Genomic DNA, 72,089 nt, shown 5'->3' with positions numbered 1-72,089 from the left:
GAAGTGAATTGTATTATGAACTTACAATGATTGATGGGAAGGTTCAACCAATATTATCTGAAAAAACTCATAACAATGCTGTTCAGTGTGTGGTGTCTTTCCGAAAAGTATGAATAGTCTTGATATCCTTAATATAGATTATACTAACAGAGAGTTCAAATATGGTCTTTCCAGTCTTCATGCATGGATTCGATTTTTTGAGATGTTATTGCACATTGCATATAAAAAAGAAACAAGAAAGTGGCAAGCAAGATCTAAAGAACACAAAGAAAAGGCATCTGTAGCTAAACAAAAGATTCAGACTGATTTTATGAACAAAATGGGACTTGTTGTTGATTTCCCTAAAAGTGGTGGTTCTGGAACAAGTAATGATGGCAATACCTCAAGGCGTGCTTTTGCAGCATATGAACAAACAGCTGAAATTCTGGGTATTGACCAAAACCTTATATTCAGATTTTACATTATCTTGGTAACGCTCTCTTCAGGATATGAAATAGACTGCTTAAAGTTCAAGGATTATTGTTTTGACACTTTTAGACTATATGTGTCCCTTTATCCATGTTATTACATGGCTCAATCAGTTCACATGATACATGGACATGACATAATCATGAATAAATCAGATACATGGACATGACATAATTAAAAGCCTTACATTACCCATCGGACTTATGTCAGAGGAAGCTCAAGAGGCTAGAAATAAAGACTTTAAATCTTATCACGAAAATTTCAGCCGAAAAAAATCCAGAAAAGCAAAAAATACTGATCTTATCAATAGACTTCTAGTTTCCAGTGATCCTGTTATTTCATCATTGCGTAAATCAACATCACACCAAACAAATCATAAAGCATTTCCTTCAGATGTTTTACAATTACTTAAACAATCTTCAAACGATATTATTGTTTTATAATTTTTTGATGTAATTTAAAATTGATAACGTTTTCTTGCACTATTTTTTGCTTTTATTATTCCTAAAACATTATTTACCTAAATACTCAATTTTTATTCAATATAGGTGGGTCAAAAATCCGATAAGATATTCAAATATCAATTTACCACTTTGTAACTAAGGAAAGTATCCGGTAACTAAGCAATATAAGTATCCATAACAACTAAATTTAAAAAATTATTACTTTTGTAAGAAGTGTGATCTCATATTGGTACTCATGCCAAATTTAGTGAATATAGCACTTATAAAATATCTGCAGATAACAAAAGTAGGTTGTTGCTAAGCAAAATAAAGGTATCCATAGCAACGAAATAAAAAAATATAACCTTCATAAAAAGCGCAGACATCATATTAGTACTCATACTATTTTTAGTGAATATAGCTCTAATATTAAATTAGTTACGAATTTTGTCCAGTAAAAGTGCATTCTGGCCCACTGTGCATTGATTCTCTGCCACATTCTATTCCATTAGACTGCAAATGATGACTTTATGAGGTTTATTTTCACATTTTTCATTGTTTACTACAGGAGATGTATAAATGTATCAGGAGATGTATAAATACTATCAATGTTAATACAATGAGTACATTTAACTTTTAAAGAAAAAGAAATTCTTTTACGCAGCAAGACATTGTCTGATATTTTCAGCTTGCTGGTATAAATTTGACAAAAAAATTTTAAAGAGGTAAACAAAAAATTTTTTTAAAATTTTTTTCATGTGTTTAAAACAAACTCTAAGGAAAAATTTGTTTAAATCATAATATTTTTGTTTATTTTTATTCATGACTTGAACTTTCTTTACAACACTCGTGTCACCAGTTGGACAAAATTCTGATACAACCTTTTTAGTGTGAAACTTAACTTGAAACTTTCTCTTTCTTATTCTGTTTTTGTTTTTTTATTTTATTTGCCATTATTATTATTAAACTATAAAAATATCTTGACAATTAAGAAGTATATTACCAAAATACTTGGAAATATATTAGGAAGAACAATTATCAAAATGCTTGGAAAACTAATCACATCGAAAGGTTGTTTAAGTTAATGACTTATAAAAGGTTCTTAAGTTTTTGACTTTTCTCTTCGTAGAAACAAAGAGCATCACAGAATAAGTCATTTATGAACTTATATTTATGGAACTAGACTTTAAATGAGGGCTAAAACATGAAAATAAACACGGTTTCTAAGGCCGTTGCTAAAGATTCTAAAATTGCTTTTTTGCCTTTGAATACTAATTTAAAGACTAATTTTTAAAGAAGAAAAATCTGGTACTCGTGATCCAGTGTGTTCAAACTGTTAAAATTGGAAAAAAATTTTTTTGTTGTCTTTTGATGTTTTTAATTGGGTGGTACCACCTTAAGATTTTCCCTGTTTTTTTTTATAAATCAAACTCTTTCCGTAATATTTTTTTTGTACTAGTGAAAATACAATTACTTTCTGCAATTTTATGCAAATTAAAAATTATTTTATTAATTCGCATAAACTGTTATTTTTATATATTTTTTCATTTCGCTTTAATCTTATTGCGTTCGATCTTATAAGAAATCTCGGGATTGATATTAAGAAAATATTGAAACTTTCTAATTAGACAGTCCTGGAATTTTGTGATTATAAAAAAAAGAAAAAATGTCTTTTTTTCTGCTCGAAACCTGATTATTTTGACCCATAAAGTTCCATTGCATTGTATCGAACTCTGAAAAATATGAAGGTATGATTGAAAAATTGCTAATGAGTTATTAAAAACTTTGGTACAACATGAATGTTAAAGTTCACTTCATACACAGTCACCTTCACTTTTTTCCAGAAAATTTTAAAGTTGTAAGCAAGGAGCAAGGTGAGCGTTTTCATCAAAATTTTAAAATTATGAAAGTTACCAAGGACAATATAACAGTAATATAATGGGTGATAATAAAGGAGAAGTGTTCAGGTAATTAAACTTTCTCAAAAACCAAGCTTCTTTTTTGTTTAAAATTCAATTGTTTTTATTCCAGCCAAAGGCACCGTGGAAATTTCTAGAAGTTTTTTTTTTTTCATTCTGCCGTTTGTTAACAATTACAAAAAAGAAAGTTCAATAACAAAAAACCCTGGCCGGAACAGGAAGAAGAGACGGACTTGTTTTATAACCGAGCCCCGTTACAATTTTGTTTCAAAACGTATTTACATTAGGAATAAGTGATAAAATAAAACAATATAAGTACCTACAAAACTTCAGCTTAAAAATAAATTTTTGCAAACACTCTTCCAGCGGAATAATTTTAAAATAAAAAATAAATTAATGCAAAAGTAAGATTATCGAGAAAGTTTTTAATCACTAAGAATTGCGTTAAATTTTATTAAAAATAATCCAATACAAATAAGTAATTAGAGCTGATTAATAGATATTAACAAAATTTATGATGACATTTAATTCAAAACTTTTAAATTAGTCTTCTTTTTTAAAAAAGATATTTGAAATTTAGTATACCGAAGTCCATATTTAGTAAAATCCGTTTTGAAATAAGCCTTAAAACTTTGCTTTTTAAAGTCTTGTTTTGCATTAAAATTATGAAGAAAATTATTCCAAACAAAAGGTCCCCGATATTGAATTTGGTTTGAGCCTAACTTAAGATGGTTTATGGAATGACAAAGCTGTTCACTGAAAACTTGGTAGGATATTTATGAGAGATTTCATTAAAGTAAGAGTGAAATGTTAATGGAGATAAACCGCGTTTTGCTTTAAACACAAATAACATTACTTGATGAATATTAATATGATAAATATTTAAAGCTCCAAGCTGACCTAAAAGAGGTTTGCAATGTGCATTCCTGTTTGCCCCAAATATTATCCTGCAAGCATGTCTTTGTTTGCTATAAATTTTTTTGAGTTTAGTATGATTAGTGCTACTCCAGGCAACGTTACAGTGAGAAAGATAGCTTTAAATGGACGAAAAAAAATTATTTTTTTAAGATTGATTATTAAGAAACGGTTCTGTTTGATATAACATGGATGAATCAATTAAAAACCCAATTATATAGTAATCACTATTAAATCCATTTGATATATGTTTAACCAATTCAATTATTGCATGGTCAGTAGAATGGTTTTTTTTAAAACCATATTTATTACAGTATAAAATCTTATTTTCAGTTAAATATTTATAAAGTCAATTGTTCATAATGCGTTCAATTAGTTTAGCAAGGAAAAGCAGGACAACACTGAAATAGGTCTGTAGTTTGAAATATTAGTCTCGTCACCAGATTTGTAAATAAGTATAATTTTTGCAATTTTTAATATGTTAGAAATATGACCTGATTTAAGCGAGAGATTAAAATTATGGAATAATGAGGGTTCGGTAATTTTAATAACAGATTGAATTACATTAATATTAATTTGATCAATACATGTACTTTTATTGTTTTTTAAAGAATATTAAAAGCATTATGCAATTTACTTATTTTCAAAAATAGCTCGTCCATATGTATATCAGTTGTTGTAAGATATCAGCCTAATCCATGGCCATATGTACTAACATAAGTACAGATGGAATCAACAGTCGATTATTACAGACGGCCAAGGTCAAATCCTTTATGACTAAATGGAATTTTTGCTGCTAAGCTTGGACAAACATCAATGAAAAAACTGTTTTGTTTCTCAATATTAACTTTTAAGGTAAGTTATGTTTTGCAATTTTTTTCTTGCCAATTATTTCTCTAATAACATTCCAGGTTTGGCGAGTGTTTCCTTTGCTAATTTCAAGCAATTTAGCATAATAATTAATTTTTGATCGTTTTTTAATTTTTTCAAAAAATTTATAGTTTTTGTAATTAGTTTCATTTTTATGAGTTTTAAGTTTTAAATATTTTTTACACAACTTTTGTTTTTTCTATGATGAGTTCATTAGTCCTTTGGTCATCCAGGGGGATAACAAATGACTTTATTACTTTTACTTTTAAAGTAAATGCCTTATCACATATTTTACAAAATTGGTTCAGAAATAAATCATAAACATTAATTAAACCATGAGGTGGTAAAGTAAGATTCCAATCGACGGATTCATTTAATAATTTTTTAAATTGGCTTATTGAACTTTCATTGATTTGTCTCATGAATACTGTTGATTCGAGGGTAATACTCTTAGGAGTAACGCTATCATTAATAAAAATATAGAGAAATGATCAGTGAAGTCAGTCTTGATTATAGCCGTTTTATAACGGCTCTCGAGATAATGTTAGTTATTGGTAATGTTGATGATATTTTAGTTACTCTTGTTGCGTTGTTTATAGTTGGGATAAGATTATATTCGAGAAGAGTATCAATAAAAGATTTTGCATTACTATTTAAAGCATAGTTGAGTAAGTCAATGCCATATCTCCAACTGCGTAGTTATGTTACCGCAATATATTTTTTGTGTTTAAAAATATGCGCAGATAACTTTTGAATGCTACCAAGAAAACTACCAGCTGGCTTTCTATAAATTGCATTTAGGGGCTGTCCATAAACGACGTTGTGTATCTAGGGTTGGGAGGGAGACAAGATATTAGTGACGATCTGTGAATAGAGCGAGGGAAGGGAGTTGAAGAAGTGTGACGTCACAAAAAATATTTAATAAAATATACTATATTTTTATATTTAATACATAAAAGGAAAGAAAAAGAAAAAAGAAAATTTAGAACAGCAGTTCAATAAAAAGAAAGCTAACCAGGAAAGATCAAAAAAAGAAGGAGAACTGAAGCAAGAAAAAGAAAATTCAAATCTTCGTTTTAAACTACGCCTAGCTCCGAATCTCAGAGACTAGCCTAGTTGGCAATATTTAAACAAAATCAGCCTTTACTACTTAAAACTATTGCGAACATCGCTATGCCTAGAGCAACATCTCATGAAAAGCGAAATAATGATGTATACAGATTCTAACTTTTTCATGCTTCTATATTATAGAAGCATCAAAACAATGGATTAACTAGCTGAACAGTTAAAAATGGATGGCTTCACAATCAGTATAAGTGGGTTTTACCTTCGACTCTTACCAACACGCAGATCAGCTCTTGAAGGCCAGCGTCATGTATCAACGGTACCAGTAAATTTATGAGAGCACAGAATGATCAGCACGCTAAACGTATCGACGGCTTGTTTTTTACTGCTACAATAAAGCACTTAGAATAGCTAGCGTCCATGTTAGGAATTAATAAAGTGTGTTTTTTGAGACAATATGACAAAGCTCGTGTTCCAATCGGATTGACTGCCATCCCGTTTTTGCCAAATTCGCATATACACACATATAATCAATGCTTTGATCATTATTCCAAATGCTAATTGTAAAGTCTACCACCTACGCCTTCTCTTATTTGGGTCTTGTAGACTTAACTTCCTGGTCGTATTGTTTCTTTATTAGGATTAAGGTAGTTTCCGTAGTACTTTCCGTCTTCCGAGTTTTAAAAATGTTTTGCCCCAGAGACATGTTTACAAACGAGTTGGAGGAATTCCGATGTATATAAAGAAAAATAATATACATAGCATGAGGTTTATTGTACTTAACATTGTACATAAGTGGGTTTATAATAAAATTCTCAAATAACTTTCCAAACATTAATTTTTCTCAGAAATTCTGATGATGATAAAAAATCGTAACTATTGAAACTTTGAATAACAAGATCCTAATTATCTTTTGTTACATACCAAATTAACATTTTAAAATTGTTTTAAAATAATTTTCAACTTAAAAAACTTATGAAATGAATTTTGAACTTATTAAATGACAGGTAACTTATTAAATGTCATGATCTATAGTATCGAAAGCTTTCGATACTATAGATCATGAAATTCTTTATAACAAACTAGAACATTATAGAATCACTGGAAATACTTTATTATTACTAAAGAACTATTTAACTAATCGTAAACAGTTTATTCAAATAGACTCATCATTATCATCAAATTTATTAAATATAACTTGTGGAGTGCCACAAGGCTCAATACTAGGCCCATTGCTGTTCCTGATATACATCAATGATCTCTACAAAGCCTCAAACTTAATGACAATTATGTTTGCGGATGACACTAATCTTTTTTTAACCAGCAATGATCTAACAACATTATTTAGAAATATGAACACTGAGCTTATTAAAATCTCTGACTGGTTCAAATCAAACAAATTATCAATTAATATAGAAAAAACTAAATGGATGCTTTTTTACCCAAATTCAAAAAAAAAATTAATTCCAAGTATTACGCCACTTATTTTTATTGACAATATTGAAATAAAGCGAACAAAAATTACAAAATTTTTAGGCATTTATATTGATGAAAATCTTAAATGGAAACACCACGTTAACAACCTAAATAACAAAATTGCTAGAACTATAGGAATATTATATAAATCAAGAAGTTTCTTAAATAAACATACTTTAACTCAATTATATTATTCCTTTATTCACTGCCATATCAACTACGCTAACATTGTTTGGGGTAGTGTGAACAAAAGTATACTAGAACCTCTTCATCGTCAACAGAAACACATTGCACGTCTTATAAACTTTAAAGACCGTTTTACTCATGCCAGGCCTCTCTTACTTGAAATGAATATTTTAAATATATATCAGCTAAACGTTTATAATATTTTATGTTTTATGTATAAATGTAAAACCAACGATTCCCCTTCTTCCTTTCATAACCTATACTCAATAAAAGAAAAAAACAAGTACAATCTACGAAATGATAATTCTATTCGACTACAATCTTCGCATACAAATTTTGGTAAATCTTGTGTTTCTTTCCGAGGAGCCTTTCTTTGGAATAAAATAGTTTTGAAACATTTTGACTTTTCTCATGAATGGACTTATACCTCTTATAAAAGGAAACTTAAGAAAATCATTTTGTCTATTGATAATATACTTTCATACTTTTAATAGGAAATTTATTTGAAAATTTCTATTTTTTATTTAAATTATGTTTTTCTTCTAATATTGTTAAACACAGTTTTTTTTTTATTATTATTTATTTTAAAATATGTAACACGTAAATTTGTAACGAGTTTGCAGCGGTTCTCGACGACAAGACCTTAAGGTCTTCTACGAGTCTCCGCATTCTTTTTTTTTATTATTTATAGTAAAAATCCTCACTTGTAATTGTTTATATTATTATATCTTAACTTGTAATTTTATAAATATTGAAGAAATGTAAAAAAAAGAAAAAAAAAAAAAAAAAAAAAAAAAAAAAAAAAAAAAAAAAAAAGGTACCCGTCAGTTGAAAAATGCTACCCAATTACCAATGGGTGGATACCCAGGTCCCCGCCAACAGCTTTCATGCCTATAAATATTATCTATATGTAGAAAGTCTCAGTTTTGAATGAGACTATGGTACAACAAAGCAGTTTAATAATATGTTATCATAGTGTATTAACATAGATTTTAGAAAACATTCTAATAATAATATTTAATACATTAGAAACATCATTATAAGATTTCTATCACTGAATGTTAATAATATGCATATTCATCATTACATATTTAAAAAGACTTACTCAAAAAAAACTTTAGCTTTAGTACTAGACTTTTTTTCTTAACATTATTTCATATAATCTGCATATAATTTTATAGCACTTTTCATAAAATAAAAAAAAATAAACACAATAAACTTTCAAAACAACAGATCTGAAACTTTTTTAGGTGATTGCAAAACTTTGTGTTTCAGTATTTTTACCTAAAAATCAAACATTTATTATTTCTAAAAAGGTCTTGAGCGGACCTGTACACCACGCACGCCAAGCTTGGAAAAGTTTATAAGCTATTGGGGTTAACAAATTCGCCATTTTTTGATTGGCTAATTTTGGCTAGCTAAGTTTTAGTATGAATATTTTAAGTAACGCTTTTTCAGTTCTTTTTAAAAAAAACTTCTAAATAAGTATAGTGGCGCTTTCAACTGAATTCATTTAAAGAATTGTAGAGGAAAGATTGAATGATTTTTTACTGCAAAGACGAATTAAGAACTTGTTGTTAAAAACAATTTTGTATAAACATATTATGTTACGCAAACGACAATAAAATCAAATGGCAACTTACACTAACACTTACAAAACAGACAACTATCAATAGGAAAAAATGTTTATAACATCAAAGTAATCATTTATATATATATATATATATATATATATATATATATATATATATATATATATATATATATATATATATATAATACATATATATATATATATATATATATATATATATATATATATATATATATATATATATATATATATATATATATATATATATATATATATATATATATATATATATATATATATATATATATATATATATATATATATATATATATAGTTTTGGCCAAAAGTCTATTGTATGCTCAAATATAACTGCATTTTGCTTCATTTTGCTGTTTTAAGCTTGCTGAAAGACTAGAAATGAACCAAAAAGCTGTTGGTTTTATTGATTGAACTAATTGAGATAATCTTTTATTTTAAAAAATGAAATAGTTTCATTTCTGTTTATGTTGTGTTCTTTGTTTACTTTAGATCAACAATTTTATACCTAAAATGGAATTTTCACTTAAAATACGTGGTCAGATTGTTGCATTAGTTAACTCGGGTTTAACACAAGCAGCTGTGGTTAAACATCTTATTGTTTCCCAGTAAGATGTGTTATTGACAATGTGAGACAGGTGGTGTGAAATCAAAACGTCGAACCGGACGCTTTGATTTCACACCACACGAACCGGAAGGTTACAACTCCTACTACAGATCGAGCGATAAAACGACATGTGGTAAAGAATCCAATGATATCATCCTCTGCCGTAGCAAGTCAGCTGCCGCACAGAGTTAGTGCAAGAACCATTCGACAACGTTTAAGTGACACTTTAACGTTGTTAAATGGTACCGACCAGCACAATAACCGCTGTTATCGAAGAAGAACGTTCGTGATAGATTACTTTTTTGCAGAAAATTTAAACATTTAGCTAGTGAAATGTGGAATGAATTAATGTTTAGTGACGAAAGTAACATAAGATTGTTTTCTGCAACACCAAGATATATTTGCCGTCCTGCCAATAAAAGATTTGATTCAAAGTTTTGCATACGAACTGTTAAACATTCAGCATACTTGATGGTATGGGGAAGCTTCTCAGCGTGTGGCCGAGGGTCCCACGGTCAGACGCTGAAAAGCTTCCCCTCGGTTAAAAAAGATCTATATATTTAGCAAAGTGTACTCTTTGCTAAATATATAGATCTTATTTAAATCAGCATTTTTTAAAAGGGCGGTTTCGCTTTTGAGCAAATCCGTCCTTTTAAAAAATAATCATTCGCTTACGATCCAGCTTAAACTTCCTATCGTATCCACATCTCTAAATTTTATTAGCTGATAACCAAAACTATGCAATAATATTTTGGAGCCTGGACCAAGTATACTTATGAGATAATATCATATAGGGTGACCAAAGTGTAGAGCCACCAGCTTATTACAAATATAAGTCTTTCAAAAATATTTACATGTAAATAGGTCGGTAATCTTACAGTAAAAAAAGCATAATAATTTATAATGAGTTATAATATATTCAATATATGTAAAATATTTTAAATAAAAATGAAGTCTTATTGACACCTTTCTAATAATAAAAATATGTATAACAGTTATATATAACAAAAACCGCCAAGTGTCGGAACCAGTAAGGATAGAGTTATGAGGCGTGGTTGCTATTGCTATCTTTAAAATTAAAAATCGTAGTTGACGCTGATAATCGTTATTGACGCTGATAAAAAATTTCATTTATACTTTAACAAATATCTTTTTAGCTTTATTATCTTTCTCAAGTCAGTTATTTTATTATTAAATTCATTTGCTTCACAAAGGTTAAAAGCTATATATAACTAAAAAAATAATAAACAGTTAATAAACAAAAAATTATTTTTAACATTGAATTGAGTTATGAATCCAAATGAAAAACGAATTTAAACCTTAAGGAACCTTTATAAATTTACGAATTTAAACCTTTACGAATTTAAACCTTAAGGAACCTTTATAACCACAACAACAACAGCAAATGTGTGAGCAATTCGTTACAGAGTTTTGTACTACTACTACTATAAACTAAAACACTTATCAAGCGATTTCAAATTTTAAACAACAATAATTTAGTGTTCGGAAGTTATTTAAAGTTAAAATAAAGAAAAAATTCCAATTTTTTTGGTGATTTATATTCATGTAAAGAAAATTAGTATATAATAATTTCAAATGCCATATGACATATAGGATCCATTTTTGTATCTCTGACCACTTCAACTTAAATATTCAACCCTAGCCTGGCAATCAAATCAGCGGTAGACTTATCTTTACTAACTCCTATCTTCTTCTTGAAAAGTTTAATACATAACAATGTTTGTTCTTTGGTTTGTCAGCAATTTATTTCTCTTACACAGAGATGAAAACGAATAGCAAAAGTTATCTGTTCAGTGTGAGATGAGTTAGAGGTACCTTCGATTATGGCAATCAACTAGATAGAATCCTGGATTTCTTCAACTGCTACACTTGACACTACCACATTATTTAAAAAAATGATTTTAAAACAAAAAGAGAGGTAATAAGCATTCATTCTGAAAGCCTTCTCCTGATAGCGGGTTAACCTTTTCGCTACTGAGTTAAAAACAGCAATTGGTCATTTCATATAAGATAAGCAAATTTTTTGAAATTTTTTCGGGTGACCTTAGATTATCTGGAAATTTACACCTCTCATAGATTTTATGGAAAAAAAGATTTTCCTAAAATATCAACTCATTATCTTGAAGCATTCTAAAATTATGGCAATTTGAAATATTATGTTTAAGTCTAGTTGGAGCAATTTATTTTATCTTTCTCAAAAAAGTCTCGGTTTCAAATCCACATAAACAAAAAACCTTGAAAATCCTTGATATCAATCTGAAGCAGTAATCTACCTCAACTTACAAAAAAAAAAATTATTTTTTGAAAATAATTTTTTTTGGCTATCTTGAACTTCAAAGTTACTAAAAAAAAAACACTTTAAAGAAACAATTTCGATATTATTAATGCAAATGAAACCAAAACGCACAAGGAAATGTAAGGGTTATGTTATTTTGTGAGAATATAGGAGGTAATAACTTGCTTCTGAAAAAAAGGATTCGTGATTCAAACCCTAGACAAGCTTTGCAACATCTGTTAGAAAGGAGGCGTGATCTTCCAATCAAATGCTCATCCGGTGCTCTGTGATATGGCCGTAAGGACATCTTCCAGAACCTAAAAAAAAAAATCGTCATTTCTGATAAGTTTTGTAAGATTGGATTCAAAGTTATAAAAGTTAGACCCCCTAAATATTTCTCGAGTGTCCAGTATATTTAACACTTGAAACTTGAAGGAATGTATCTTTAATATATGAAGAAGAAATACAGAAAAAGTTTTTTGATGTCTAGTAGCTGCTTAGATAAACGAATCAAACTTTCTATTATAATAGGATTCTGGAATTGAAAATCGGTCCTTATGAATTTGTTATATAGTTAATATCTTTTAAACCAATGAACATTATAATGTAAAAATTTATTTATTTATTTTAAAAAAGAAATTTTAAAAGAAAGTACATTAAGGCTTATGTTTTTCCAATATATAAATACATATGAAACTCAAAAAAAGCCAAAACAAATCTCAATTACAATAAAACGTTTATAACAGAAACCCAACAATTGTCTTCACGCATGGGCCATATAAAGCTTACTCCCTTTTGTTGCATAAATTTTATATAAATACCTTAGTCATCTAAAATTTCTTGTACAATTTCAATGTACCATTCATTATCATACACACATGCAAGACATATTCCAGCATGTAAATCACCCATGTGTTCCGAAGTCCCGGCTTCTTCATTATTAGTTGCATTAACTGTTGTAAAACATGCATCACCTTATAAATGTTTCATTTCTAGCTTCCTATCATTGCATGGTATAAAACAGTGATGTGAAAGCATTACTCAAGCATTTCCTATATAATCTTTTTTTAGAAATATTAATGAATCTAATACCTGTTATACTTTTAGGACGCCATTTAAACATTTTAGTGACAGATAATATTTAGTTATTTTCCAGGCTTGTCTAGTAAGCAAGCTAAAAGTCATTTTACGGTCCCATCAATGCCATCACATGGAATTTTACCATGACTTATTGCAAAAAAACGGCACTCTGCACGTACTTCATGGTCTTGAAATTGATGACATAGATTGCTAATGAAATCGTTGGACTGCGTCTTGTGCTATAACACTATAGTTTTCTGCAATATCAAGCAAAATAGTAATTTAGTTTTGTTGAAGGTTTTCTTTCAGAATTTAAAGGAATAAGGACTGCGACTTTGAAATATAATGGTGAGATCGTATGTTTTCAATTATGGAAGCAATTTCTTCAAGAAACTCCTTTAACGTAATTTTTAAATTTATCACACTAACGACTAAGGGTGTTGTGATTAATCATTTTGAGAAATTTTTGATAAACGATTAATTGGTTTAAAAAAAACGATTAATCGATTATTAATCGATTAATTTATGAAAAATAAAAATAAAGTTTTTTTCTAATTGCACAATAAATAGTGTTATTTGAGTTTTTTTTAATATAAATTAATTTTGTTTAAAAGTAATAAAACATTCCACTGTAATAAGAATGGTTATAATATTTTAATGGTTAAAAGAGGCAAAGAATTTTAATTTATATAGTTATTGAAAACATAATAAGTTATAATATTTTATAACTAATTCGTAATACATTAATAAAAAACGTTTCAGAAGTTCAAATATAAGTTTTATAAGAAATTTTTAATATAAGTAAATAAATAACGTTTATTTCATGTCCATTTTGTTTCTGTAAAAGATATGAGCGAAGAAAGCATAACGAATAAATAGTCATCGTAAATCATCTTTTAAGGATGTTCTCAATTTAGTTACAAAAAGCTCTGCCGCACTAAAACATCTTTCAGCTTCGACCGACGATGGTGGAATAGTTAACAAAGCATTGTACATTTGTTCAAATAAATGACTTCCATCAGGTTCTACTAAATTTGTATGATTAGCATATAAAACATCTACCAAAGCCAAATGTATGCCATGACAATGACAAATTTGATTATAAATACCCATCAATCGTCTCATTTTTTTCATAATCATCTTTTAAGGATGTTCTCAATTTAGTTACAAAAAGCTCTGCCGCACTAAAACATCTTTCAGCTTCGACCGACGATGGTGGAATAGTTAACAAAGCATTGTACATTTGTTCAAATAAATGACTTCCATCAGGTTCTACTAAATTTGTATGATTAGCATATAAAACATCTACCAAAGCCAAATGTATGCCATGACAATGACAAATTTGATTATAAATACCCATCAATCGTCTCATTTTTTTCATTACATACGATTCATCTATTGTAACAGCATTTATGTGGTTTTTGAGCTGCAAACCGAACTCGCCTAGTTTTTTAATAACAATCTCAACTGGCTTGGTAGTCGGTATTGTGTATCTTATCATACTAATACTATTCACATTTCTGTTTTTCATATGGATATTCATACACATATAACGTCCGTTTTTTGTGGAACTCCACTAGTCTTATGATAATGAAAATCTCTCATCGTCTTCTATTCTCTCTATTAAATCACTTTTTGATTTTTCTCTAATCTGGTCAGCATACTCAAGTGTAATACTTTTAATTCCTTGTCTTGTTAACGGCATTTTTAAACCTTGAGCTTTCCATCCTTTCATAATTTCATCACTATTTGCTAAAGTTTTTTAAATATATCGTTATTTTAACTAAAGCTGTTAACTTTGCAAGAATTAACCCAAGAACAAGAACTTTGTTTTTGAAAATAGGATGAAACTATCATTTGAGAATTACTTTGTGCAACTAATGAGCTTCCTGAAGCAGGCTCTGATAGAAGGTCCTGTTTGTGTTGCATGTGGTACGTTAAGGATGTAGTTGATAAATGCGATTTAAATTTGGTGTCAAAATGCTTGCATTTTAAAGTTCGTGAATCGTTTATATTTTCTAATAAACGAACCCAAACCTTATTTTTTCTTTTTTTTGGCTGCACCCATATATCAATGCTGTTACATATATTGTGTGATAAACCCTAAAATTATAATATAATTTATAAAAATCTTTGCAGGTACACTATAATTCAAAACAGAAAATACATTCTCACGAAATACATTCAAAAAGATTATTATTAACATACCATTATGAAGTAAAACACGAGGGTTTAATTTTTTTTTAAAGTAATAAATGTAAATTATCAAAATGTTCTTGGAAATTATGGCTTATTCAATGTCGACGATCCGGTGTATAAAGAAGGAAAAACTCTAAAGTGTTTATTTTTGTATAAAACCTAATCCTAATATAAAACGTCGATTAATCGTTCTATTTCTTCGAATAATCGATTGATTAATCAAATCAAGAAATAAACAATTAATCGATTAATCGATAACAGCCCTACTAACAACATTCTCCTTTTTTAACCACTGTTAAAAAAGGAGAATGTTATTAGTGTGAATATTTTATCCTCATATTCAAAACCATGTTAAAGATATTACTTATATACTGTTTTAAGTTTTCTACGTTATCACAAATATGAAGCATACAGCTGCGATTCTAAATGTCACGAGCTGTTTTTAATAAAAGTCCTTTATATTTAATGTTACCGGGCACAGCATAAGTAATCAACTTTAAATTTTGATGTACTTGACAGACACAAACTGAATGCCCACCAGATGCACTATCTACTGTTAAACACCTTTTTGTAATAATCGCTTTTAGATATGTTGTTTTTGACCATCAATTATACCTGAATCAAATTCTTTCCTATCAGGGCAAATCCTAGAATATTCATCACACCGATAAAAAATCTTGGTTGATGTTTTAAGTGCTTGTGATATCTTATTTCAAGTAATTTTTTTAAGACTCTTCTTAAATACCATTAGACCCCTTTAGTTAACGTGCTTTTTTAACCATTGGCTTTGGTACAGAAAAGTGTTCTGCTCTTTATTGTATTTTTCAACTATTTAGTGTTAATTTTAATAAATTTATTTTTTCATTTCTGTTTAATTTAGTAATTTTTTGCTTAATGGCTTCACTAAATAAATCTTGGTCAGTCGATTTTTTCAAATATTCTTTGTTTATTGAACAACGAATAAAAATTTTATTATTGAAAATTCCCAAATAATTTGAAATTAATATTTGGCAAGAACTTGAGACCTCCTATAACTAACTTTTTTTCATAACTGGGTTTGTCTCTAATAGACACTGATTTTAACGGAGAGACGGTTTGTAGATTTGGGGTCCTTATATCAATGAAATACCCTATGAAAATCCTTTTAGGTGGTAATTGTGTATACTAATTGTAGCACAAAATGAGTAATTTCAAAATTCTGCATTAAAATCCAACGGACTTATTTGACATTTAAGTTTTTATCCAAAAGTGCTCCTTTCATATACGTATATTATACACAATTACCTACCAAATAATCAACACCTCAATATGGACTTCCATAGACATGTACTATTACCAACTTAAGAGATTTTCATACGGTATTTCATTGATATTAGGACCCCAAAAAAAAAAAAAGTTAAAGGAGGTCTCAAGTTCTTGCTAAATATTAATTTCAAATTATTAACAAACCAGCATCCTGAATGTTTTATTTGCAATTTCAGAACGAGTCGGAATATATGATGTATTGGTTTCATCATTGGTTCTATTGTTTTTAATAGCTTCACCTTTCTTACAACAAGTTCTACAAAGTTTTTGACTTGGGCAAAACTTCATTCTTAAAGTGGTTTTTTCATTGATTGACCGAAGAGATTCTAAGAAAAAAAACAACCAATCTATACAATCATTACAATTTTTAACAAAAATATAAAACCTTGTATAAACTTAAACTGCACGCCCTAAGGAAGTGTTGAATGCCAATATTGCCGCAATTTTAAAACAATCTTTCCAATTATGGAATTTAAAGGAACAAAGACTTATATTTAGAACTTTGACGAAGAGAATATTCCAAGAACTATACAAGAACAGCATTTTTTTTTTCTTTTTTTTTTTACCTACAATATATGTAATTATTGGGTATTTAAAAGAATATATATTATTATATTAAAAAACTTGTTAAACGCGTCCATCACAATTTTTTTTTGCTGTTAACATAAAGCAATGACAAAAAAATAACTAAGTAATTTTTAATTTTAAAAATTTTTGCAGAAAAATTTTTTTTTGTAAGATATTTAGCAATTACTTGCTAAATGCTTTAGTTTTATGAAATTTATGTGGGTCACAACAATACCTTTGTGCAAGGTACTTTTTTTCATGATGAAAACATATAGAACTTTATTTAAAATTATATCCATGCATTTTTTTTTGCTTTTTTCCCGAAAGCTTTGAATAACTCATTCGCCAACCATTTGAGTAAAGTTTTATTACAATCAAGCTTTAGTAAAACTATAAAGGTTTATTAGAATTTGAAAATTTTTTTCTAAATATAAAAATATATGTTATTTCATTTATCAAAATTAATAAAATGTATTTGCATCATACGTATTCAATAACATAAAACAATTATTGCATCATCATAAAAGTAATACTTGGTCACTATTTTTTTTAACCCCACTTAAAAATAATTAACTGTTAAGTTACTTTTTAGTTTCTTGTTTAAAAAAATAAAAAATAAACAAACTTTTACATTAAAATGTTCATCGGTTTTAAAGTGGTACTACCCTATTATAAACATCAATTAACAAAAAAAAATTTTTATTCAAATATTAGCAGTTTGAACATCCTAGATCATGAGTATCACTTTTTTTTCTTCAAAAATTAATATAAAGTTTTTAAATTAGTATTCAAAGGCAACATTATCCAAATCCTTAGCAACGGCCTTAGTAACTGTGTCTGTTTATGGTTTAGCCCTAATTTAATGTCTAGTTCCATAAATATAAGTTCAAAACTGACTTACTCTGTTTTGCTCTTTGTTTCTACGAAGTGAAAAGTCATAAACTTAAACAACATTTGATGTGATATACGATTTTAGTTTGTTTAACAAGCTGTTAATAATTATTCTTTTTAATAAACTTCATAATTGTTAAGATAATTATTTTTATAGTTTGCTATTAATAATGGCAAATAAAAAAGCAACAACAGTTGCTTTTTTATTTGCCATTATTACAGAACAATTATTCTTTTTAATAAAGTTTTTCATAATTGTTACGATAATTATTTTTATAGTTTGCTATTAATAATGGCAAATAAAAAAGCAACAAAAGAAAAAGCAAGAGAAAATTTCGAAGGAACTTTCACACTAACAAAGTTGTATCAGAATTTTGTTCAACTGGTGACACCAGTGGTGTAAAGAAAATTCAAGTCACGAATAAAAATAAACAAAAATATTATGATTTAAATGACTTTCACTTTAGAATGTATTTTAAACAGCTAAAATTAACTTTTGAAAAGTACTCTTATTGTCAAATTTGTACAAGCAAGCTGGAAATATCACATAATATGCAGCTGCATAAAGGATTTTCTTTGTCTCTAAAAGTTTATTGTATTCATTGTGATAACATTGATAATTTTTTTACATCTCCTGTAGTAAACAATAAAAAGTGTGGAAATAAACCTCATGAAGTCAATATTCGCAGTTAATGGCATTCCGTGAAATAGGATGTTGCAGAGAATCAATGATACGCTGTGCAAATATTATGAACATGCCACATGTCTCTAAAAGTTTATTGTATGCATTGTGAGCGCACAAAAACAAAAAAGTTATCGACGCTTAAGTGGTGTCCAAGTTTTGCAAAAGTTGTGAAATATGGAATAAAAAAAAGAGTTCTTTAAAATTTGAATAGTGGAAGTTGAAACATATTTGTCAAATAAACCATTCTAGATCAGCAGGTTCAATGGAAGCAGCTGGACCCATTGAAATATTTTCTTCTTCTGTACAAAAGTACAAGCTTCGCTATGCTAAGTATCTAGGTCACGGAGATACTAATTCTTTACAAAAGTAGTTAAGTCAAATCCATATGGAGATTTATTGATTCCAGAAAAACTAGAATGCATAGGTCATTATCAAAAAAGAACAGGTAACAGATGTCGGCAATTGAGAAAAGAATTGAAAAGCGAGATGTTATCAGGTGGTAAAAAAATATGTGGAAATGGAAGATTAATAGATAAAGCCATTAATACACTTCAAAATTATGTAGGCATGGCAATTAGGGAAAATACATCAAATTTACTAGAGATGCGTAACTCTAGTCTAGCGATCCAGTGATACAATGTCTTTGCAACATTGTATCACTGCATTGCTTTTGCTTCAGACGAAGCAAATCACTTAATTTGTACTAAAGGCAAAAGTAGTTGCATCAAATGGCAGTCTGATAAATTAACATTAAGTTAATACATAAAAAGTAAAGTAACTTTGCCAGAAGTTATAATGAGCAAATTAAAAATCAATTTTTCAAGAGTTGTCCAAGGTGGAGCATCTTAAAAAGTGTTTGCATGGCTTGACTCAATATTGTAACAAGCCATTCAATCAATTAATTTGGAATCGTTGCCCAAAAAATATCTTTGTATAAAAAAAAAATTGTTGAAATTGCACTAAACTCTGCTGTTATTGCACACAATGAAGGATTATTAGGACTTGCTGAAGTCTTTAAATTGCTAGGCATTACACCAGGATAATATTTCAATCTTAGTGCACAGTGATTTGACAAAAAACGTCTAAAAAATAATGAGTTAAAGTCAAGTGAAATTACTAAAAAAAGAAAAAAGACATTAAGATCACTCAAAAATGGTTATTTTGACAAAGAGCAAGATGTTGAGGGTGGTCAATTGTATTGTGCTGGCCAGTTTGATGTTTATAATGATTGATTTTTTTTAGTTAAAACTTTTTTGATTTTAAAGTTGTTTTTCTCAGTTTTCTATTTTTTGAATATTTCTAAAAACTTTTTCAAACTTTATTATATTAAAAATTTATAAATATCTTAGAAGCAATTCAAATAATAATATTAATATTTTATATTCATATTGCATATAATATTTTATTAACACAAATATCTTAGAAACTATTGACTCTTTTTATTTGAAATTTTCACAGTTTATCCTTTGATATTGTAGAAAGGGCTGGTAGCAATTTTCACAGTTCATTCTTTGATATTGTAGAAAGGCCTGGTAGCAATTTTCACAGTTTTATCCTTTGATATTGTAGAAAGGGCTGGTAGCAATTTTCACAGTTTATCCTTTAATATTGTAGAAAGGGCTGGTAGGAGAATAAATAAAAAAGTATTTTTATTTCAGTCAGAATCTGCTATTATACATACCCTGTGAACCATTTCTTATGTTTGTTGCAGCTCTTTAAATGTCATTTTAGTTTGGCCTAATATTTTTTTAAAATTTTACTTGGAGCCCTCGACCAACCATTTAGCTATATGCTTAAAAAATTTGAGGCTTAAATCTCAAATTTTACTTAAGTTATTTATGTTCTTGTAACTTTTTTCTTTTTTATGCTGATGACTCGGCATCTTTTGACAAGACTTTTTATTTTAATTATTTTTTTTATATTTAGTTATTTAACTTCTATCTAACAAAGTTTCTAATTTTAAGAAAAATATCAACTTTAAAAAACTAAAGAATGTATGGTAGTACATTAAAGATATTGACTATAAAACAAATTTAAAATTTTGAAAGTTTAGGTAGATTACTGCCATTAGGTTGAATTTTAATTACTTAAGATAATTGGTTTTTTAATTTAATTGGATTTAAAAATGAGACTTTTTTTGAAAGAAAAAAACAAATTTTTTGAAATAGGCTCAGACATTAATTTTTTAAGTTACCATAATTACAGAATGCTTCAAAGTAATGAGTTAAAATTTTAGGGAAATCTTTTTTTCCATAAAACCTATAAAGGATGTAAATTTCAAAAAAACCTGAGATGGTCGCCTGAGAAAGTTTGGCTCATCTAATAAGGAATGAGGTAAATAACAAGATCTAGCAGACTCATTTGCTAGATCTTGCTTTGAACTTCTTTTTTGAAGCTGTTATTCGTGTTTTGCGTTAGTCATTTTTTACTAAATTCTAATATCTTGTTTTTTTAATAAAAATTCTTTTATAATTGATCAATAACTTTTAATAAAACGCTGCTCCATTTTAGAGCATTTATTTCTTCAGGTACAAATTTAACGACACTATGTTGATACCATTTTAGAGACTTAGTGCAGTAGCCAAACTAGACCAAAACATGCTTTTTGATAAATGCTAAAAGACGTATTTTTATGCATTTTTTAATAAACAAACGCGCGTTTAAAGTTTAACAAGTGATGTTCTTTTCAAAACATAGGAGCAGATTGCTTGCCATAGAAAGACTTGTGAAGGAAATTTTTCAGTTTGAGTAAACCTGGAATTTTTGGAGACATATCTACCGTTCTACTGATCTATCAATTTTCAAAAGTCATTTATGCAATTGGTTTTATTGTCTTCAGTTATGCACAAGCTTTTTCAGTTTATTAGTTTTTATAGCTTTTTGAACGACAAAATGCTTCAATTTCTCCATCAATTGGTTGCATTGGAATTTACTTTATATATTATGCTTTATGTTCTTGAGATTTAAGTACTTAAATATAATTTTACTATTAAAGCTTGCTTGCATTTAAATTTTCTTACAAGACCACTCATGTAATACCTCTCATATAAGACCTCTCATGCGACATGAATTAGCCTTGAGGCGAATGATTAGTTTTGCTCTATATTTCTCTTGAAATTTTTTCTTTTTTTCTGATTCCAGCGCCTCTATTAACATATTTATATCGCGAAAATTAAATCTAACCGAGGGACGAAAAGCACCGGATCATTCTAAAATGTCAACATATGACAATGAAGAATTTTGAAGAAAAATTTCTTAAACATTTATTAAATTTAACACCTATTAAATTTTTTAAATTCCAAGAAAAATTGATATGCTGCAGACCTGGTAAGATATATGAATGCCTCATTCCACTTTATAGAGAATTTTTAATTGGACTGAATCGCTGCTACTTTAAACGATCTATGAGTTTTCAAAGAAGAAACAATTTACCACTTTTGAATACTTCTTTAGAGCCCGAGAGATAGTAAAGGAAAAGTAGAAAGTTTTGGTAAGACCAAGACTTTCTATATAAAATAAAAAAAACATTTTTACTTTTAGGAAAAAAGGTTTTTATATTTGGAGACCCTGATGACTCAATTTTAAATCCCTTAAGAGAAAAAAATAAATAAAACACAATTAAAGAAAATGTTCTCTTCGAAAAATCACAACGATGATCTCGTATTTTTAAATAATGTGAAAGGGATCCTTTAAAATGATTGCATCATGTTATTTTTATCTCGAAACAACTGGCCAGGAATAGGGCCTAAATATAATATATAATAAAAAAATATATAGAAATAAAATAAGAAGAAAAGCATTATTCATTACCAAGTCTGGTTGAGCATCACATTCTATCCTGCTGGATAAAAATTCTTCTTTTCGGCTTTGATAACTCAGTTTGATATCCATTTAGTTCTTCTTTAGTTAAAAGTCCTCTGAATTGCACAGATTGAGTGCAGCAGTAACTGGGTCGGATTTAGCATTTTGAATGGTTAATGAAAAATTTTTCATCAACTCCTCCCATTTTGTTTAAGGTTAGCCCTCAATTTTTAGATTCTTTTGTTTTTTTGATAGTAGTTTACGTAAAGTATTAGTAATGTTGCCTAAGGTTAGCCCTCCATTTTTAGATTCTTTCCTTTTCTTGACTGGAATTTTTTTAAATAATTTTTAACTGTTTTTTTTAAATAATTTTTGCTATATTTTTTTATTGAGGTTATATTCATTATTACATTTTTTATTGAAAATAATATAAAAATAAATATAGACTAATAGTCAGTATATATATATATATATATATATATATATATATATATATATATATATATATATATATATATATATATATATATATATATATATATATATATATATATATATATATATATATATATATATATATATATATATATATATATATGTATATATATATATATATATAAATATATATATATATATATATATATATATATATATATATATATATGTATATATATATATATATATATTAATATATATATATATATATATATATATATATATATATATATATAATATATATATATATATATATATATATATATATATATATATATATATACAAATATATATATATATACATATATATATATATATATATATATATATATATATGTATATATATATATATATATATATATATATATATATATACATATATATATATATATAGATATATATATATATATATATATATATATATATATATATATATATATATATATATATATATAAAATGTGACATATTAAATGAAAAGAAAAATTCATAAAAACGTATTTCCATGGTATTTTAACTTGTATTTTGGAGAGTACTGTTGAAGGAACTGCTGCTAGGTCTTGATAAACAAACATACCATTTTCTGGGTTATCTTATATCACTGCTATGATATGTCAAAAGATGTAGTTTAAAGAGTTACAGTAATTGCATAATGAAATCCATAATGAAAACTGTTTTGTTATAACTAAACTAAACTTACAACAAAAGAGAAATAATTTGTCAATAGTTTGAATAAAGGAAAGGATTTGGAAGCAGTTTCATTGTTATATTCTTTTGATTCATTTAATCTCATTTTCTTTATAGCATGAATATCATGTATAACGTTATCAAAAAAAACATGAAGACCTCTAAGCATTTAAATCCATCTTGTTCAACAAGTATCTATTAATTTTTCCTGATTTGGACTTACATTTTTTGAGACAGTTAATACGTTTAGAGAGAAGGTAAAAAAAATAAGAATATCTTTTATTTGATCAAGATTTTTAACTTTTTGAACTTGGCTTGCAGTCCATATAACTAAACTTGTCTATTGAACAATGAACAAAATAGCTTTATGATTAAGAGCTTTTTTTAAAGAAGCAACTCTTTCATATATATTCCTTTATATTCGCCTGCCTATAATCTAAAATATTTTGTAGAAGGTTCAAAAAGAAGAGCAGTGAAAGTATTGTCTATTTAAAAGTTAACTTTCAATTGGATTTTGAATTGTTTTGCAGAATGAACTTATTCTGTAAAAAAGGCATTAGATAAATGTTTTTTATTTGTTACAGTTTTAGTGCTAATAAAGTGTAAAGTAGCATCGCTTTTTATGGCCAAGTTTTTATTATCACATGAAACTATTCTGGAATTTTTCACAATTGGTACATATTGGTACGTAATATATTGGTTCGATGTGATTATTATTTTGCATTACTGACATCAGTATTACACCGTAAAATATTTAAAATATTTTGATTTTTAATAAAACGAAATGAAAGAGTATATTCATTAAAAAGTTTTTTGAATTATTCAAAACCAAAATTACGATATATTGACATAATAGGAATATTTAAAACTGATGACAAAGCAATCAGATAAAAAAGCGAAGAAAACTTGTTAGCTTGGCAGTTGATCAATGCTTCCATCATGATAATTTCATAAAATTGATTCACTGTTAATTAATTTAAATTGATTTAAACATTTGAAGAAAAACACAGGCTTTTCGCACCTTGGAAATTTTATAAAAATTATTGTTTTTAACCAGTTTAAGAAAAAGGTAAAAACTTGCATAGTAGAAAACCTTTTCAAGCAATTTAATCGAAGTTAGAAGCCTCTTTACATTAACTGTTTTCAGAGACGAATTGTGAAGCTGAACTGTACCGGCAATTTCCATCTTTGGATGGCTTTAAATAAAAAAGTTTAACACAAGCCCAGCTTTTATTAATTTTGTAAATTGATTATTATACAGAATTGGACTATTATACTGACGAAGTAAATTGACTACTATACGTAATTATACGTATATGAACTTGATTATTACACTAAAGTACAAAACAATTAAAAAGGAAAGTTAATTATAAATGAAACTAATCGGACCTTTTTTTTTATAGTTGCTCAGGGGCGAATGACAAAACCCGCCCCTCAGCAACTGACACAATTGTTCTAAATTTTTTGAAAATTGACTGATTATAAAATACTGAAAACTAAAATTGATTTGTTATAAAAAACATTCACTATCTTTTTTGAAACATTTAGTATTTTATTTTGGAAGTTCTGTAGCAACTGTCGCAATTGTAATTTTAATAAAAAGTGATTGGTTAAAATTGTTCATCCAATCGTTCATGATTTAAAAAACAATTGAGACAAGTTGTACCTCACTTGCTACAAAGAGATCGGAAAAAATTGTGAAAATGTACAAATAAGATTGGTTAAAGAGTAAAATATTTTTTCTTTAACCATTTGAATTTAGTGAAGAACAATTGTATCAGCTGCTAAAAAATAAATTTGTTTCAATAACGAATAAGTAACTATAAAGATCAAATAAAATTAATATTACATCAAAAATTTTTTTCGAGTTTATACTTAAATGTTTCATTTTTGTTGAATATTAGATTCTACGTTAACTTTTTGTTAAGGAAAAAAATGGAAAAGAAAAACAATTAAATTTGCGCGTGCATCAGTCTTTTTGCACTTAAAATGCAAAAAGACTGATGCGCGCATCAGTAGGGACACCCGTGATCCGCACCTCCTCTTGGGGAGCAAACTACCATTGAAAAAGAACCAGAAATACTTTGTAGCACATGCCTCTACCTTTTAAAAAAGGGTTAGCCCTACCGGTTTTTCATATAAAGTGCAGGGATAACCTAAATAAATACGTGACTATCAATCAAAAAATCAAAGAAATTGGTCAGAAATCGCAAAATTTCTGGACGATATTTGTTAAGCTAGGTGATTGATGGTAGTAGAGATTTTCTCAATTTTTCTAAGTTTTATTAATACTGCGTTAAGGATTGATACCAGCTTACCGCTAGGATCAATATTAGATGCAGTATTAACAAAAGTAAAAAACCGTTATCAAAGACTAGAATTAAAAGACTAATTCCTGTTGCGGCATTAGAAGTTTTGCCAAATACTCGCTCCAACATTGATAAAATCTGGTCTTGAAATCTGATTAATGCAAATGGAGTTAAACTAAAATGGAGTTAAACTTTTGGCTTGCGATATGAAAGTTGCAAATATTGTTTGTGGTCTTGAAACTCATTCAAGTATACACCCTAGTACATAGTGTGACGCCAAATCTAAGTGTCTTGTCAAATTTTGAAACTTGCAAAAACTGGGAAAATCAAACATACTCTTGAATTTTTTAGCAATCCGACGGGGGTTGTTACTTTTGCTAATAAGTCTGGCGAAGTCGTTTAAAAGCCATTTTCAATTTTACATTTTTTATATTCAAATGCCTGGTGCAAACGTGACACCAAAAATTCAAACCGTCTTCTACCATATCAAAGATTTCATAAGTCGCAAAGAATCTTCCTTCGGACCCTTTAATGAAAAGACTGTTTAAACTGCTCATCAAACCTTTATAAACATTGGTCAAAGTATAAACAAAACAATAATCATCCAGAGCACAAAAAAAAATTTTTATGCTGCATAACTGATCTGAACAGTAATCAAGAACTGCTATCATAATTCGATTTATGAGATTAGAAAGCAGAAAGTCATAGTTTACGGTTTATGATAAACATTTTAATCATTTTAATCCATATCTGCTGGTTGCATTTATGAATTTTAATATTGCATGTAAAAATATTGAGGAGTATTAGACTAAAAAACTATATTAAGGTATTGTAAATTAATTTCTTTTGGAGAAAGTTAAAGAACATGTATTACAATTTAATCAAATATTTGATGGTAATATAATGTAAAAAATAATGTTTATATAGTTATTTTTTACTTTGTTTTGAAAGTCAACGTTTTTAAAAAGGTTTTAAGGGCCAATAAATGAGAACAGAATTTTTTTTTTTTTACCAACTGATTGTCCTTTTGCCGGAATTTGCACTTTCTTTTGCACTTTTTTTTTTGCATTTCGCCAATAGTTTATAAATTCGGAAAAAACCCCACTCTCCCCTACATTAAAGATAATGACTAAAAAACAAATTTAAAATTTTAAAAGTTTAGGTAGATTACTGCCGTTAGGTTGATTTTTAATTATTTAAGATAATTGGTTTTTTTATTTAAATGGATTTGAAAATGAGACTTTTTTGAAAGAAAAAAATAAATTGAAATAGGCTCAGACATTAATTTTTTAAGTTACCATAATTTTCTAATAAGCTCATCTAATAAGGAATGACGTAAAATAACTATATTTTTGCGCGTAAAATAACTAGGATAACATTTAATTAAAAATCAAATAAAAACTACTAGGCAGAATATTTACAAATATAAAATGATAAAATAAGTAATGATAATAAATAATAAAAAGACATTGTGTTTTTTTTTATCAAAGAATTGGCTTTCAGAATCATAAAAAATTTTTTTTATTGTATTAGTTTACGTCATTAAAATACATCAAGTTGAAATAAACAAAAAAATACAGTTTCTTTATGTAACCTTAAACAAATAAAGCGTGTATTCGCAAGACCTGCTAGATCAAGATCTAGCAGATTCATTTGCTAGATCTTGCTTTGAACTTCTTTTTTGAAGCTGTTATTCGTGTTTTGCGTTAGTCATTTTTTCTATATTCTAATATTCAATTCATATTCTATTCAAATTCTAATATCTTGTTTTTTTAATAAAAATTCGTTTATAATTGATCGATTACTTTTAATAACACGCTGCTCAATTTTAGAGGATTTGTTTCTTTAGGTACACATTTAAGGACATTATGTTGATACCATTTTAGAGACTTAGTGGAGTAGCCAAACTAGACCAAAATATGCTTTTTGATTAATGATAAAAGACGTATCTTTATGCATTTTTTAATAAACAAACGTGCGTTTAAAGTTTAACAAATGATGTTCTTTTCAAAACATAGGAGCAGATTGCTTGCCATAGAAGGACTTTGGAAGCAAATTTTTCAGTTTGAGTAAACCTGGAATTTTTGGCGACATATCTACCGTTCTACTGATCTAGCAATTTTCAAAAGTCATTTATGCAATAGATTTTATTGTCTTCAGTTATGCACAAGCTTTTTTCAGTGTATTAGTTTTTATAGCTTTTTGAACGACAAAATACTTCAATTTCTCCATCAATTGGTCGCTTTGGAATTTACTTTATATATATTATGCTTTATGTTCTTGAGATCTAAGTACTTAAATACAATTTTAATATTAAAGCTTGCTTGCATTTAAATTTCCTTACAAGACCACTCATGTAATACCTCTCATGTAAGACCTCTCATGCAAAATGAAATAGCGTTGAATGATCAGTTTTGCTTTATATTTTTCTTAAAATTTTTTCTTTTTTTCTGATTCCAGCGCCTCCATTGATATATTTATATCGCGAAAATTAAATCTAACCGAGGGACGAAAAGCACCGGATCATTTGTAAATGTCAACATTTGACAATGAAGAATTTTGAAGAAAAGTTTCTTAAACATTTTCAAAATTTAATACCTATTAACTTATTTTAATTACAAGAAAAATTTCCTTCCATTTAGCTGTATCAGAATTGATATGTTGTAGACCTGGTAAGATATATGAATGCCTCATTCCACTCCATGTAGAATTTTTAATTGGACTGAATCGTTGCTACTTTAAACGATCTATGAGTTTTCAAAGAAGAAACAATTTACCACTTTTGAATACTTCTTTAGAGCCCGAGAGATAGTAAAGGAAAAGTAGAAAGTCTTTGTTGTCAAGCTAAAAATAAAAAAAAACATTTTTACTGTTAGGAAAAAATGTTTTTTCATTTGGAGATTCTTAAAGAAAATGTTCTCTTAGAAAAATCACAACGATGATCTCGTAACTTTAAATAATGTGAAAGAGATCCTTTAAAATGATCGCATTATGTTATTTTTATCTCGAAACAACTGGCCAGGAATAGGGCCTAAATATTATATATAATAAAGTATATATATAATAAAGTATATATAGAAATAAAATAAGAAGAAAAGCATTATTCATTACTAAGTCTGGTTAAGCATCACATTCTATCCTGCTAGATAAAAATTCTTCTTTATGGCTTTGATAACTCAGTTTGATATCCATTTAGTTCTTCTTTAGTTAAAAGTCCTCTAAATTGCACAGATTGAGTGCAGCAGCAACTGGGTCGGATTTAGCATTTTGAATGGTTAATGAAAAATGTTTCATCAACTCCTCACCTCCATTCCCACCAACCTTCTTAGGATATAAGAAAAGTCAATTTAAAAAGTGGAGTGACAGAAACAAGCATAGCAATTTTAAGGCGGACATGCCCTTGCCAATTTTTTTGAGAAGGGGGGTCGCTGTTTATGCCATTAAATAATAACTAAATTTGTTTTGTATTGCTTTTGTAGTATCTATTTTTTTTTAAAACATTTGTAAAGAGAAATTTTTACAAATGCTGTCTTGGCTATTTCGTTCATAAAAAAGAAATGTTATTATAAGCCAAATTTGTGTGCACCAACAAGAAGGTAAGCCATGGGACTTTGCACTTTATCTTTTTACTGTCATTTTGTTTAGGGTTAGCCCTCAATTTTTAGATTCTTAAGTTTTCTTGATAGTAGTTTACGTAAAGTATTAGTAATATTGCCTAAGGTTAGCCCTCCATTTCTAGATTCTTTCCTTTTCTTGACAGGAATTTTTTTAAATAATTTTTGCTATATTTTTTTATTGAAGTTATATTCATTATTACATTTTTCATTGAAAATAATATTGAATAAATATAGACTAATAATCTGTATTTATATATATATATATATATATAAATATATATATATATATATATATATATATATATATATATATATTTATATATATATATATATATATAAATATATATATATATGTATATATATATATATATACATATATATATATATATATATATGTATATATATATATATGTATATATATGTATATATATATACTTATATATACATTTATATATACATATATATATATACATATATATACATTTATATATATATATATATATATATATATACATATATATATATATATATAAATATATATATATATACATATATATATATATATATGTGTGTGTGTGTGTGTGTATAAATATATATATATATATATAAATATATATATATATATATATATATATATATATATATATATATATATATATATATATATATATATAAAATGAGGCATATTAAATGAAAAGAAAAATTCATAAAAATCAGATTTATGTGGTATTTTAACTTGTATTTTGGATAGTAAAATTGAAGGAACTGCTGCTAGGCCTTAATAAATAAACATACCATTTTCTGTATTATTTTATATCACTGCTATGATATGTTAAAAGGTGTAGTTTAAAGAGTTACAGTAATTGCATAATGAAATCCATAATGAAAACTGTTTTGTTATAACTAAACTAAACTTACAACAAAAAAGAAATAACTTGTCAATAGTTTGAATAAAGAAAAGGCTTTGTAAGTTTTTTCATTGTTATATTTCTTTGATTCATTTAATCTCATTTCCTTTACAGCATGTATATCATGTATAACATTATCAAAAGAAAACATCTCTCAGAATAGGCCTCTCAGCATTTAAATCCATCTTGTTCAACAAGTATCTATTAATTTTTCCTAATTTGAACTTACATTTTTTGAGACAGTTAATACGTATGGAGATAAGTTAAAAAGAATATCTTTTACTTGATCAAGATTTTTTACTTTTTGAACTTGGCATGCAGTCCCTATAACTAAACTTGTCTTTGGCAATAAACAAAATAGCTTTATGACTGAGAGCTTTTATTAAAGAAGCCTATACCTTTTATTAATATTCGTCTTTATATTCGCCTGCCATACAACCTAAAATATTTTGTAGAAGGTTCAAAAAGTAGGATAAGTATTGTCTATTTAAAAGTTAACTTTCAATTGGGTTTTGAATTGCTTTGCAGAATTAACTTATTCTGTGAAATAGGCATTAGATAAGTGTTCTTTATTTGTTACAGTTTTAGTACTAATAAAGTGTAAAGTAGCATCGTTTTTTATGGCCATGTGTTTATTATCACATGAAATTATTCTAGATTTTTTAACAATTGTTACATATTGGTACGTATTATATTGGTTAGATGTGATTATTATTTTGCATTACTGACATCAGTATTACACCGTAAAATATTTAAAATATTTTGATTTTTAATAAAAATAAATGAAAAAGTGTATTCCTTAAAAAGTTTTTTGAATTATTCAAAACCAAAATTACGATATATTGACATAATAGGAATAGGGGAAAGGCGCCTATGATGGCATACTTAACTTTAAAGCTTCATTATTCAGTGTCCTGAAGACCAAGAACTAAAGTTTTGATGTGGATACATTCTTTGTTACATGAAGAATAGAAATAGCCCTGCGAGTTTTCATCAGTTTTATTTTTTTATTAGTTATTTTTATTAAAAAAAAAAAAAGCACAAGTATGCCATCATAGGCAACCACTGCTCCTATGATGGCATAGGGGAGGATAAGGCTGGATAGCATCAAGGGTCTCTTGACAATTTCATTTGAACTTAGAGTCTTCCCTCAGATATGCCAAAAATTACGCGTAATCATCTTAATTAACCCTTTCGTGCTACACAACAGGAGTGAGATGTTGCGTTTTATGTGTATTTTAAACCAAAAATTTTTTAATGAGGTAAAAATTCCTATTTACTTCACTAACAAATATGCTGTTTTTATGAAGAAAGAAAAGGTTTTCTCAACTCGTCAATATTGCAACACATCTAACTCGTCAGTACGCCATCATAGGAAGAAATCATTATTTTCGTTTAAACAAGCCCTGTCTGCCTTGTTTAAAAGAAAAAATTAAAATAAATATTCCACTAAATGCACAAAACTTGGAAATAAAATGCATGCAAATTATATTTCTGCAAAGTTAATAATAAAATCAAAATCTTAAATATTTAAAGAGATTAAAAATACAATAGCTCACCCCAAAATCAATCTTTGTTGATTATAAAAGCAATATTTGTGCATAAAGGACGTATTTCTACTAAAACTAATTTAAAGGCAGTATAGACATGTTAGTCTAATCACTTTTTTGTCATAACCAATATTTATGAAAATGTGACTGGTATGCCTTCAGAGGCGCTATGCCATCATAGGCGCCTTTCCCCTATTTAAAACTGATGACAAAGCGATCAGATAAAAAAGCGAAGAAAACTTGTTAGCTTGGCAGTTGATCAATGCTTATTAAAATAGTAATTTTATCATGATAATTTCATAAAATTGATTCACTGTTAATTAATTTAAATTGATTTAAACATTTGAAGAAAATCACAGACTATTTGCACCTTGAAAAGTTTATAAAAATTATTGTTTTTAACCAGTTTATTAATCATGATAATTTCATAAAATTGATTCACTGTTAATTAATTTAAATTGATTTAAACATTTGAAGAAAATCACAGACTATTTGCACCTTGAAAAGTTTATAAAAATTATTGTTTTTAACCAGTTTATTAAAAAGGGAACACCTTGCATAGTAGAAAACCTTTTCAAGCAATTTAATCGAAGTTGGAAGCCTCGCCTCATTAACCGTTTTCAGAGACAAATTGTGAAGCTGAACTGTATTGGCAATTTCCATCTTTGGATGACTATAAATGAAAAAGTATAAGACAAGCTCAGCTTTTATTATTTTTGTAAATTGACTATTATACAGAATTGGACGATTATACTGACGAAGTAAATTGACTACTATACATAATTATACGCAGCGGCGGTTTTAAGCACAGGCAAAGCAGGCATTTGCCGGTGGCCTCGCGCTCAGGTGGCATCGCATTTTTTTTTCTTAGTACAAGTAATATAAAAAAATTTTCTTAGTACAATAAATATAAACAACGAAACTCATTTATCAAAATTCAATATAATGTATGCGTACAGTATTTTTATAAACAGTATTTTTATAAAATATTCAACTTTACATATACATCTATTATTATGTATGTAGCAATTTTTTTTTGCGTTATACATAATGCCTGGCAACCATATGAAAGAGTATGCGGTTTCTAGTCTCATATACATTGATAATGATTGTGACAAATATATCTTTGCCCATATACACCTACACGTCTCAAAGGCTTTTTCTGTTTTTCCATCCTCCTTACTGAATGACTTTTTGTTTGTTTGTTTATTTATTTTATATAATATTGTCTTTACATTTTTACTGTTGCACAAGACATAATCTGAGCAGTGATGGGATGTTATGCTGGTTCTGGGTATTTATTGTAGCGGTTTCTCTTTGAGCCATAGATCAGTGTTTATTCCATGTTTAGGTGTTTTACCCATTGTGGATTCGATGAAGTATGGCTACATTTGCTAACAGTTATTGAAAATAGTCCCATAAGCGGGGCTGCCCCCTCCCTGGAATATCCTTGGTGAGTTGGTGAAGCCTAAAGTTGGAGACTCTCCTTGCATTGCTGTTAAAGCCATCTTGGGTTCTTGATTTACGACTGGCACTTCCCTTATTATTGTTGTGGCTTTTATATTCACTCCTTACGCTGGCTTTTGATTAGACTCGACGTTACAGAACTTACAACAAAGACTGATTTTTCTTTTACTAATTTATCACATTTACATACTATTTTTATTATTTTACATTAATGTTTTCATGAGGACGCTTGTTCCTTCCTTCTGACTTTGAGTCTTTATGGATTTTATGAGTTGAGTTCTTTATGTACATTTTAATATACAAAATCCTGGTACGTTTTTGGTTTTATATTGAAAAGATTTGTAGTTTCTGTAGTATTTGTTTGACGTCGCTATGCCATTTTTGTTTTTGTAAGCACTTTAATGTCTTCATTAACGATCTTTTTATTTTTCCTGACAACAATTATGTTTTTAGTTTCTCGTTTGTTATAGTTTGTTATATTGCTATAGCTATAGTATGATTGTTGTTGGTATAAAAAATGTTGTGTTATGATTGTGTGCGAGTTACAATTTTTTGGTATAATGTAAGTAATGAATGATGTAAAAATAGAGATTATTTGTTTTCCATTTCACTTCTAAATTAAAATTCTTATAGTTCAGACGTTCTTTTTTGGTGTTCTTAGTAATTTATGCGATTTTAATATTGACGATTTTCGCTTTTCTCCTGGTTATTCTTCTGATTATACATTTTATATTGACGACTTCTGCTCTTTCCTTGGCTATTCTTCTGATTATTCGCTTTTATATTAATATTATATAAATTATATTATATATTTATAAATAAATATCAAACTTTAGAAAAAGTTTAAATTTATATTCATCGTTATTTAACTATGAATCCTCATCGTGATTGAGACACTGGAAGAAAATGGGCTTCGGGTGCCGAAAAAAAATAAATAAGAAAAAACATACAGATATGTTAAAGAAAATTAAACCAGTGACGAGTTTTTTTAATATATCATCAGGTACTAACACAACTTTTGATGCAGGTGCTAGTACTTCGCAAGATGTTTCAGAAAAATTGGTAGATATTTTATCAGACCAGTCTGAAACATCTTTAGCGTCTTTATCTTTTGATGTTTCAAATTCTTAAGTTTCTGCTGTCCTATTACCGGACACCCATGAAAAAGATTTTGAAATGAATTTGTCTCAAGAGTCTTCGTTAGCTTCTAATGATTTTGTTTTAGCTTCGAATCCTCAATTGCATGAAGCACAACAAGACATAACTGATGTGGTTATTGTTTCCGACGACCCGGCGTTATGGCCTATTTCGTTTAATGAACGAGAAAGAGTCGATATTGTTAAAAAAGGACCGACTCAGGTTAAACAAATAAATTTTAAAGCCGATAAATCGGGTCGCAGATTTAATACTAGTTTCTACACGAGAGTTCTTGCTAACGGTGAAGAAGTTTCTAGAAGCTGGCTAGTGTATTCTATACAAAATAATTCGGTATTTTGCTTTTGTTGCAAAATTTTTCCTACCCGAAAAATATGTTTATCGTCGACTGAAGGTTATTCAGATTGGAAAAATATAGGTTCTAGCTTAAAACAACATGATAAATCTCAGGATCACATTAGCTGTATGCAAAAATGGATGAATATGTCAGTTAATTTAAAATCAAATGCAACAATTGATCAAAATTTGCAGAGAATGATAGAAAATGAGAAGAAACATTGGCGCTTGGTACTTGAACGTCTTTTTGCTATAGTGCTAATGTTAGCTGAAAGATCATTACCTTTTCGTGGACACCGTGAGCAACTTTATCAGCCTAATAATGGAAACTTCTTGGCACAAGTAGAACTTATTGCAAAATTTGATCCAGTTATGTTAGAGCATCTCAAACGAATAAAAAATAAAGAATGCTTTGACACTTATCTTGGAAAAGATGTGCAGAATGAAATAATTGGACTTATATCGAGAAGAATACTGAAAACTATCGTATCTTCTGTACAGTCATCAAAATATTTTTCTGTTATCATGGATTGCACTCCTGATGTAAGTCATAAGGAACAGCTTTCAATTCTTTTGAGATGCGTTAAAATTAATCAGGAAGAAGTACAAATTGAAGAATTTTTTTGTGGTTTTTTTCACATAACTGATAGCACTGGTTCAGGTTTAGTTGAAACTTTTTTAAATTTATTAGCTGAGTATAATTTGGATCTAATGAATTGTCGCGGGCAATCGTATGATAATGGTGCTAACATGCGAGGGCAATACAAAGGGTTCAAGCTTTAATCAAAGAAAAAAATCCCAGAGCTCTTTACGTTCCATGTGCTAACCACACATTTAATCTAATGGTATGTGATGCTGCGAAATCAGTATCAATTTCAATTAACTTTTTTGGTACTGTTCAACGAATTTTTACATTTTTTGCTGCATCAACCGTTCGATGGGACACACTGCAAAATGTTTGTAAAATGACTGTTAAATCATTATCAGATACGCGTTGGATAAGCCGTATAAATAGTATAAAAGTTGTAAAAGATAATTTGGTTCAAATTATAGAAGCTTTACACAAAGTTGCAGATTCAAGTTCAATTGGAGTTGCTGTTTCTGAAGCTAACGGTCTTGCAAATGAGATATCCTTATATCAGTTTATACTTTCACTTACAATTTGGCATGATTTATTGTTTGAAATTAACAAAGTAAGTAAAGTTATGCAGAATCCCTCAGCAGATATTTCTATTATGATAAAATTGGTGGAAACTACGAAAATTTTTTTAGAATCATTCAGAAGTGATGAATCATTTGAAGCGATTATTAAAAAATCTGAAGAAATAGCTATAAAATTAGGTATTGAGCCAGTATTCCCTCAAGTGCAGCTTAGCCAAAAACGACGTTTTTTTGAATATGAAGGAACTGATACACCTCTAAATGGAAAGTCTAAATATAAAGTAGATTTTTTTAATGCAATAATTGATGTTGCATTAGTAAGCTTAAATGAAAGATTCAAAATGCTTGATTCATACAACAAAATATTAGGTTTTTTAACCCGTACCGAAAAAATGCGAAGTTTAGATGCAAATGAATTGTTGAATGATTGTAAAAATTTAGATTAATCACTGAGAAATCCTAGTACAGAAGAATAGGACGTGAACCATGAAGAGTTATACTCGGAAATAAATACATTTTTAAGAATGGAAGCTTCGGCGGAATCGAAAGATGCACTGGAAATTTTGAAGTATATTACGGCAAATTCTTTAATCGAAATTTTTCCAAATTTATTTATTGCCCTACGAATTTTACTAACTTCCCCTATTTCAGTGGCAAGCGCAGAGAGGTCATTTTCCAAATTAAAACTCATAAAAAACTATTTACGTTCCACTATGGGTCAAAGCCGCTTATCTGCATTAGCTTTAATTTCCATTGAAAATAAAATAAGTCGGTCCTTGGACTGTTCTGATTTAATTGATGAGTTTGCGTCTTTAAAAGTCAGAAAGGTTAAGTTTTAAGTCAATGTCATCGATCCTCCTAAAATCTGCGAAAAGTATAAATGGTATCGCATTTTGAGTAGTCTTATTAGTGCAACTTCATCCAAAATAAAAAAAATACTTAATGTACATTTAAAACCTATGTGCGTTTTTTGCTTCGTTACGTTCTAATAAATATCCAAAACACAATAGAACACAAGAATTAAAAACTCGACTAATATAATAGAAAACTTGCCTATGGCCTCGCATATGGTAAATCCGCCACTGATTATACGTATATAAACTTGACTATTACACTAAATTCTGATTCTATTATTCTATTCTAAATTCTATTATTCTAAATTCTATTATTCTATTCTAAATTCTATTCTAAATTCTATTCTAAATTCTATTATTATATTCTAAATTCTGATTCTATTACACTAAATTTGACTATTACACTAATCCAAAATTTACTTGAGGAAATTAAATACTTTTTTAATATTATTTGCTTAACTGAAACTTGGGCTACCTCAAACGACACTAATAAAAATTCTAATTTTTATCTTTCTCGTTTTGAAATGATTTCTCTTGAAAGGCAAATAAATAAGCGTGGTGGTGGAGTTTAATTTACGTTCATGAAAATAATAGGCATTGCTGAAGAAATGATCTTTTTCGTTTCTGACGGCGATGGAGAAATATTAACAATTGAGATTATTGATGAACGAACAAAAAACATTTTAATTAGCTGTTGTTATCGACCGCCAGACGGCGTGAGCGAGAACTTGAGCATATTTTTACAGCAAAAAGTTATTGCGAAAGGTAACAACGAAAAGAAAAAAGAACTTTCTAATTGGTGATTTTAATATGAATTGTTTTGACTACAATGACAATAACAAAGTTAGAAATTTTTATGATGCAATTTTTGAATCTGGAGCAATTCCTATAATAAATCGTCCAACTAGAGTAACAAAAAATTCAGCAACCTTGCTGGATAATATTATTTCCACAGACTTGTTCAACAGTTATATAAAATTGGGCATCTTAAAAATAGATATTTCAGACCACTTTCCTATTTTTCTAACCATAAACACTAACCAACCACAACAAAAATTAAATAAAGTTATAAAAAAACGTTTTATTAAACCATCAAATATTGAGTCTTTCAAAAATCAGCTCTCATTATTACATTGGAAACACTTAAATTCTAATGAAAACGCAAACAACCTTTATGAAAAGTTCTTAGAAACATTCACCTCTATTTACGAATCTTATTTCCCAATTGTTACAGTTACATTAAAAACTAAACACTTTAATAATCCCTGGATTACCAAAGGATTCAAAAAATCATCCAAAACAAAACAAAAGCTATACATTAAATATCTGAAAACAAAAACACCAGCTAGTGAAAAAATTTACAAAGATTACAAAAATCTTTTCGAAAAAATTCGAAAAAATTTAAAAAAAACTTACTATTCAAAATTAATTAATAAAGTTAAAAATGACTCAAAAAACACTTGGAAAGTATTAAAAGAAATTACTGGAAAACAAAAAACATGCTCAAGCTCTTTGCCACAAATGCTGAAAGTCGATAGCAATAGCTTGTATGAACCACAAATAATAGCTCATGAATTAAATAAATATTTCACTGAAATTGGATCAACTCTGTCAAGAAAAATACCAAATACCCAAACCTCATTTTATGATTTTTTGGTACCTATTGATAAAGATATTTGCTCTGAAGAATTATCTGCCGAACTATCATTTGATGAGTTTGAAAAAGCTTTCAAATCCTTAAAAAAAATAAAGCACCTGGTGCAGATGAAATAAACGGGAATATTGTTATAGATTGCTACGAACAATTAAAAAATGTTCTTTTTAAAATTTTCAGAGCATCAATTCATCAAGGTATTTTTCCTGAACGTTTTGAAAAATCTCAATATACACTAGGTGTTTTTATTGACCTATCAAAAGCTTTTGATACGGTCGATCACCGAATTTTAATCAAAAAAATTAAACATTATGGTTTAAACAATAAAATTTTAAAATGGTTTAAAAGCTATTTAACAAATCGAAAACAACTTGTGTATAGTAATGATGGTCAGCAAAGTGAAGCCCTGAGCATAACCTGTGGTGTTTCACAAGGTTCTATTCTCGGACCACTACTATTTTTAATCTATGTAAACGACTTAAACAATGCTTCCAAATTGAAAAGTATAATGTTTGCTGATGATTATAATCTTTTCTTATCCCATACTAATGTTTATGAACTCTTTTCAACTACAAACAAAGAACTCAATCTCATTTCTAATTGGTTCAAATCTAATAAATTAACTTTAAATATTAACAAAACAAAATGGATTATCTTTCACTCCTGCGCAAAAAAACGTTTTTTACCAAGTAATATGCCTCAAATTTATATTGATGAAACGATAATAAATAGAGATACTGTTATAAAATTCTTAGGTGTTTATCTTGATGAGAATATTACTTGGAGAAAACATATTGATCATATAAGCACAAAAATTTCTAAAAACATTGGCATTTTATACAAAGCCCGAAATTATCTAAACAAAAAAAACCTAACCCAACTCTATTATTCATTTATACACAATTATATAAATTATGCAATCATCGCCTGGGGAAGTACGGATAAAAGTAAATTACAACATCTTTATCGCCGTCAGAAACATGCAATCCGCGTAGTTAATTATGCGAATCGCTTTTCACATTCAAAATAATTTATTGATTATATGAAGGTTTTAGATGTTTATAAACTGAACGTATTTAATGTCTTATGTTTTACTTTTATATGGAAAAACGATTTATCTTTATTTGTTTTTAACGACCTTTTTTTTTTAAAACCAATAAATAAATACACATTAAAAAATTTTAGTTTTTTAAGTGAACCTTATGTAGAACTAAGTTCAATCAATTTTGTATTTCATATCGTGCACCCCATCGTTGGAATAAAATAGTATTACCAAACTTTGATCCTTCTATTACTCTTCCTGTTTTTAAAATTCAATTAAAAAAATGAATTCTCTCTATGGACAACATTCTAAAATTATACTAAAAATAAATGTAAAATGTAATTGTTAAATCTTCAGCTTATAATATATTAAAATGTGTAGTATCTGTTCATAATGTAAATAATTTATCTCTTATATGTATATATATATATATATATATATATATATATATATATGTGTGTGTGTGTGTGTGTGTGTGTGTGTGTGTGTGTGTGTATATATGTATATATATATATATATATATATATATATATATATATATATATATATATATATATATATATATATATATATATATATATATATAAATGTTTTACATATATATATGTGTATGTGTATGTGTGTATATATATATATATTTTATTTTATATATATACGTTATAAATATTACTTTATAAGGTTCCGATGATAAGATCCTTATGATCTTCTTTTGGAAAAGCTTTATATTGTTAGTACGCTGAATTGTATTATTTGCGTAATTGTATTACGACTTATGTTTATGTATTACGGCTTATGAATTATGTAACAAGACTAACATTGTAAACTTTAATAAAAAAAAATATATATATATATATATAATTATATATATATATATATATATACATATATATATATATATATATATATATATATATATATATATATATATATATATATATATATATATATATATATATATATATATATATATATATTAAACTTAGGAGCGAATTTTTTGTTACGCATTAGCAACTATATTGTCGTCGTAAAAATATAGTGAAGATGAAGTGTACTCTTTTCTAAATATAATCTGAAAATCAATCTGAAGCAGTAATCTACCTCAACTTTCAAAAAAAAAATTATTTTTTGAAAATAATTTTTTTTGGCTATCTTGAACTTCAAAGTTATTAAAAAAAAACACACTTTAAAGAAACAATGTCGATATTATTAATGCAATTGAAACCAAAATACACAAGAAAATGTAAGAGTTATGTTATTTTGTGAGAATCTAAGAGGTAATAAGTAGCCGTGGCGCAGTGGTGGCGCACTTGCTTCTGAAAAAAAGGATTTGTGATTCAAACCCTGGACAAGTTTTGCGACGTTTGTCAGAAAGGAGGCGTGATCTTCCAATCAAATGCTCATCCGCGGTGCTCTATGATATGACTATAAGGACATCTTCAAGAACCTAAAAAAAAAATCATCGTTTCTGATAAGTTTTGTAACATTGGATTCAAAGTTATAGAAGTTAGACCCCCTAAAAAAACCTCCAGCCTTAAATGGTAAACTAAATATTTCTCGAGTGTCCAGTATATTTAACACTTGAAACTTGTAGGAATGTATCTTTAATATATGAAGAAGAAATACAGAAAAAGTTTTTGAATGTCTAGTATCTGCTGAGATATCTGAATTAAACTTTCTATTAAAATAGGATTCTGGAATTGAAAATCGGTCCTTATGAATTTGTTATATAGTTAATATCTTTTAAACAGATGAACATTTTAATGTAAAAATGTATTTTTTTTTTTTTTTTAAATAAGAAATTTAAAAGAAAGTACATTAAGGCTTATATTTTTCCAATATATAAATACATTCGAAACTCAAAAAAAAGCCAAGAAACAAATCTCAATTACAATAAAAGAATGTAAAAAATAAAATAATAAATAATAAATTTTTTTCTTAAATAATACTCTTAATAACTTTGTTAAACATTTAAAATTTGATGATTTTTCTTGATATTCTTGCTCAGAAGTTTGATAGGTTCTTGCTGATTGACATTGTGCAACCAGAGTATTTACTTCTGCTAAAACGTTTATAACAGAAACCCAACAATTGTCTAATCGCATGGGCCATATAAAGCTTACTCCCTTTTGTTGGATAAATTTTATATAAATATCTGAGTCATCTAAAGTTTCTTGTACAATTTCAATGTACCATTCATTATCATAAACACATGCAAGATATATTCCAGCATGTAAATCACCCATGTGTTCCAATGTCCGGGCTTCTTCATTATTAGTTGCATTAACTGTTGTAAAACATGCATCACCTTATAAACATTTCATTTCTAGCTTCCTATCATTGCATGGTATAAAACAGTGATGTGAACGCATTACTGGAAATCTTTTAGAACTAGAGTAGCGGTCATCAAGCTTAGCATTTTCAATATGATCTTTTATAACAGTTTTTAGAAATACTAATGAATCTAATACCTGTTATACTTTCAGAACGCAATTTAAACATTTTAGTGACAGATGATATTTAGTTATTTTCCAAGCTTGTCTAGTAAGCAAGCTAAAAGTCATTTTACGGTCCCATCAATGTCATCACATGGAATTTTACCATGACTTATTGCAAAAAAACGGAACTCTGCACGTACTTCATGGTCTTAAAATTGATGACATAGATTGCTAATGAAATCGTTGGACTGCGTCTTGTGCTATAACACTATAGTTTTCTGCAATATCAAGCAAAATAGTAATTTAGTTTTGTTGAAGGTTTTCTTTCAGAATTCGAAAGAATAAAGACTGCGCCTTTGAAATAAAATGGTGAGATCGCAAGTTTTCAATTATGGAAACAATTTCATCAAGAAACTCCTTTAACGTAATTTTTAAAGTTATCACACTAACGACTAAGGGTGTTGTGATTAATCATTTTGAGAAATTTTTGATTAACGATTAATTGGTTTAAAAAAAATGATTAATCGATTATTAATCGATTAATTTATGAAAAATAAAAATAAATTTTCTCTCTAATTACACAATAAATAGTACTATTTGAGTTTTTTTTAATATAAATTATTTTTGTTTCAAAGTAATAAAAATTCCACTGTAATAAGAATGGTTATAATATTTTAATGGTTAAAAGTGGCAGAGAACTTTAATTTATATAGTTATTGAAAACATAATAAGTTTTAATATTCTATAACTAACTCGTAATACATTAATGAAAAACGTTTCAGAAGTTCAAATACAAGTTTTATAAGAAATTTTTAATATAAGTAAATAAATAACGCTTATTTCATGTCCATTTTGTTTCTGTATAAGATATGAGCAAAGAAAGCATAACGAATAAATTGTCATCGTATAATCATCAATTAAGGATGTTTTTAATTTAGTTACAAAAAGCCCTGCCGCACTAAAACACCTTTCAGCTTCGACCGACGATGGTGGAATAGTTAACAAAGCATTGTACATTTGTTCAAATAAATGACTTCCATCAGGTTCCAATAAATTTGTATGATTAGCATATAAAACATCTACCACAGCCAAATGTATGCCATGACATTGACAAATTTGATGATAAATACCCAATCGTCTCATTTTTTTTATTACATACGATTCATCTGTTATAACAGCAATTATGTGGTTTTTGAGCTGCAAACCGAACTCGCCTAGTTAATTTTTCTCTAATCTGGTTAGCATGCTTAAGTGTAATACTTTTAATTCCTTGTCTTGTTAATGGCATTTTTAAACCTTGATCTTTCCATCCTTTTATAATTTCTTCACTATTTGCTAAAGTTTTTAAAATATATCGTTATTTTAACTAAAGCTGTTAACTTTGCAAGAATTAACCCAGAACAAGAATTTTGTTTTTGAAAATAGAATGAAACTATCTTTTGAGAATTACTTTGTGCAACTAATGAGCTTCCTGAAGCAGACTCTAATAGAACGTCGTATTTGTGAAGGTTGCATGCGGTACGTTAAGGATGTAGTTGATAAATGCGATTTAAATTTGGTGTCACAATGCTTGCATTTTAAAGTTCGTGAATCTTTTATATTTTCTAATAAACGAACCCAAACTTAGATTTTCGTTTTTTTGGCTGCACCCATATATCATTGCTGTTGCATATATTGTGTGATAAATTCTAAAATTATAATATAGTTTATAAAAATCTTTGCAGGTACACTATAATTCAAAACAGAAAATACATTCCCACAAAAATACATACAAAAAGATTATTATTAACATACCATTATGAAGTAAAACACGAGGATTTCATTTTTTTTTAAAGTAATAAATGTAAATATTCGAAATGTTCTTGGAAATTATGGCTTATTCAATGTCGACGATCCGGTGTATGAAGACGGAAAAACTCTAAAGTGTTTATTTTTGTATAAAACCTAATCCTAATAAAAACGTCGATTAATCGTTCTATTTCTTCGAATAATCGATTGATTAATCAAATCAAAAAATAAACGATTAATCGATTAATCGATATCAGCCCTACTAACAACATTCTCCTTTTTTAACCACTGTTAAAAAAGGAGAATATTATTAGTGTGATAACTTTATCCTCAAATTCAAACCCATGTTAAAGGTATCACTCATATACTGTTTTAAGTTTTCTACATTATCACAAATATGAAGCATACAGCTGCGATTCTAAATGTCACGAGCTGTTTTTAATAAAAGTCCTTTATATTTAATGTTACCGGGCACGGCATAAGTAATCAACTTTATATTTTGATGTACTTGACAGACACAAACTAAATGCCGACCAGATGCACTATCTACTGTTACACACCATTTTGTAATAATCGCTTTTAGACATGTTGTTTTTGACCATCAATTATAACTGAAACAAATACTGTCTTATCAGGACAAATCCTAGAATATTCGTCAAACTGATAAAAATCTTGGTTGTTGTTTTAAGTGCTTGTGATATCTTATTTCAAGTATTTTTTTTTACACTCTCCTTAAATACCATTAGAACCCTTTAGTTTACGTGCTTTTTTAATCATTGGCTTTGGTACAGAAAAGTGTTCTGCTCTTTATTGTATTGTCCAACTATTTAGTGTTAATTTTAATAGATATATTTTTTCAATTCTGTTTAATTTAAGTAATTTTTTGCTTAATGGTTTCACTCAATAAATCTTGGTCTGTCGATTTTTTTAAATATTCTTTGTTTATTGAACAACGAATAAAAATTGTATTATTGAAAATTCCCAAATAATTTGAAATTAATGTTTGGCAAGAACTTGAGACCTCCTTTAACTAATTTTTTTTCATAGCTGGGTTTGTCTCGAATAGACACTGATTTTAACGGAGACACGGTTTGTAGATTTGGGGTCTTAATATCAATGAAATACTTTGTGAAAATCCTTTTAGGTGGTAGTTGTGTATACAAATTGTAGCACAAAATGAGTAATTTCAAAATCATGCATTAAAATCCAACGGACTTATTTGACATTTAAGTTTTTATCCAAAAGTGCTCCTTTCATATAGGTATTGTATACACAATTACCTACCAAATCTACAACACCTCAATATGGACTTCCATAGACATATACAATTACAAACTTAAAGGATTTTCAACGGTATTTCATTGATATTATGGCCCCAAATCTACAAACCGTGTCTCCGTTAAAATCAGTGTCTGTTCGAGACAAACCCAGTTATGAAAAAAAAAAGTTAAAGGAGGTCTCAAGTTCTTGCTAAATATTAATTTCAAATTATTAACAAACTAGCATCCTGAATGTTTTATTTGCAATTTCAGAAAGAGTCGGAATATATGATGTATTGGCTTCATCATTGGTTCTATTGTTTTTAATAGTTTCACCTTTCTTACAACAAGTTCTACAAAGTTTTTGACTTGGGCGAAACTTCATTCTTAAAGCGGTTTTTTCATTGACCGAAGAAATTCTAAGACAAAAAACTAATCTATACAATCATTACAATTTTTACCAAAAATATAAAACCTTGTATAAACATAAACTGCACGACCTAAGGAAGTGTTGGATGCCAATATTGCCGCAATTTTAAAACAATCTTTTCAATTATGGAATTTAAAGGAACAAAGACTTATATTTAGAACTTCGACAGAAAAGAATAATCCAAGAACAATACAAGAACACACATAGCATGTTCTTTTTTTAAACGCGTCCATCACAATTTGTTTTTGCTGTTAACATAAAGCAATGACAAAAAAATAACTAAGTAATTTTTAATTTTAAAAATTTTTGCAGAAAAAATTGTTTTTGTAAGATTTTTAACAATTACTTACTAAATGCTTTAGTTTTATGAAATTTATGTGGGTCACAACAATACCTTTGTGCAAGGTACTTTTTTTCATGATGAAAACATATAGAACTACAGTCATTTAAAATTAAATCAATGCATTTTTTTTTTCTTTTTTCCCGAAAGCTTTGAATGACTCTTTCGCCAACCATTTCAGTAAAGTTTTATTACAATCAAGCTTTAGTAAAACTATGAAGATTTATTAAAATTAGAAAATTTTTTTCTAAATATAAAAATATATGTTATTTCATTTATCAAAATTAATAAAATGTATTTGCATCATACGTTCAATAACATAAAACAAATATTGCATCATCATAAAATGAAGTAATACTTAGCCACTATTTTTTCTAACCCCACGTAAAAATAATTAACTATTAAGTTACTTTTTAGTTTCTTGTTTAAAAAATAAAAAATAAACAAACTTTTACATTAAAATGTTCATCGGTTTTAAAGTGGTACTCCCCTATTAAAAACATCATTTAACAAAAAAAAAATTTTATTCGAATATTAGCAGTTTGAACATCCTGGATCATGAGTATCACTTTTTTTTCTTCAAAAATTAATATAAAGTTTTTAAATAAGTATTCAAAGGCAACATTTTCCGAATCCTTAGCAACGGCCTTAGCAACTGTGTCTGTTTATGTTTTAGCCCTAATTTAATGTCTAGTTCCATAAATATAAGTTCAAAACTGACTTATTCTGTTTTTCTCTTTGTTTCTACGAAGTGAAAAGTCATAAACTTAAACAACATTTGATGTGATATACGACTTTAGTTTGTTTAACAAGCATGTTTATAATTAATCTTTTTAAAAAACTTCATAATTGTTAAGATAATTATTTTTATAGTTTGCTATTAATAATGACAAATGAAAAAGCAACAACAGAAAAAGCAAGAGAAAATTTCGAAGGAACTTTTACACTAACAAAGTTGTATCAGAATTTTGTTCAAATGGTGATACCAGTGGTGTAAAGAAAATTCAAGTCATGAACAAAAATAGACAAAAATATTATGAATTAAATGACTTTCACTTTAGAATGCATTTTAAACAGCTGAAATTAACTTTTGAAAAGTACTCTTATTGTCAAATTTGTACAAGCAAGCTGGAAATATCACATAATATGCAGCTGCATAAAGGATTTTCTTTGTCTCTAAAAGTTTATTGTATTCATTGTGATAACATTGATAATTTTTTTACATCTCCTGTAGTAAACAATAAAAAGTGTGGAAATAAACCTCATGAAGTCAATATTCGCAGTTAATGGCATTTCGTGAAATAGGATGTTGCAGAGAATCAATGATACGCTGTGCAAATATTATGAACATGCCAACCTCTTTGAATTATTGAAATATTAACAGAGGTAATGACGAGTTACTTATCGCATATCAGAAAGCTGCAATTTATAGTATGAGAAAATCTGCTATGGAAGTAACACAAAGACTTTTAAAACTAAATAATAATTTATCAAGTCTTGTTGATTGATCTGCTTCTGTTGATGGTACTTGGCAGAAAAGGGGATATTCTTTCCTTAATGGTGCTGTTGCTGTGGTAGCGCACAAAAATAAAAAAGTTATCGACACTTAAGTAGTGTCCTAGTTTTGCAAAAGTTGTGAAATATGGAATAAAAAAAAGAGTTCTTTAAAATTTGAATAGTGGAAGTTGAAACATATTTGTCAAATAAACCATTCTAGATCAGCAGGTTCAATTGAAGCAGCTGGACCAATTTAAATATATTCTTCGCTATGCTAAGTATCTAGGTCACGGAGATACTAATTCTTTTACAAAAGTAGTTAAGTCAAATCCATATGGAGATTTATTGATTCCAGAAAAACTAGAATGCATAGGTCGTTTTCAAAAAAGAACAGGTAACAGATGTCGGCAATTGAGAAAAGAATTGAAAAGCGAGATTTTATCGGGTGGTAAAAAAATATGTGGAAATCGAAGATTAATAGATAAAGCCATTAATACACTTCAAAATTATGTAGGCATGGCAATTAGGGAAAATACATCAAATTTACTAGAGATGCGTAACTCTAGTCTAGTAATGCAGTGATACAATGTCTTTGCAACATTGTATCACTGCATTGCTTTTGCTTCAGGCGAAACAAATCACTTAATTTGTACTAAAGGCAAAAGTAGTTGCATCAAATGGCAGTCTGATAAAGTAACTAAACTTAATGCAAATAAAAGTAAAGTAACTTTGCCAGAAGTTTTAATGAGCAAATTGAAAATCAATTTTTTAAGAGTTGTCCAAGGTGGAGTATCTTAAAAATTGTTTGCATGGCTTGACTCAATATTGTAACAAGCCATTCAATCAATTAATTTGGAATCGTTGCCCAAAAAATATCTCTGTGTAAAAAAAAAATTGTTGAAATTGCAGTAAACTCTGCTGTTATTGCACACAATGAAGGATTATTAGGACTTGCTGAAGTTTTTAAATTGCTAGGCATTACACCAGGGTACTATTTCAATCATAGTGCAAAGTGATTTGACAAAACACGTCTATAAAATATTGAGTTAAAGTCAAGTGAAATAGCTAAAAAAAGAAAAAGGACATTAAGATCACTCAAAAAAGGTTATTTAGACAAAGAGCAAGAGGTTGAGGGTGGTCAATTGTATTGTGCTGGCCAGTTTTGATGTTTTTAATGATTAATTTTTTTAGTTTATAACTTTTTTGATTTTAAAGTTGTTTTTCTCAGTTTTCTACTTCTTGAATATTTCTAAAAACTTGAACACGAATATCTTAAAAACTATTGACTCTTTTTATTTGAAATTTTCAATGTTTATCCTTTGATATTGTAGAAAGGGCTGGTAGCAGAATAAATAGAAAAGTATTTTTATTTCAGTCAGAATCTGCTATTATTCATACCCTGTGAACCATTTCTTATGTTTGTTGCAGCTCTATAAATGCCATTTTAGTTTGGCCTAATATTTTTTTAAAATTTTACTAAGGGCCCTCGACCAACCATTTAGGTATATGCTTAAAAAATTTGAGGCGTCTCTATTGATATATTTATATCGCGAAAATTAAATCTAACCGAGGGACGAAAAGCACCGGATCATACTAAAATGTCAACATGTGACAATGAAGAATTTTGAAGAAAAGTGGCTTAAACATTTTTTAAATTTAATACCTATTTACTTATTTTAATTCCAAGAAAAATTGCCCTCCATATAGCTGTCTCAGAATTGATATGCTGTAGACCTGGTAAGATATATGAATGCCTCATTCCACTCCATGTAGAATTTTTAATTGGACTAAATCGCTGCTACTTTAAACGATCTATGAGTTTTCAAAGAAGGAACAATTTATCACTTTTGAATACTTCTATAGAGCCCGAGAGATAGTAAAGGAAAATTAGAAAGTCTTGGTTGTCAAGCTAAATATTAAAAAAAAAATTTTACTGTTAGGAAAAAAGATTTTTTCATTTGGAGATTCTGTTAATTCAATTTTAAATCCCTTAGGAGAAAAAAATAAATAAAACACAATTAAAGAAAATGTTCTCTTCAAAAAATCACAACGATGATCTCGTAACTTTAAATAATGTGAAAGAGATCCTTTAAAATGATCGCATTTTTGTTATTTTTATTTCGAAACAACTGGCCAGGAATAGGGCCAAAATATAAAATATATAAAAAGTATATATAGAAATAAAATAATAAGAAAAGCATTATTCATTACCAGGTCTGGTTGAGCATCACATTCTATCCTGCTGGATAAAAATTCTTTTTTTCGGCTTAGTTAAAAGTCCTCAAAATTGCACAGATTGAGTGCAGCAGCAACTGGGTCGGATTTAGCATTTTGAACAGTTAATGAAAAATATTTCATCAACTCCTCCCCTCCTTCCCCATCAACCTTCTTAGGATATAAGGAAAGTCAATTTAAAAAGTGGAGTGACAGAAACAAGCATAGCAATTGTAAGGCGGACGTGCCCTTGCTAATTTTTTTGAAGAGGGGCGTCGCTGTTTATGTTATTAGATAATAACTAAATTTGTTTTGTATTGCTTTTGTAGTATCTATTTTTTTCTGTCAACATTTGTAAAGAGAAATTTTTACAAATGTTGTCTTGGCTATTTCGTTCATAAAAAAGAAATGTTATTTTAAGTCTAATTTGTGTGCACCAACGAGAAGGTAAGCAATAGGACTTTGCACTTCATCTTTATACTGTCATTTTATTTAAGGTTAGCCCTCACTTTTTAGATTCTTCTGTTTTCTTGATAGTAGTTTACGTTAAGTATTAGTAATGTTGCCTAAGGTTAGCCCTGTATTTCTAGATTCTTTCCTTTTCTTGACTGGAATTTTTTAAAATAATTTTTAACTGTTTTTTTTTAATAATTTTTTATTCATTATTACATTTTTTATTGAAATTAATATAGAATAAATATTGACTAATAGTTTGTATATATATATATATATATATATATATATATATATATATATATATATATATATATATATGCATATATAAAATGAGGCATATTAAATGAAAGGAAAAATTCATAAAAATCAGATTTCCATGGTATTTTAACCTGTATTTTGGAGAGTACAGTTGAAGGAACTGCTGCCAGGCCTTAATAAACAAACACCATTTTCTGGATTAATTTATATCACTGCTATGATATGTCGAAAGATGTAGTTTAAAGAGTTACAGTAATTGCATAATGAAATCCATAATGAAAACTGTTTTGTTATAACTAAACTAAACTTACAATAAAAAAGAAATAATTTGTCAATAGTTTAAATAAAGAAAAAGGGTTTGGAAGCAGTTTCATTGTTATATTCCTTTGATTCATTTAATCTCATTTCCCTTATAGCATAAATATCATGTATAACATTATCAAAAAAAACGTCAAGACCTCTAAGCATTTAAATCCATCTTGTTCAACAAGTATCTATTAAATTTTCCTAATTTGGACATTTAGAATAATTTTTCCATGCTTTATATAAGGTTACTTTCTATATATGTTTGTGTGCCACAAAATTTGAAATCAATTTTTGAAAGCTTTTTTCTCAACTAATTTTGCTCAAATTTTGCACACTTAATCATTTTCGATGACAATACAAGGAAATGGAAAAATTTGACCAAAAAAAGTTAATTAAGTTAACAAAAATTTAATTTGTATTTTCCCATACATTTTATTTATTTGATATGAATTGCGTATTACGTCACAAAAATCATTGATTTGCAAATTATTTGCAGTTTCGAAGACATTAAAGCGCAGCGATTCAAAACCTATTGTTTTAAGTTATTAAGTAATAAGTCTTAAGTTATTAAGTTAAAAACCTATTGTTTTAAGTTATTAAGTTAATAAGTCTTATGTTATTAAGTTAAAAAACAAAAATTTAGTAAAAACAGTCATTTTTAAATTTTAAAAAAAAAAAAAACAGTAAATTTTCCTTCCACAAAAGATAACAAAAAAAGAATTTCTAGACCCAATAGAATTCTGCTTGCATAAAGCATGGATTTGAAAAAAGAATTTTTTTTTTGATTTACTAGTTTCTGATTTGGACGTTTAGAGATAAGTTAAAAAAATAAGAATATCTTTTACTTGATCGAGATTTTTAACTTTTTGAACTTGGCATGCAGTCCCTATAACTAAACTTGCCTATGGCTTGTACAATTAACAAAAATAGCTTTATGATTAAGAGCTTTTATTCAAGAAGCAATTCCTTTATATTCGCCTGCCATACAACCTAAAATATTTTGTAGAAGGTTCAAAAAGTAGTGCAGTGAAAGTATTTTCTATTTAAAAATTAACTTTCAATTGGATTTTGAATTGCTTCGCAGAATTAACTTATTCTGTGAAATAGGCATTAGATAAATGTTCTTTATTTGTTACAGTTTTAGTACTAACAAAGTGTAAAGTAGCATTGTTTTTTATGGCCATATAATTATTATCACATGAAACTATTCCGGACTTTTTAACAATTGGTACATATTGGTACATAATATATTGGTTAGATGTGATTATCATTTTGCATTACTGACATCAGTATTACACCGTAAAATATTTAAAATATTTTGATTTTTAATAAAACGAAATGAAAGAGTATATTCATTAAAAAGTTTTTTGAATTATTCAAAACCAAAATTACGATATATTGACATAATAGGAATATTTAAAACTGATGACAAAGCAATCAGATAAAAAAGCGAAGAAAACTTGTTAGCTTGGCAGTTGATCAATGCTTCCATCATGATAATTTCATAAAATTGATTCACTGTTAATTAATTTAAATTGATTTAAACATTTGAAGAAAAACACAGTCTATTTGCACCTTGGAAAGTTTATAAAAATTATTGTTTTTAACCAGTTTAATAAAAAGGGAACACCTTGCATAGTAGAAGACCTTTTCAAGCAAATTAATCGAAGTTAGAAGCCTCGTTACATTAACTGTTTTCAGAGACGAATTGTGAAGCTGAACTGTACCGGGAATTTCCATCTTTGAATGACTTTAAATAAAAAAGTATAAGACAAGCTCAGCTTTTATTATTTTTGTAAATTGATTATTATACAGAATTGGACTATTATACTGACGAAGTAAATTGACTACTATACGTAATTATACGTATATAAACTTGACTATTACACTAAAGTACAAAAAAGTTAAAAAGGAATGTTGATTATAAATGAAAATATGCGGACCTTTTTTTTTTCAGTTGCTCAGAGGCGAATGACAAAACCCGCCCCTCAGCAACTGACGTAATTGTTCTAAATTTTTTGAAAAATGATTGGTTATAAAAAACTGAAAACTAAAATTGATTCGTTATAAAAAAATAAATTTACAAAAAAATCTTTTTTGAAACATTCAGTATTTTATTTTGGAAGTGTTGTAGCAACTGTCGCTATTGTAATTTTAATAAAAAGTGATTGGTTCAACCAATCATTTATGATTTAAAGAACAATTGAGACAAATTTTACATCACTTGCTACAAAGTGATCGGAAAAAGTTGTGAAAATGTACAAATAAGATTGTTTAAAGAGTAAAATATTTTTTCTTTGACCATTTGAATTCAGTGAACAACAATTGTATAAGCTGCTACAAAACACATGCAATTTTGTTTAAATAACGAATAAGTAACTATAGAGATCAAATAAAATTAATATTACATCAAACATTTTTTTTCGAGTTTATATTTAAATGTTTCATTTTTGTTGAATATTAGATTCTACTTTAACTTTTTATTCAGGAAAAAAATGGAAAAGAAAAACACTTAAATTTAGCGGTGCAAAAAGACTGATGCACGCGCATCAGTAGCGACACCCGTGATCCGCACCTCCTTTTGGAGAGCAAATACCATTGAAAAAGTACCAGAAATACTTTGCAGCACATGCCTTTACCTTTTAAAAAAGGGTTAGCCTTACCAGTTTTTCATATAAAGTTCAGAGAAATGATGCCTGAACAAAAAATTTTTGTATTATAAGAAATATGTTTGTTTTGGTTTCAGGACAAAGTAGTGCCCAGCCACTATGAAGCACTATCAAATTTGACCTCACCAGCTTTTGTAAATGTACAAATAAATACGTGACTATCAATCAACAAATCAAAGAAATTGGTCAGAACTGTAAACTAAATATTAACAGCAATATGGTACAGCCGAATGTTATAAGAATTTTTGAAGAGCAGGTAATTAATTAAGTGATTTCTTCACCTGCAGTAACTTGTTATTGCCGACGGAAAAGGAGGTTCCGGCATAGTTTGGGTTGTTGCTTACTACAATGATTTATCAAGTCTTGTAAATCAGAGACGGATCCATGGGGATATGGGGTATGCGTCTCCCACAAAAGAATCTGAAAGTCCTAAATATTCTAAATATTGAATACCTTTTTTCTTTTTTTAGGAGACGCAAATGTTCAACATACAACATACAAAGATACAACATACAAAGTTCAAAAATAATTCAACCTCTCTCTCTCTCCCCATTAAAAATTCGTGGATCCGTCACTGTTGTGAATCATGAGTGTTATGTATCATGTTATTCAATATCGCAAAATTTCTGGACGATATTTGTTGAGCTAGGTGATTGATGGTAGTAGAGGTTTTCTCAATTTTTCTTAGATTTATTAATACTGCGTTAAGGATTGATACCAGCTCACCGCTAGGATCAATATTAGATGCAGTATTAACAAAAGTAAAAAGCCGTTATCAAAGACTAGAATTAAAAGACTAATTCCTGTTGCGGCATTAGAAGTTTTGCCAAATACTCGCTCCAATATTGAAGAAATCTGGTCTTGAAATCTGATTAATGCAAATGGAGTTAAACTTTTGGCTTGCGATATGAAAGTTGCAAATATTGTTTGTGGTCTTGAAACCCATTCAAGTATACACCCTAGTACATAGTGTGACGCCAAATATAAGTGTCTTGTCAAATTTAGAAACTTGCAAAAACTGGGAAAATCAAACAGAGTCTCGAATCTTTTTAGCAATCCGACGGGGGTTGTTACTTTTGCTAATAAGTCTGGCGAAGTCGTTTAAAAGCCTTTTTCAATCTTACATTTTTTATATTCAAATGCCTGGTGCAAACGTGACACCCAAAATTCAAACCGTCTTCTACCATATCAAAGATTTCATCAGTCGCAAAGAATCTTCCTTCGGACCCTTTAGTGAAAAGACTGTTTAAACTGTTCATCAAGACTTTTATAAACATTGGTCAAAGTATAAACAAAACAATAATCATCCAGAGCACAAAAAAATTGTTATGCTGCATAACTGATCTGAACAGTAAGCAAGAACTGCTACCATAATTTGATTTATGAGATTAGGAAGCAGAAAGTCATAGTTTACGGTTTATGACAAACATTTTAATCATTTTAATCCTTAACTGCTGGTTGTAATTATGAATTTTAATATTGCGTGTAAAAATATTGAAGAGTATTTAACTAAAAAACTATATTAAGGTATTTTAAATAAATTTCTTTTGAAGAAAGTTAAAGAATATGTATTACAATTTAATCAGATATCTGATGGTAATATAATGTAAAAAATAATGTTTATATAGTTATTTTTTACTTCGTTTTGAAGGTCAACGTTTTTAAAAAGGTTTTAAGGGCCAATAAATGATAACAGAATTATTTTTTTTTACCAACTGGTTGTCCTTTTGCCGATATTTGCACTTTTTTTTGCACTGTTTTTTTTTTTGCATTTCGCCAATAGTTTATAAATTAGGTAATGTTGAGATCTATATGCTATGCATAAACCAAATCAAACTACGCATAAAATAGCAAAACAATTTTTTTGTCTATAGAATCTAAATGATACATGTGGCAATAAAACAGTTATAACAAACATTGTTGATATTACGTAGTAGACACTTATGTAACCTTTATTTTTAAAATTGTGATCAAATATCACAATAAGAAGTAAAGTTTTGAGGTCTAGCAATAATCAAACAAAGTATAAACTTAATCTGCCATAATTTCTGAACTAGAAAAAAATTCCGAATAAAATTTTATATAGGATTTGGTGTGGCCATATGCTACATTTGCACCAATTTTTATCAAATTTATATGTAGTGGTTCTTTATTTTATTTTTTTAGGTGCCCCAAAAATTAATCATGGCTTTATCACAGAGCACCACGGATGAGAAGTTCACGCCTCCTACCTAACCAATGTCACAAATTTTGCCCAGAGGTTTGGTTTGAACCACGGATCCTTCGTTTGTGCGCTACCACTGCGCTACATATGCTCAGTTTGGCACTTGCTGAGTAGCAAAGGCTGCCACTTGCTAAGCAGCTACGGCTGCTCAGCAAGTGGCGCTACCAATGTACCACGGCTGCTCAGTTTCTTATTCTATAGGTATTTTTATCGTCACACTATAAAGTCAAAGTTTCACTTAACTTGGACAAAAAATTTAAAAGATTTCAAAATTTGCAACATAGGGTACTTCGATGTGTACGCAATCATCCCATATAAGTGGTGTTCTTAGGTCACTTAGTTGGCATTATCAGGATCCGTGCAAATCGTGTACGACCTTATTTAAATCTATGCGTTTTTTAAAAAGTTTTTAAAAACAAAATTCTCGTTCATACGTAATTTTTTTATTAAAACACCTATTTAAAATTAATAAAATAAAAAAAATTAAAATATCATTAAAATTTTGTTATTATTAAGACAAAAACGTTCTAAGAATTCCATTTACGCTTTATCGCAACGTTTTCATCTGCGTAACCAATCAATTTACATCACTATTATTTTTAATAGTATTTTAACTGAATTACAATAATATATTTGATAACTATTATTTCTAAATAAAATTATTATCAAAATTAAGATTAAATTATTAAGAACATTAATGTTAGTTTTCACTTAACAAGAAGAAAACAATTAAGTCGTCATTACTAACTAATAGTAAATGATTATCGTGACAGTTTAAAAATACATCAAATAACGTTTTTCCAATATTCCATGCCATAATTCATGAGGGAATAATATTAATAGGTTCATCCTTTAAATACTCTTTAAACAAATAAGAAAAAAAAATATATACATAAATATATATATATATATATATATATATATATATATATATATATATATATATATATATATATATATATATATATATATATATATATATATATATATATATATATATATATATATATATATTTATTTATCGCAATAACAAAACCTTTGCTTTTTAATAAAATAAAACTTAATTTTAAACCATAAATTAGTTTTACCTCTTTTAACTCTTTTTAATTTTAAAATATAAAAATTTTAATAAAAATTAAAATATATAATAAACGCTATAAACACTGAAACAAGCGAACTTTTTCTTATTATAAATTTAAACATTAAAAAATAGAATTTTATTTATAAAAATTAAATACAGAATTTCTAACTTTTAAAGTAAAACGTTCGTCAATTATATTTTATCAACAGATAAACTTTATATATATATTAAAAAATAATATAATAATCAAATAATTAAACAACTCGTTTGATTTTTTTCTACATTATTCAAACAGCTTGCGATATTACGTTTTATTGTCATTGTAGACGGATGGTTGATACCTAAAATTTTAGTTTATATTTTACCAACAGAATAATAAATTTCTAAAGCTTCGTTATATTTTCCCATATCGTTCAAACAGTTTGCGATACAATGTCTTGTTGCCATTGTATCCGGATGTTTGATACCTAAAATTTCAGTTTGTATTTAATCAACAGAATAATAAATTTCTAAAGCTTCGTTATATTTTCCTATGTCGTCCAAACAGCTTGCGATATTATGTTTTGTTGTCATTGCAGACGGATGGTTGATACCTAAAATTTCAGTTCGTATTTTATCAACAGAATAATAAATTTCTAAAGCTTCGTTATATTTTCCCATGTCGCCTAAACAGCTTGCGATACTATGTTTTGTTGTCATTGTAGACTGATGGTTGATACCTAAAATTTCAGTTTGTATTTTATCAACAGAATAATAAATTTCTAAAGCTTCGTTATATTTTCCTATGTCGTCCAAACAGCTTGCGATATTATGTTTTGTTGTCATTGCAGACGGATGGTTGATACCTAAAATTTCAGTTTGTATTTTATCAACAGAATAATAAATTTCTAAAGCTTCGTTATATTTTCCCATGTCGTTCAAACAGCTTGCGATATTATGTTTTGTATTAAGCGAGGTTGTATTATTTTCACCATAAGTTTCTGTATTAAAATTTTGAACAATTTTTAATATTTCGATTGCTTCTTCAAATAAACCTTTACATACTAATAATTTTTTAATAGAAGTCGTCATGTGATGGAAGGTTTTCGAAAATCTTTTTCCGTTAGTACGAAACATATAGACAAAATGAAAAACAAAATTATTTCCATAATCTATGTGATCTTTTACTTCAATCAATTCAACTTTAAAATAATTTTCGATTAAATCAAGAAATGCATTTGTACTTGAATTTCTTTTTTGAAATAATTTACATGTTAACTGTGTCAGTTCGTGCATTGTATATTTTTTATCATCAAAATAGTTTAGTAAAGAATAACTCATTAGTAATCCAATAGCTTCATCGATTAAAGATTCGTCGTTTGTTTCCATTTGATTTGAGATTTGTGTTATAAACTGTTTACTGATGTTTTGACCGTCGCAATGAGATAAACAGTTTAATAATTTAAACAGAAAAGGTTTAGCTTTTTCTAATTTTATTAAAACTAAGTTAATTGCTTTTATTGCTGACTTTGATTCTTCTTCTGTCGGAAAGTTATTATTGTCTAATATTTCTGATGGTTTCGATCTATATCGATCTATGTATTTTTCTATCGATACTTTATGTATATCTATATATTTTAGTGCCTGAGTAATTGCAAACGGATGATAACCAAGTTCTTTAATTAGGTTTCTTATGTTTTCGTCGTTGTTTTCTTTAGTATTATTTTTTACATAAGCGAATGCTTCTTCAGAAGAAAAAACATCAACTAGGATTTTATTTACATTATTTGACCACGTTTGCCATTGGGAGGTAATCAAGGTGAATGAATTCAGTTTTCTTGAAATGTACATAGATAAGTTTTTAACACTTTCATCGTCAACATTGTCAAAAACATACAAAGTTTTTTTTCATTTTTATAATAGTTGTGAATTTTTCCAACAATCACTTTTATATCAAAATAATCTCCTTTCGAATCATGAACCTTAAATCCTAATATTTGACAATGGTTCCTTATTGAAGTTTGTAACATTGCAAATGCTGCGTCAATCCAAACAACGTTTTTATAGAAGTTATGCGATATTTCACAATAAGTTCTGGCAATATGTGTCTTACCGACACCCGACATTCCATATAATACTAAAGTTGACTCGTTTGCATCTTGTAAAAAATAATCTTGAATTTCACAAAGTAGTTTCTTGCGTGAAAATAAATTTTCTGAAAAACATTGAATACCTAAAGATAAACGTATGGTAAGATGTATTATAAAAAGTTATTATTTCAACTAAAAAAAACTTAATATCATTTATTAAGTATAAAGTTTCAACTTCTTACTAAATTCTTTTCTTTTTTAAATGCAGCGCGTTGTTATAAAATTTTAAAAAGATTTTATATATATAAAACTATACTAGTTTTGAAAAATTTTTGAATAAAGTTTTATTATGTACTAGAACAATTACATATAGATTAATAAGGTTTCGTATATAAAACTTAACGTAATGTACTTAGTGAACTTAACAGCTTGAAAAACATCAAATGATTATATTACTTTAGAGAATACTAGTAAAAAAACAATTTTAATTTTAAGCTGAGTTTTTGAGTTCAAATTCATGAAAAAGTCTATAAAAAAAAAAAACATTTTTTATAGCGTGCGTTCTACCAACCTGCAATGCAAATGTTAGGATTTTATAAAACTATTTTTTTTAATTTTTTTTTTTTGCGTTACGAATTCTAAAGACTGTATAAATTTTTTAATTAACAAACATAATATATATGCAGTTTTTAACGTTTTGGCAACTGTTCTAGTCTTGTCAAAAAATCAAGATAACCTCATCGAGCTGACCTGGAAAAATGGCATAAGGAGTTTAAAATGAGATATGCGGTTTAAAAGCCTATGATATCTGGGTAATAAAATGTAAAAATTGATATGAAAGCATTATATTCAAAAAAGTTATTTAGCATTTAGTTTATTAAGAAAATAACAGCAGTAAAACTTTTGCATTTCCATGGTACAAATAAATACGTAATTCTTTAATTCACTATCAAAAACAAAATATACATGATTTTTCATTCAAGAGGGACTTATTTGAAAGTCTTAAGGCAGTTTTACAAATATTTGCTGTTAAAATCAACAACACATTTTTAAAGTTGAGTTTCATATTCTGGATGTGAAATGAGACGTTTATACCGTCGCCAATTATTTTGAAACTAGTAATGTAAGGCTTTAGTTTTTTGCTCACTATTAATTTCAAGTGAAGTTTTCTTTCTCATGATGAAATACTTGAAATGAAAAATATTTAGTATGAACTTTTACAGTCATACTTCCAGTAGAAAGTACCAAGAAAAGTGCTAGAAATGAATTTTTTTCAAATTAAGATTATGTTCCAAAACATTCCCTAGGCATGTTTTTATAACAGCATTGAACTTTCGTAAGGCATCAATAAAGGAAAAAATGTGAAATGCTGCTTTCTTTTCAAATCCAAAACACGGACAGAGTCTTCTGCTTCAAGAATGGGTTCACGAATGACATTTACAAAATTTGTTGCACTCTTTACATCATTGCCAGAAAAAGCAAATGCTTAAAACGAAGCTTTGAGAGAACCAAATGTCTGCAGTTCTCCACATTTAATTTATAACTTTATTTCAAAACATTTCAAAACTCCTGCACCACTATTTGTTCCGTGTTTGATGATATGGTCAGAAAATATCTTTCTTTCCAAAAGAACATAGTCAAGCAATACATTAAAGTCTTTACAGTGGAAGATTGCTTTTTCTATTTTTGACCCTTTCTCTTTTACTGTTTCAAGTTTTGAAAAAGTAAAAAAAATTTGCAAGGTAGTAACATAATTCTAAGAAATTTTGTGTAGTTGTATAGAATCATTGCATAGTTCAGTGACTTTGATCTTTAAAAATTGGTTGAGAGTGGTAGTATTTTTTTCCTCAATTCAAATCAATACAGGAATATCCAACCTTGGCGGGCATTCTTGTATTGATTTGAATTGGAGCAAGATTTTGTGCAGTCACCTTTATGGGAGCTTCAATAGTTGTCTAGCACTTGATTGACCTGAATATAGAAAAACTAAAATAAATAAAACCTCATTATTCTAAGCCTCATGTTTTTTGAAAGTGAAATTTTGAAGGAGAATCAAAGTTACCTGGTAACACGAATAGTCCCATTTGGTGATGATACTTTTCGGCAAATAACTGTGGCAGCTATTTAATCAGAAACTTTACTGACGTTTGCAACAATTATTCTCATATTTTATTTGAATTTTTACTCATTTCAACAAAGGTATTCCCTTTGCCAAGAATTAAAATGCATTTAGAGCATCTGTGGAGATTTTTTTCACTTTCAAATATTTAGCAAACTTCGAATGGATGTTTTTGACTGAGCTTAAGCTGACCAATTTGACAGATGAGACAATTGTATGATTGCTCCCTTGTGAACACATTTGAATAAATTCCTTCTAAATTGAAAAGAGCCCGAAAGTCAAAAACGGCGGCAACTGGCGTGTTTCCTATATTCACCTCCCACGTTTTTGAACTTTCCCCAATGTTCACCTTAATATTTTTCTTTAACTATATGTTATTTTGGTTGTTTTTTGATGTTAGTGTTTTAAAAGTTTATCAAGAAATATTGTTTACATTTGTATGCTTTACAAATAAAAGTTTGGTTTTGGTCCTTACTCATGTAATTTGACCAGCTCTATTTTCGTTGCATCTGCTCAATAATGTCCCATCATCTGAAAAATAAAGATAAACTTATTTGATATATTTTGTATCAATAATGCAATTGAATTAATAGGCTTGGCCGAAAGCTCTAAATATTTTTACGTTACGCTATAAATGTTTTTACGTTTCGTTATAATAGAACACTTTAGATAGTTAGACTTAAGTTATTTTTAAGATGCTCTTACCAAAATCAGAAGTCTATTTCACAAATGACTGTTTCTTTTTAGGTTTATTCTTAGGTTTAGGTGATAAAAAAAGATTCTTTATCGCTATCTTTGGTTTGATTTCTATGCTGTTTCAGCCATTTTATTATTAGTTTAATTTGTAGAGAGTTCGATATATCTTCTTTAGCCATATCCATCTCTATTAGCCATTATAGATGTATTAAAAAAAGTCTGCAAATTGAAAATTAACATGTATAATTAAGGACTGTGGCTGTAAGAATAATCAGCTTCAACTTGAAGCTGATAAGTTTAATTAGCTTATAACAGTAAAACGTGAAAAAACTTATATTCTTAAATTCCTAGGAAAATATTATTTTGCAACCGTCAATAATTGTGCAAATAGAACTTTACAAAATGTAATTAATAACTGTTCAAAGAGATTAGTTATGTAGCAATTACAATGGGGAAGTTAACACTTTTTTTTTTAAACATATCTCAAATCAAAAATCAAAATATGTTTCTAGAAAAATAGATTTGATTACAAAAATATTATAATGATATTTTTTAAAGTAAAATTTATTTAGCATAATAAAGCATATAACATATGCTTTAACTTATTTCCTAATTAATATTAAAACAAAAAACAGGGTTATTTGATCTTATAATCATTGTCTGTGAATGATTTATAAAAAATTAAAATTGAAATTATCAACTACGTATTCACTACTAACAAGTTACTACTAGCAAAGGTTATTAAGATTTAACTGCTTACTACATGGCTCTTTTTAAATAAAGTTAAGCCATACATCTTAAAGTGTACTTACATATATTTCAGAGTTTACTTTTTATAACAAGGACAAAAAAATTCAATTAAAAAAAAGACCTTTTTATAGCAATTACAAGAAAGGGGTTTTTTAACTTAAATTACAGGAAGTCGTAAATGCCTTAACTACTGTAACTTTTTATACCTTTGCTGACACTATTATAAAAAGAATTCTTTAGACTTGATTGCTTTCGCTATTTTTTAGCGAAAGCAATCAAGTGATTAGTGTAGTGATGAAATGTAATTATTATTTTAGCTCACTAATTTTTATAGTATTTTAGCAGAAACTTATTTTCGTGCCTGCATTTAGAAATCAATTCAATTTTTTTATTAAATAAACATTTTTGATTCGAATGTGCAATAATTTTAAATTTTTTTTGAAGGCATAGTATGCATTTTTTGGAAATATTGTTATATGCAAGTGATGTTTTAAGAATGGACCAATTTACTATTAAATTTCAATATTTTTTTCTTTTATTTCCCATATGTGTTTTGACAGCATAATGTCTTTTAAATATTTTTAATTTTCAAAGGACTGCTTATGATAGGCAAAATGTTTTTTTCACCCAGGTTATGCCAATATATTGTTTATGAGGTACATTCTTAGAAAGAACAACGCATTTATATACCACGTTTTTTGATAAGCATATTTTACTCATAAAAAAAATGTTTTTTGTTTACAATTACAATTTTCTGTCGTTTTTTCATTCAGGGTTTCTTATTTGTTTAATAAAGCATTTTTATGACCTCTTATAGTTCTTTCCATATTTTTTGTGCACCTGTAGCTTACTTTAATTGTATTTCGATTAAAAATTTTATGTAACTTTTTTGAGGGCAGAAAGTGTTTATTGACCAACTTTAATCTAATAAATTAACTATCTATTGAAATAAAAAGAAAATTAATTTTTGGTATAAATTGAAGTTTTGTCAATTTGATTATTCATATATGATGAGACTCTATTGATAAAAAATAGTTAAAAAGAGTTAAATGAATAATTTCTGATAGGCTATTTTCTACCGATTTAAATATAATTATACATGCGTATATTGTATGTTAAAAATGAAATATAAAGATTTGAAAGAAGATAAGATTAAACAAGCAAAATAAAGACAATTATAATATATATATTTAAAAAAAAAAGTTTGAAACGATTTTCATTACATTAGAAGTATCTGAGTATATTAAGGTTGATTAGTAATTGCTTTATAGTTATTGTTATAATTGTTATTGTAATTGTTCTGTGTATTATTATAATAACTGTTAATGCTAATATTAACTTTTTTTGTCATGCTTATTAATATATAGTTATTAATACTATCATTATTTATTAGTGCTTTATTTTATTTTTATTTGCTCTTCAATGTTTTTGTTTAAGCTTTTTTTGTTTATCTTTTTTATTATTATAATTTTTAATATTTTTATTTTAATTCTCTATATGGTTTTTAAACATTTTTATTTTTAGATGTCACTGCATTGACTAGATTGTAACTATTTAATTAACACCAATCTTAATTATGCAAGTTTATAATTCATTCTTGTAAATTTTCATGTTTTATGGTGAAATAAATGGATAAAAAAAAAATATCTTAAATAAAAGACTACATTGTCTTAGCAAGGCCGTAGACAACATTTTTTGATGTTTGAGCAAAGCAACTTTAAAACATGAAGAGAACTCCATATTTAAGTATGACCTTATAAAGTTTACAGCCCCCCTCAAATTAAGGGGGCTGTAAACTATATAAGGTCATAAAAGCCGATCAACAAAAAGTTATTGAATCAAATTTAAAATTCATCAATAAATTTAGATTGAGTTTAAAATTGAAAAAAAAAATAGCAAAATTGACTCATTGCCCTCCTCTTTGGGGCTGGGGGGATGGCTAACGTTTTGGGGTTTTTGTTGCTCCCAGTCTCCAATCACCGCATTTTTTTGCATAGCATCCTCTTTTCTCATATATATAAACATACTTAAGTATAGAGTTTTCTTCATGTTTCAAAGTTGCTTAGCTCAAACATCAAAAAAAGTTGTGTACGGCCTTGTTAAGGTTGAGTTTGAAAAGTTACAAACGGTAGATCAAATCCGCAAAAAAATTTTCTTGATTTACGTTAATGACTTGAATAAAGCCATAAATCTACTTAGTATTATGCTTGCGGACAACGCTAACCTATTTCTTTCTAATTAAGATATTTAAACTTTTTCCTACAAAGAATGACAGTATTATGGCAGTTTGAGTTTATATTTTGTTAGACCTCAAAACGTTACCTATTTCTGTGATATTCGATCACAATTTTCAAAATAAAGTTTTTTTCACTAAAGGAACCCTTGGGGAGATACTTTGCGACTGATGAAATCTTTGACATGACAGAAGACAATGTGAATTTTGTATGTTCCGTTTGCATTAGTTATCATTAAGGAACACATTTTAAAGTTTTCAATTATTATAGAAAATCTGGTTGAAAGATAAATCTCAAGCAGGTTTTTACAAATAAATTGAAACTTTTGAATGCTTTAATTATGTGAACAATTTTGGGAACTGAGTTTGAATCAGCAAGTTGCTGGAGCACATCCACACTTTTAAAAAAATTTCTGCATTCATTTTCACTTGAACTGACCAAAAAGATATGGGTTCAGTTAAATGTGGAAGGTAGCTGGCTTGTTGAAATGATGATTGACAACTCCTATAAGGAGATGCAATTCCATCGGTCGGATTATTTTCAAAATTATTTGGCACAAACAACAATCCTGCCAAATTGCTGGAAAGACTTGAGGCTAGATTTTAGTAAGTCCAGTGTTCGCAAGCTTTAAATTTGGCAAGACACTTGGGTTTGACGTTACACCATGCACATGGGTGGATACATTAATGGGTTTCAAGACCACAAATTATATTTGCAACTTTTATATCGGAAGCCAAAATTAGTTTAACTCCCGTTGCATTAATCAGTGACCAGATTTCTTCAATGTTTGAGTGATTTTCAGGCAAATATTCTGATACTGCAACAAGAATTTGTCTCTTAACTCCGGTCTCTTTGCCAGTCCTTGAAGTGAGAGGTTGTTTTTGAGGCGGTAAGCTGGAATCAATCCTTAACGCAGTATTAATAATGTTTTTACAAAACTTGAGAAAACCTTTACCACGATCAATTCAGCGCTCACCAAAATATCCACCATAAATTTTGCAAGATTTAATAACATGATTCTCAAGACTTGGTAATTCATTGCAGTGAGCAACAACCCAATCTGAGCCAGAATCTTCTTTTACGTCGGTATTTTACAAGTCACTGCAGGAGATAAAATCACGCAATTAATTGAGAGTTTTTAACAAAAATTTGGCTCTACCATTTTGCTGCTTAATGTTTGATTTACAGTTCTAATCAGTTTCTTTAATCAGTTATATGATAGTCCCATATTTAATTGTACACTTACAAGAGCTATAGAGGTCAATTTTGGCGCACTTGATAGTGCCTTGGCTCTACTTTGACCTGAAACCAAAACATACAAATTTTATTTTTATATTAAACTTAGTTCAGAAAGTTTGCATCAGTGGTGGAACTACTGGACGCAGGACCCTGCGTTGCGGGGGGGCCTACCAGCCATAGGGGGCTCTCATATAAAAAAATTATACTCTCAATAATATTTATACTATAAAACTCTTTTCCGCAGGTATAGTGGGCCCTAAAATATAAAACTTGGATAAAAAAAATGTCATCCATCGTATTAAAATATATTGTTCAAAAATTTATTTTTGTATTGGAGTGCGTAGTTTACATTTAAACGAAAAGTTTTAACCTTTTTAAAATTGCATACGCAATTGAGAAATAAAGTACGATTATCAGGTGCGAACTGCCAGATGTTACTGTATAGTTAATTTTTATACCGTTATGTTGTGTTTGTGTATGAATTAGACAATTAGACTGAATTCGGTAAAAGTAATAATTTGTTGCGTATAAATTTTTTTTAAACTGTAAGAAGTTCTTCAATTTATAAGTTCTTAGTTGCATATTCAATATTTTTAAAATATAAACAATATTATTTGTTATGTCGTTGCATATCAAGGATAATGATTCTATAATCCTTATTGCATATACAAATTAACTTTTAAATGTATGTTCTCATTTTCAATTTTATATTAAATCTTCCGTTGTATTAAGTTAACTTTTCATTTCTTATTTTATCTGAATTACTAGTCTCCAATTTATTTAATCGTGTTACGAATAATATAGTATTGTTGCACGAGAGTTTATTACTTCACTGATATATTTAATAAAAGGTAATTAATAAATTTGTAATAATTAAAAATTTTACAACAGGTACTGAATTTATAAATTTGTACTAATTTAGATTTTGACTCATAATAATGGAAAAGAAATTAAGTAGTACAAGCGGTGCAGCAAAAAGAAGAAAGGTAAAAGAAACAAAAGCTACTTTAGCTAAATTGCCGAAGCTAACAACGTTTTTGAAACCAATCGAAAAGCGAGCGGAAACGGAAGTGGAAAGTCAAAACTCTGCAGAAGTGGTATGTATAAATCAGTCAGTAGAACATGATGATATCGAAGAAAACATTGCTACTGGTAATAAAAATGTGAACGAAGAAGATGTGAATAGGTCTCCGAGAAACCACCGAAATGAAGACCAGGAAGATTCAAACTCTGATACGAATGACGCCATTGAACAAATTAATTTAGAAAAATCAAGTGAATTAATTTCTACTGACATTGCAAATTTTCATGGTAAATTACTAACAAAAGATATTAAGAAAATAATTGTATTATCGGAATCGTGTCGGCCAAAAGGTCCTTTTATACGCGACCCCTTGCAAGAAAACCGTAGGTTTTACAAGGAATATTTTAAAACTACCACAAAATATGGATCTATAGAAAGAATGTGGCTTTGCTATTCCCCAAAACTTGATGCCGTTTATTGCGAGCCTTGTTGGCTTTTCTCAGAAGAACGAAAAGCAAAGGATAACTGGCGTGAGCATGGTGTCAGAGATTGGCGTGGTCTTTCTAAAAAAATTAAAATTCACAAAAATAATCAACAACATATATTTGCTTGTTGCATTTATGAAAAATGGCAACATAATGAAACAATTGAAAAAAATATAGAAGAACAAATACGATACCAATCAAATTTTTGGGTGCAAGTCTTAGAGCGGATAGTAAATATAACATTAGCACTTTGTAAAAATTCTTTGGCTTTTCGTGGTCATCGTGAATCATTTGACAATAAATATAATGGTAATTTTTTAACCCAAGTTCAACTTTTAGCTAAATATGATAATGTTATGAAGCAAGTTTTGAGTATGCCAAATGGATCTATAAAATATTTAAGCCATCAAATTCAAAATGAAGTCATACATTGCCTTGCAACACATTTAAAAGCCACTCTTACTGCTGATATTAATAGTTCACCTTTTTATTCAATTATAATGGATACAACACAAGATATTACTAAAAGAGATCAGCTCCAGGGGTGGATCTAGGGTACGTCTAATACGTCTTAAGAGGTACCCAAAAATATCAAAAATATAAATTATACTATATTCGATTATTAATTGAATTTTAAAAAAGTATATATCTTTTTTACTGAACTGTCAACTCAATAAGATTTAAGTACTACGCTTGCGTTTTACATTTACGGGCAATTGTGAAATAAAAATACCAATGGTTCTTGTATAAAGCGATTTTTAAAACGTATATAGAAGTATCTTAACCGGAGGTTTAAGCAATTCTTGATAAATAATATTTACCTAAACAGATCAATTGACGCACCCAATTTTATTTTAATATATAATTAAAAATCTATTTAAATTTTTATTTAGCTTGTTAAAAAAATAATTGAAAATTTTCTTTACTTATAACAATTTTTGGACGTACCTAATGCATAACACCCTTAATAAATTTTTGACGAAATCTATTGTTTTGCAATCATCAGGAGGTAAAAATAATAATAATATTCTATAAGTGATAAAATACATCAATAGACGTACCCAGTATTATTTCATTATATTATTTATCTTTATATTTAATTTAGTTTTCATTATTTATTTTTTAAATATTCTGTTTTTTTTATAAAAAAAACAGTCGGACGTACCCTAACACATACAACCTAATATACATACGAATAATTCAAAATATTCAAAATTTGTTTAATTTAAATGTTCAAGCATTAATTTGTCTGTCCGAGTATTAATTTAAAATGTCAATCAATCAAGAAATTAAAAACATTGTTACAAAATGATAAAACAAAATTGATTTCTTTGAAAGATATGTTAGAAAAAAATATTAGTTCTTGTAAAGATATTATTATTGTCGACTCTTGCAAAGCAGAAAAAACTCTTAAAATTTTTGAAATCTATCTTCCAAAAAGTTTTAAAGAAAAACATAATGGCAATTTTGTTGTTATAAGGTAAAGATGTTTGTTCAGGTTCCATAATTTTCTAAATAACTATTTGGTTAATTGTAATATTATATTGACTGCTAGCTAGTTAAAAATATTTATAAATTTTTCATATAAATACATTAATTATTATATTTTATGTATATCTCAGGTCTCAATCAACTGGAAACTGTCTGTACAGTTCTATCTCCTTGTGTCTAACTGGAAATAACTGTATGGCTAATGATTTAAGATTACAGACCTCAATTGAATTATTCTTAAATGCAGAATTTTATTCTAATCATCCAACTTTTCATAATGCTTTTGTTAATAATACTAGCTCTTTTCTATGCTTTGATAACATTCTTCCTTTATCAGTATCACTAAATTCTTTGGATTCAGGAAAAAAAAGTATAGATTTAGTTCAAGAAGAAGCTGTTAATAATTGTAACAATGAAAACTGGTCTTCTTTCCTTTGTATTCTTGCATTATCAAGTGTTTGCAATAAGAAAATAGAATGTTTATATCCAGATTTTGGTCTACATAAGTTTAAAACTTTATTCAGCTCTACTATTGTACCTCGTATAACCTCTTTAAACAATATTGAGTCTTTTTATCTCCTTTTTTGTTATGAAGGTGTTTTATATGATTTTTCTGCTCCTTTCCAACACAACCATTATACCCCTGTGATAATAAAAGAAAACTTAAAACGAAAAATTTCAAATGAAAGCACCAAAATGTCGCAGACTAAAATAAAATTTTATTTCGAGGCCAAACATCAAGATAGTAGTCTTTTATTGGATAATATAAAAAGGAAACCAATGGAAGTCTCTACTCAACCACCATTATCATTATCAAAATTTAGTAAAATTACATGTTGTGAATCATTTTCTTTACCGTCCAATAATTATGATATTGGTTATTTGGTTTCTAACTATACTAGTTATTCAAATGTTGCAAAAACCTTAAGTAATTCTGAACTTCAACATTTAGTTAAATCTGTTTTTGTACCTTGTAAAAATCTGAATGGGCAAAGTTTTCAATTTATGTGGATGGAAAAATTTCCATGGCTCACATATTCGAAAATATTTGATGGAGCCTTCTGTTTGCCATGTGTACTTTTTGGGTGCAATTTTCCATCTGAATGTAGTTTAGTCGAAAGGTTATTTAGTAAGCCTTTTGATCGCTGGAATGAAGCTTCTCGTTACTTTCAGATACATGCATTTGGCAAAACCAATGATAGGTCTGTCTGCAGAAATAAAAGCTTACATGTAAAAACTGCTGAAGTTTTATTTTCAATGTCGTCCATTTGGTCTTGTAAAACAGAATCAATAGATATTACATCTCAAAAAATAGTTCAATCACAGATTTCTAAAAACCGACAGTTATTACAACCTATTATTGAAACAATTATTCTCTGTGGACGTCTTCGTCTTTCTTTACGAGGCCATAGAGATGATTCGGAGTTTTATCCTGAAAATGGTGAGTTTTCTAATCATACTGTAGGTAATTTGATTGAATTGTTACATTTTCGTGTTAAAGCTGGTGATAAAGTTCTTGAAGATCATCTTAAATATCATCAACGAAATGCATCTTATATATCTAAGACATCACAAAATCAGTTAGTAAGGTGTTGTGGAGAAGTTATTACTGACACAATAATAGCAGAAATTAAAAATTCTAAATATTTTTCTATTATTGCTGATGAAGCTTCTGACAGTTCAAATAAAGAACAGCTATCATTAGTTATACGATTTGTTGATTCGAAGTTTAATATAAGAGAAGAATTTATCAGTTTTTTACATTGCACAAATGGTGTTACTGGTGAAGGATTATTTGATATTTTGTTAAAAAGTATTTCAGATTTTTCTTTAGATATCATGAATTGCCGAGGACAGTCATATGATGGTGCTGGAGCAATGGCTGGTCATACCAAAGGATTGTACTCTCGCATTTTAAATCTAAATGAAAAAGCTTCAATTGTTCATTGCTATAACCATAGGCTAAATTTAACTATTTGTGCCTCGTGCAACGTACAATATGTTAAGAATCTTCTGACACATGTTAAAGAAGTATCATATTTTTTTAATCTTTCACCTACGAGACAACAAAAGTTAGAGGAGCATATCGAAAGTACTGTTCCATCGGCTGTTAAAAAAAAGTTAAAAGATGTTTGCAGGACACGTTGGGTGGAAAAAGTAAATGGATTAGACACTTTTCAAGAACTTTTTATTCCTTTGGTCTCTTGTCTTGAAGAGATGTCTTTAAATGTCAGTAAGAGTTTTAATCACTCAACATCTTCAAGTGCATCGTCTCTTCTGAAACTAATTACAGGTTTTGATTTTATTGTTGCTATGTGCATAACAAGAAATGTGTTTGACTTAACTCTTCCCATAACGCGAATGTTGCAGTCAAAGAGTAATGATATTTATGATGGTTTAAATCTTATTCAGGCGTTGAAAGATGTTGTATCTTCACTTAGAAATGTAGTTGATCAGCACCATCAAATGTGTTATGAACAGGCTTTAAAAATTGCACAAAATATTAATGTAGCCGAAACAAAGCCAAGAACTTCCTTTATTTCCAAAAACAGAGATAATACACCTTCTGAATCTATTTCTGATTATTTTAAGTTTGTTATCACGATTCCTTTGTTAGACCATCTCAGTGTTGAACTAGACACAAGGTTTGATAATACTACCTTAAAATGTTATAAAGCACTTGTGCTAGTTCCTAGAAAAATGATTTCAGTAGTGCAATGTTCTCGTGACACCAGTTGGAAAGACTCCATCATATCTTTCATTGACTTTTATGGAACAGATTTACCGAATCCACTTGCTTTGTCTGGTGAGCTTGATTTATGGGAAGCCTTCTGGTTAAATTTTAAAGGAGATATCCCTTCTAATATTTCTGAGACTTTAAAAGCGATAAATTTTCCTGGTTTTGAAAACATAAAAGTTTGTCTAAAGTTACTTGCTACCTTTCCATTAACTTTATGTGAGTGTGAGCGGTCATTTTCTTCGCTTCGGCGCCTAAAAAATTACATGCGAAGCACCATGGTTCAGGACCGCCTAAATGGTTTAGCATTAATGAATATTCATACAGAGATAGTTATAGATATAAAAAAAGTCATTGATAAGTTTGCTACTATTAATCGTAGATTAACTTTTAAATAAAATTGAAATAAATATAAAATATATTTAAAAAAAATTTAAAAATATAAAGTTTAAAAAAATACAAATTACTAAAAATAAAAACAAAACAAAAAAAGTCATCTTTATTTGCGACTGGTAAAAAAAAACGGCTATTTTCATAGCCACAAATCTTTTTAAAACATTATTTGGCATAAAGAAATTATTGGCATACATCGCGTTACATACGTTGGTTTCAGATATATCGTTGTTGCTGTTATCATTCTTTGTAAATGCTA

At 28.0% G+C, this 72,089-nt stretch overlaps 3 protein-coding genes across 3 annotated transcripts; 2 read left to right on the top strand and 1 right to left on the bottom strand.

Annotated features, from left to right (window-relative positions):
- Positions 1 to 34,610: 34,610 nt before the first annotated feature.
- LOC136074190 (zinc finger MYM-type protein 1-like) lies at positions 34,611 to 35,708 on the top strand. The gene has a single exon (XM_065786493.1). The coding sequence runs from the start codon at positions 34,611 to 34,613 to the stop codon at positions 35,706 to 35,708; it is 1,098 nt and encodes a 365-aa protein (XP_065642565.1).
- Positions 35,709 to 35,767: 59 nt separating this feature from the next.
- Positions 35,768 to 36,532, top strand: LOC136074189 (uncharacterized). The gene has a single exon (XM_065786492.1). It carries the CDS (start codon positions 35,768 to 35,770, stop codon positions 36,530 to 36,532), a length of 765 nt encoding a protein of 254 aa, XP_065642564.1.
- A 20,547-nt stretch (positions 36,533 to 57,079) lies between these two features.
- On the bottom strand, positions 57,080 to 58,423 carry LOC136074188 (uncharacterized). The gene has a single exon (XM_065786491.1). The coding sequence runs from the start codon at positions 58,421 to 58,423 to the stop codon at positions 57,080 to 57,082; it is 1,344 nt and encodes a 447-aa protein (XP_065642563.1).
- Between the last annotated feature and the right edge of the window lie 13,666 nt (positions 58,424 to 72,089).

Source organism: Hydra vulgaris, chromosome 01 (genome assembly GCF_038396675.1).
Source record: "Hydra vulgaris chromosome 01, alternate assembly HydraT2T_AEP".
NCBI classification, from domain to species: Eukaryota; Metazoa; Cnidaria; class Hydrozoa; order Anthoathecata; family Hydridae; genus Hydra; species Hydra vulgaris.
The sequence above is the reverse complement of the archived record's forward strand: the minus strand, read 5'-3'. Positions and strand labels throughout refer to the sequence as shown.

Excerpts from the sequence above, each read along its gene's own strand:
- LOC136074190 (XM_065786493.1), top strand. The coding sequence starts at position 34,611 with ATGAATTTGTCTCAAGAGTCTTCGTTAGCTTCTAATGATTTTGTTTTA.
- LOC136074189 (XM_065786492.1), top strand. The coding sequence starts at position 35,768 with ATGGTATGTGATGCTGCGAAATCAGTATCAATTTCAATTAACTTTTTT.
- LOC136074188 (XM_065786491.1), bottom strand. The coding sequence starts at position 58,423 with ATGTACATTTCAAGAAAACTGAATTCATTCACCTTGATTACCTCCCAA.